Source organism: Anser anser (assembly GCF_964211835.1).
Source record: "Anser anser genome assembly, chromosome: 1".
NCBI classification, from domain to species: domain Eukaryota; kingdom Metazoa; phylum Chordata; class Aves; order Anseriformes; family Anatidae; genus Anser; species Anser anser.
In genome coordinates, this window is record NC_139720.1 from 99,321,762 (window position 1) to 99,385,174 (window position 63,413).

Consider the following 63,413-nt stretch of genomic DNA (forward strand, 5'->3'; position numbering starts at 1 on the left):
TTGTCCCACCTTGCTGAGGAGCAAAAGCATCCTTTGATGCCACATGTTGTGTTACTATTGGTCTCACCTCTCTTCACACGTCTGTGGGATGAGTTTCCATGCTCCCCAAGGACAGTGGGGATGCAACCCTCCAGTCCTGCACAGGTGAGGCCCAAAGTTGCACGCTCCCAGGCGAGCACAGCAGAGGAGTATGTTCAGTGGAAAGGGATGTGGTAAGGGCAAAATAAATGTCTTTGAGCCCAGCAGCTACCAAACAAGGGGGTGCATGGTGTGTCCCACCTTGGTGCACTGGTTCCCCTTGAAGATGTTCTTCCAGCTGCCTGCTCCTGACACCCAGTGGGACATTTCCAGTGCAGCCTGGATGGTTGTGGTGCAGGCAGAGGCTGCTGAGCACCCCAAAGCCTGTATCTCCTTTCTTGTCAGAAAGACGAGTCTGAACAGGCTTATTCATTGCTTTTCTTCATTGTAAAGCACTTGGGAGCAGACAGCTTTTGCTATAAATGGCAGGTTTTTGCTGTTCTGTGGGGAAAACAATGCCACCCTTCACCTAGGAGTGCAGAGCTAGCCAAATTGCAGGTCTTCCTCTGTACCTGCATCATTCCCAGCTTCCCAGTGCCCTGAGCTTCCCATCTCCAGCCAGGGCTGTGCACTGGGGAATGCAGGAGAAGGGGGTTCTCAGAAGAAGATCAAATCTCAAAACATAGCATTTGCACTCATTAGGAGGCAGTAAAGAAACAAAGCAGGCAGGACAATTAGAGATAAGGGCAAGCAACACGTTGTTCCCATGCTGATGTCCTGCCCGCTGGTAAAAGTGGGGGGCGCAACCCGATGCATTCTTGACATTTTGTTCTCCCAACTGATGCCAGCTCAGCTCTTATCAGATATCTCCACGGCCAATGATTTTTCACAGTGGATAACACCACCAATCTGCATAGGAAAAAATCATAAACCTCTGTCCTAGGCAGCTAAGCAGAATGTTCCCATCCCGGCCTTCATATGGGGGTAGTTGTGGCTTTACCTTTTCCACCCTTCTTTGCTTAACCTCTTCCCTGCCATGCGCATTTATGGCTCTGACCCATCCTGAGTTGCATGAAGGTGAGGAATATCAGGCTGGATCCCTCCTCCATCCTTCTGGTCCGGTCTGATCTCCTCTGTCACGAGCAAGCCAGGCTCACCCCCTTTTCTTTAACATTGACCACATTTCTTGATCATTCCACACTGGTCAAGCCAACCAGTTCAGATTTTACAGGGTGTGTGTACTGGGTTGTCTCCTTGCAGCAAATGAAGCTGCCTCCATCGGGAATCTGCCCTTGCATGCACCAGCCTGACCTCCCAGCAGAAGCGGCACCTGAAGCTCCCTCTGGAGCTGATTTTGGCTGAATCTCAAGGATGCTTTTGCTGCTGTTCTTCCTTCATACTGAACTACATGAAACTGGGCTTGGTGTCCCCACGCCATGTGAGGGAGACACCCTCCTTGTTCTGCTCAGTGTCCAACTCTCTGTTAAAGCAATATTTGGGAAGCTCAGTTACACGTCCTGAAGTCAGGGATGCAATCCCATCGCGTCCCTTTAGTTTCTGTGTTCTGGGATATGAAAGGTTTCCAGTGAGTTATCACACGTGGTGACAAAAGCACACCCTCGCCTAGGGTGACACATGATAGTACTATTACAGCAAGGTGCTGCTCTGCCCTCCACCCTCATCTTGTGCTCAGGAGGGTTTTTCAGGTCCTCACAGATGAGGCAATAAGGAGTATATTAATTTTGGCCAGGCAGCACTGGCCTCAACCCACCCCAGGCTTACTTTTCAGATCAAAGTGGGAGAACAACAGCAGAGTTCATTAGCCTGGGGCACAGCAATAAAGAGCCAGGACAATCCACCTGGAGAGCAATGTCTGAGAGCTGCTGCAGCACCCACTGCTGTTGTTCAGACTCGCAGGACTCCTCCGGGGCATCTGCAATTGCTGCCAGGAGCAGGCATTTTCCTCAGCTGGGTGTTTCACAGTCCCTGCAGTGCTCAGGGATCTGGTTCTGCCGTAGCACTTTCCTGCTCCCTCACCTCAGATCCTGGGGCGGTTGTGTTTGTTGTTTTATCTTCCTTGTCTCTCAGCACTGCTTCAAATCTCCAGTGCCTCTGGCAGCAGGGTCTTTCTCTTCGGGTTTCTCTTGAAGGTGATGTCAGCAGATAGAAACATACTCTTCATTAAGTGCTCTACTGTAACATATATATATATACCGTAACATATCCATGCCTGTGAGTGTACCCTGTAGGTATATACGTACATATACAAATATACGTGTACACCCAGACATGTATATCTCTCTCTATTATCTGCACATATATTTACACACCCTACACCACACCACCACATTACTAGTTGCTCAACAGTGCTTTGCACATGTCACTGGGATAACAGGATAACCCTGAGATCAATTATTTCAGCAGATCAACAGACATGGCTGATTAAACAGGCACGTTTCAGGGCCAGTTTGGGCCCTTCTTTGGATCTTTTTCAAAATGAGCAGGATTATTTTCCTTTTTGTGCATTCCTCCGTTGTGTCGGCAATGATAGGCATCAGCAGCTACCAGTCCAGATCTCTTCTGTGCAGGCTGCTCTACCGCAGACCCACTGAGCCGCAGCCAGTCTCACGCATTACCATGTTATAGCATCAGATATCAGCTACACCTAGCCATGTTCACGTTTTTGTGGCTTGCACGGCTAGTTGAGGGCCTGAAGGTCTGCGTGCAGTATTCCTTGGCCCACACACTGAGCTCTGCAGCTCCTAACTCCTGCTGTAGGGCACTTTCCTGCAGTGCTGTGGATTCCCAGCTCCACAAACAGATTCGGGACCCTATTTGCCCGGCTGTAGCCACTCTTTGGAGGGGATGCGCTGTGTTGCTTGGCACAGCTGGGGTTAGTTCTGGCTCTCCAGCCGCCCGTCTTGTTTTCGGTTCCAGCTGTGGGCTGGTCTCCTCTAAAGGAGCTGGCTGCACTCCCCTTTTCCTTCCTCCTCCCCTAAAACTACCAAACTCATCAAGTACACCCAAGCCAGCTGGTGTAAGCACAGGGGTTGCTTCACGAGGATGTTTTGTTTCCTCACACCTTGTCCAGGCACAGAGTGAAACAGGCTTTGAACTTCCTCTGCTCCTTCCCACCGCCCCGCAGTGCCGGTGGAGCTGTAAATGCTCCGTTCTCCTGCTCTGACATTTCCTCTGTGTTTCTGGTGCCCTGCTGATGGCCAGAGATCACTCCACAATCTGGGCACTAATTTGCATGGCAAGGACCTGCCTGTGGTCAGTGAGGAGGTGCCTTTCTCTTTATTACACACACGTTCTGCCCATTTTCTGACCCAAGAAATGCTTCCTAGCGCCTATAGCTGATGTAAACCCTTCAGTACAAAAGCCTGGAGCCACAGGACTGTTGTTTCACAGCTCCTCGCAAGAGCAGGATGAGCTCGGCCAGGTGAAATCCCAGGGGTTCAAATCACATCCCCACATTTCTTCCCAATCTAACCATGACAACGCTTTTTTCCTGACTTTGGCTCTGGACACCGGTTTCCCCTTGAATATACAAACAAGACAGACCAGGGAGGTCCTCAAGAAGTTTCCTGGCTCAGCCTGAGCACCTATGAGCTGGTGTCTCTGTCCACGGCCAATCTCCAGCGCTTTGGATGAGAGTCAGCCGGGACAGTCCTGATTTTACAGGAACATGCAGCAATGGGGAGCAGTTAAGCAGGTGGCTTGCGGATGGAGACAAAATCTAGCCAGACCACATGCCTCCCTCCTGGCTATATATATACAGAGGGTACGTGCATCTCTCCCGGGACAGCTGCTGTGCACAAAGCTCCCGGCTGGCGCTTCCCCCGGGGGTTATCTAACGACAACGCAAGGTCATCAACCGGCAGCCAAGCTGCATTGCTCGGGACCCATGTGACGCCCACAGGGCCAGCACCCAACCATCACAGCCCTGCTTCCTCACCCCTGCTCCCTGCACGCAGACCAGACCAGCAGGGACTGGCTGTGGCCTCTCTCCTGGCCCCAGAGGAAATTTGCTGGAGGACCCTCACACCACGTCTACCCAAGCCTCCGGCAAAGACAGCCCCAAAGTCCCACTCCTGAACATCAGGAGACACGTTCTTATTGTGAGGGTGACCAAGTGCTGGCTCAGGTTGCCCAGACAGGTGGTGGATCTCCCTCCTTGTAGATCTTCGGAAGCCACCTGGACATGGTCCTGGGCAAGGTGCTCTAGGTGGCCCTGCTCGAGCAGGGGGTTGAACCAGTTGACCTCCAGAGGTCCCTGCCAACCTTGACCATGTTGTGATGCTGTGATTTGGGTGGATGCAATGCTGCCGGTGCACACTGGTACTAATTCTGATGATTAATATTGTTTGTTTCCTCGGAGGGCAGTATTGGTAAAAACACTCCATCTCCCTAGCAATATAAATTCACAGCTGCTTCCTCCAAAACAGGAGGCAAATGGGAGAGAGATGAGTGAAAGCCTGTGCACGTTTGTGGTGCTCATACTGCAGAGAGAAAGAGAGAGGAAATGAGCCTTAGTGCGAAAGAGAGGAAGTGGAAGAAAAACAACACAAAGCAAACGCTGCATCCATTGAACGGGACCTGAATTGGCATCTCGGCTGCCGGTTTGACTAACTTATGGTATCACTAAATCCCATTCTCCGCGCAGGGAGAGAAGCCCTGCAACTGTGCATTGTCAGCGTGGCGGAAGAAACAACGGCAGCTGATGCTGGCCGGGGCAGTATTGCTCTCGGGCTCACAGAAGGGTTATTGTTCCCAGCGCGGCCACAAAGGGCTCCCTTCTTTCCTCTACCTCAGTCAAGTTGCTCATGGATGTGTAGGAACAGTGCATCTTTCAGGACCACATCAGCTATGGGTGAGATGCCTTGGCTGGCTCCCATCGGGACCCCTGCCACCCCTAGCCCTTGGGAAGGGGCGGGCAGGGTGGTTCGCCTCTCTGGTTACCCTCAGCACATCCTAAATGCATCACTTGGACACTGCTCTCCTGCCTCTCCCGGCAGGTGAGTGTAGGGGAATGGGAGTGGTGGTGGTGAGCGCCGGCTGGAGTTTGTCAGGGCGACCTCTTTCTCCTCTCGCGTGGAAGAAAAGACATCAGAAATGTTTGCCAGCATCTGAGAAGGGGCAAGTTATCACTGCCGGGGTAGTTCCAGCACGTCGTGCACACTTTTTCAAGAAGATCCAGTCTGAGAGCCAGAGATCTCCAGCAAGTGGTTATGTCCAGCATTTGGCCAAGGGAGAGAGTCCTTGTGGCCCTGATGGCAGAGCTTCTCCAGACAAGGGACTCAGCTAGAAGACACTTTTCCCACATTCAGCTTCCTCTGCTAACCCCTCTGCCACCCCACTGCCAGGTAGTGAAGCTTTCCCCTCCTGGCATCTGTGTGTTTTGCATGGAGAGCACATGCAGTGTGACAATATCTGAACACCTAGGAGTGCCCTGCAAGCCCATTTTTTTTCCAGTGATTCCAGTAGACTCAGGCTGCACAGGCCATGTAGCTCTATTCTGAGCCATCAAGCTGATGGGATTATTCTAGACACATTTCCAGCTCTCTTTAATGTGTTAGCATAAGGACTTCACCTTCATTACATTTCTCACATTCTTGGTACAGAGGGAGGAACTTGCAAAGAGACATGCAGAGGCACAAAATAGGGTCCATGTCATGATGCACACAGGTCCTGATGAGACATGTTCAGAAACATAAACACAGAGCCCCACATGACGGAAAAAGGATCTTGCATGGACAAACAGCATAGTACAGGGAGATAAGGACAGACAGACAGACAGACAGATATCCTCAAGTGTTCTACAAGAAATCTTAAGTCTGTCATTGTCCTTAAGGGCATATGACAAGAGAAGCACAGTATGTTATATTTGAATTTGATGTTTCAGTATCACCCTTTCAGAAGATAGGGAAATACTTTTTTAACCAGTGACAGCAGCACACAGCAGTGTACAGAGGAGCCAACAACATAGGTGCCACAGCCTCCTCTATAGTTTTGAACCATGCAAAGCACTCAGTGGGGACACCACGCACTGGTGATCATGTACGCACACAGTCCAGATGAAGTGAGACCAAATCTTTCCTTGGAAGTTGTGTCTCCAGGCTGCATTCATACATAGTAGCCAAACTACAAGGATGGCCACTCTTGCATGAAATACGAACATCTCTGGGTGGAGGTGAAACAGGTGGAGCTGACCACATCATTCAGAACAGGGGGCACATGACTGATGTTCTCCTCCTCTCCCTTTAGCTCTCTCAGGAGCTATTTTTCCCCCATTTGGGCTGTGCCTGAGGCCAGGCAGGACAGCTCACATGAAGTCTAGCAGGCACACACATGTGAGGACAGACCTGCCTCTGTCTTGGGGCCTCCACAAGCAACCCAGGAACACGGCTCAGCCTCTCCTCTGCGGTTTGGGTCCTGGATCTCTGTTATTTTCAGAGCAGGGATGGGCTAGCTGATTCCACATGTATGCAGGGTAAGAAAAATGAAAAGGGAAGATGAAAGATGCTTTGTGGTGGAAGACATCTTGCTAACCCATATGTATTTATTTCCCTTACCTCTTGGGCTACTGCCCAGAGCCCCATGAGGAGCAGTGGTAACATGTCCACTTCTATCAGAGAGTGCAAAACTCTGAAGGCTGTGCCAAACATGTGCATTTTGGGGAGGTCACCAGAGAAGTTTCTTCTTCTAGAACTTCCTTCTAGCTATTAGCAGCCACCCCTGCATCCAGATCCCTGGAACAATGAGATGAGGATCTGTATTTTGTAGCTCAGATTAAGCTGGGCAAAACCACTTACCCTTGAATCTATGGCATTTGGGCAGATTGACCTTCTGCAGCTGGAATTAGGAGTGGCCAACAGCATGGTTTAGCTAACTTCCCACAACAGAGCAGAGGGAGAGCTTATTCAAGATTGGTCACGGGAGAGAAAAAGTTTGGCTCCAGAGCTGTTTTTTATGGCATGCATTTGAAAACAGCTTACAAGTGGTGAGAAGGAAGCCTCCATGTTATTACAGTTAAAATCACCTCTTAGTATCTGGCCTCTATTTTAAGTAGGTGATGCATATATGTTCGCATGCCAGTACTGTTCAGTCTTTTAGCTCAAATAGCAGTTCTGTTTTGCTGAGATTTACCCACCTGATGTATTAATAGGCAGCAATCATATGCCCTCTTAACATTCATATTGCTAGGCTAAAAAAAGCAAAGACCGCTAGACTCCTACCATCACCTCTTCCTTTTTTCCAGATCACTCTACTGCCAGTCTTTGCACTTGGTACATTTTTCTTACTCCTTTTCCAGCTCTGGAAGGTACCTCTGTCCTCCTCAGTACTGGCAGTGCCTCCCTGTTTTGTCTCTTCAGCAAACATCTACGTTTCTTTCTCCAAGGTCATTACTGAAGATATGAATTTGACTGGTGCCAGAAACAGCCCCTAAGGAATTTCATCAGCAATTGCCTACTGCTTTATGTTCCAGTGTCTCTTTATCAAGTAATTCCTTACCCACTTTCTAGTTCAGCTGCAAATCCCTGTACTCCCCTGCTTTCACAGCTTCCTAACCACCCCTGTGAAACACAAGTACATTTAATGCTCCACATAACCGATGTCTGAAAATGAGTTTTCTCTCCTCCAATATAAAGATAATCCAAAACACTCCCCATTTCATATAACCAGCTTGAATTTTGTCCCATTGTCCGTATATGGCATGTTGTTATTTACAGACCCAAGATCTCAGAACAACTTCAACATGTTTAACTGTTCCTACTTTGTTTGGGAATAACAAGAGAAGTTGTTCTGACATCTTGGGTCTGTAAATAACAGCGCGTCTTTTTTGTTCCATTACTTAAATTTAAGTAAAATAGTTGGTACTGTTCAACTGTGTGGTCCCTATCCACTGTTAGACTTCAGTCTAACAGGTTGATCGAACATCCTTGCTTTTGGATTTGTTACTACTTGATATGTCATTTTTTCTGATCTCTGGGAACCTCCTGATCTGAATAAACCTTGCAAGTTTTGCCTTGACTTCTGATGGAACTGTTTACAGGTAGTTTTAGCTATCACTTACAATCCCCTTCTTCTACATCATTTACCCTGCAAAATGAGGCAAAATGTTGGGTTTATGAGGCAAACTTTGATCTTAGCCTCACTGTACAGAGGTCTGGTCTCTTTCCTTGATCTTCTTACCTTTACAAAGAACTTCTTTCAGCAACTTATGATTTTCTTTGCCAGGTCTATCTCTCCTTGATTTCCACTGACTGACAGGTCTTTTTCCCTAAACTTTGTGACATGTGCAATGTATTTTTTCTTGCTGACCACTCTCGTCTTTCACTGAGGAAGTTTTGTCACCAGAGAGAGGCATGTTTTCTATGTGCTCTTCAGCTACTCCCTTTCTGAACAAAGAAAGTTAGCTTTTGCAATGCTGAGTCTGACTGTCTTCGACATACAAGTACTTGAGACTTTTAGCTCAGATTGCTTCATCGCCTCAGTCCCATAGCTTCTGTGACGATTCCCGTTTCACAGTTGGAAAAACCTTTGCTGTGGTCCCATGATATTTACTCTTCCATTTAATTTAAACAGAATCAGTCTGTGCCCAGTCAAGGTTAAAAGTTATCTTCTGCCACATTGTTCTGTAACGTCTCACTGGTTACCAAGAGCAGGTCAAACACAACAGCAGCTCTGATTATCTTGCTGCCTCTTTGGCGAGGAAATATGTCAGCCAGTGCAGGAATACCTGGGTCCAGCCTATGCCAGTAGCAATTATTCTCCTCACAGGGAAGTTAAAACCACTAGTAATGACAACATTGCCACCATTTCTCACAGTTTCCAATGCATACTGGGTCTGTAGTCTTAGACAGAGCTTCTTGCTGCAATGAGTATTACATCCTTCCTCTTATATGTTCCTTCATTCATCACTTTATCTTAAAGCTCATTCTCCTCCTTCGACTACACATCAAAAGCAGACATGAAAAACACACAAGTCCCAAACAAAAAGCCCACATAAACTCCCAAGTCTCTTAAGGGAGGATCTGGCCCTCATTTGTCTCAACATGAAGGGTGCCACTGGATTATTCTCTCTCTCTGTCAGGCTCCTTTTCAGTTCCGGATCCCCTTTGTAACAGGGCGATGATTCCTCTTAAAGAGTCCCCAGTCACACAGACCTGTTTTCCCTAGTGCTCCTTCGTGTCTCTGGCTCCGTTCTGTCCATTCCCCCATCCCTTTGGAGCTCCTCCTGCAGTCTCTTCTCCTTTGCAGGTTCCTGGATGTCATCCTCATGTTTCCCTGGGCTCTGACTTTGAGTTGTTCCCACCTCCTCTTTTCCTTGACTGATGAGTTTAGTTTTTCATTTCTCCTTGTTGCTTTTCCTCCCCATTTCCAGACTTAAAGCTTTTTCTTGAACTTCAAGTTATGTAGTAGCAGGGAAGAACTTGCTAACATGTCTGATGAACTCTGCTCTCGTGTCTGCTCAGAAAGCACAGTAGGGATGACCCAAGCATATCCATCTCTATGCTGCAATTAGGGTACGGAGACTGGGGTGGGAGAACAGGATCCTTGCTGCAGTGGGGTTTCCACATCTCCTGATAGCCTAGAATGAAGTAAAACCATCTTAACCAGGCATGTGCAAATAAGTGAAACTTTGTTCATGCTTCAGTATGCGGCTCTGGAGCATCCTGAAGGTGTCAAACCTCCTGCTCCCCTCTGCCAATGCCTGAATCCCCGTCCTCCCCACAGCTCCCCTGCCTCTTTCCCTCGGGTACCACACTTCCCATCACAGTGCCACTGAGCAGCATCGCTCACACGGGGCACGTTTGTTTCCTCGATTAAGTTTCCGTCCCAGAAATGATGCGTCCACTTGCTGGCTGAGGAACAACCCGCCCCAGCACAGCAAAGCCCGGTGGCAGCATCACAAGACTGTGTCCCCTCGCCTCCCGTCAGCCTTGCTCAAGGTCACGCCGCGTGGCAGTGACAGGAATAGAGCTTGCGAATGCCACCTCCTTATCCCGCTTGTCCCAGGGCCAAGGCCCTGGGGAAAAGAAATATCCGGCCAAGTGCGGCAGCAGTGCCCGGGTGTTATTGTGAAGCTGAAGAACAGGTTAACGCTCGCGCAGAAACCCCAGCCGTGCACACAATAGGCAGCGCAAGGTGCCAGCTCCGGAGGCTGGGGGCCTGGGGACAGGTTGTGCTGGAAACGCGCTGGGGCCCCATCCAGCTGCGCCGGCACTCCCTCGCTGTGGGACTGCCAGTTCCTCCCCAGGAAAAGAGCAACGCCCCGCCGACAGCACTCCAGCCCCGGCAGGAAGGCAGGGATTTAGGGACAATGCCCAGGCAGGGTGATTAGGCCGGCCGTTCAGCAGTGCACCAGCCAAGGCGTGAGCTGTGCGTGCACCGCTGTGCACACCTGCTCTCCGGGACGTGCATTGTGCTTGCTTTTTGCATAGACCTGCATGCCCGGGATGCTTTCCCCGGGGCAGGCTACAGGCAAGGGAGCAGCAGGGCAGGCTTCACCCCAGCTGCTTCTGCTCTGCCCCAGAGGCATGCCTTGAACGGGGGCTGTCAGTGACCTGTAGGGGCAGCCACCAGGACCTGGCAGCATGGGCCCTCAAGAGCTTGAGGGATTCACACACCCAACTCCTTTACCCAAGGAGTAAAATGCACTGCTTCGGCATCGCTGGAAAAGGTCATGCATCACAGGCTAATGAGAAATGAGTCTGGACAATTAATCAATACACAATCTCCTCCGCTAATCATATTGATGGAAGATGAGCTCCATCCCCCAGGAAGGGCAAAGGCCATTGAGCTAAACCATTTAGCGGCATTTATTTATATCCTCGGTGGTTCAATAATTTGAATCTTGCCTGATAGCATCAAGTCCCCGGGGGCTAAGCGATATTGTCCACCTGGGAAAAAAACAAAACAAAAAGAAAAACAAAAGAAGCAAACAAAAAGAAAACCCAACCAACACAACCAAAAGCAAAAAAAAAAAAATACACACTCTTAAACAAACAAAAATCACATATCTAAAAAGAAAAACAGCATTTTGATGGAAATGAATACTTTAATGCATATGGAATGCTTATGCATATGCATTCCCTTTCCCTAAATTTTCAACCACGTGCATGTGTACATGAGGAATATCTGAGATATTCCATACAAATGGTTCAAAAATATAATTTTCTTAGGGAAATGTTCGAGAAAATATTGGCAAGGTCTCAGGGCACACATTACTCTTGGTTGCACCAAAACGCCCTGTTTTAGAAGTCTACCATGAAGTGTTAAGAGAGAATTGGCCCCTCGGTCATTCATCCCCAAACCACACCTTTCCACCTGCATGTACAAACCGCCTTGTAACAAAGCAGGCCCTGTAGGTAAGGTGAGTTCACACTTGGGTAATTAAAGCCTATGTTGTAACACACATGCACCGAGGGACAAAGATGATGTCAAGGCACAGCTGTTCGGGCCACACAGCTGGCCTCCTGGCTCCCTGATAGAAATCCCGTTCTTGCTAAGCTGCAAAGAAGCAGGGGGTAAAACTGTAAATTGGTGGCTGCAGCTTGTCCCTGCCTGTTCTCTGCGGTGCTCAGGCTGTCCGTGCAATAGCTAGCAGAGCCCTTCTCTCGCATCCTCTGCCAGATGGAGTGACCTATGGAGAAAGGCACTGGTGCTTGCAAAGAAGCTGTTTACTTACAGAGCTGCCCGCTGGGACTTATTTACAGAGCACTACTGAGAGCCACCAAATCTGCTTGTATAGCTCTGGAGACCATTCAAATCCTCTGTTCCCAGACCAGTGATTAAGCTGTGTGGAGAGAAGTTAGGACTGAGGATAAAACTGAGCTTTCAAAACAAGGGCCTCTGATCTCAAACTGAGCAAACATTTCCCCTTGCCTGTGTCAGCTAATTTGCTCTCCAGTAAAAGGGCAGATGGCTTGGGAAACCACAGCCACGCTGGTGAATTGCTTTGCTACTGCCCCAAGCGCCCAGTCCCGCTCCCTCCACCAGGGCACAAGCAGAGCTCCCTCTGCAAGCAGCTGGCACAGCCTGGGCTCAGAGGTAAGCCTCCCAGCTCAGGTGTTGGCAGGAACGAGAGGACACTAAAGCCTCGCCTCCTCCTTAACCTTTATGTATAAACACCCACAGGGCCCACGCGTGCTCAGAGGATGCGCCTCATCCTGCTGGATCCCCACACAAAGGCATCAATGCAACAGCTAAAGCCACCCTTTGAAAAGGCTATGGAAGCCAGAACAGGATTTTCTCACACTTTGAAAGCATCTCTAGACAGGACAGATTCAATTGCATCAGCAAAGACGTGCTCCGTGTGAACAGGGAGGCAACACATAAAAAAGCCCTGTGACAGCAACAGCCTGAGGCAGTGTCAAATTTGCACGGTCCTCCACAAGACAGGGCCTCCCCTGCTGCCCTGTCACCTGTACACAGAATATACGAGATGTGGTGGATGGTGATATATCTGTGGCTTTTAGCCTACACATACGGAAAGCACATGCAAGTGTAGAGGTATATATATGCATGCACACACCATAATTCAGACACTCCTGCTGTGGGAAGCCCATCCAGCCTGCAGTCCGTGCCTCCAGTACTGCCACTAACTGATGAGGTCTTGCTGAAAAGCGCTCTGAGCTTGCACGCATTCAGGTTTAATTTTGTGCTGGTCTTTCCCAGCTGAGTTTGCAGAGAACGCCGCTATTGTGAGGGCAAGAGCCTTTCTGCCATGCCAGCACACGCAATGGCTGATGTTTCATAAGGTGCCTGCCATCGGGAGGACAAAGTCCCGTTGAGCGGGCATTGGCTCTGCCATCCCTCACAGATAACGAGGGATCAGCTGAATGCAAGCTTGGCAGCCTCCCAGGTCATGGCACAAGGCTGGCCAAGCATGTGAGGCAGTGTCATTATCAGTGCACTGTCCCGAACAAAGTGAAGACATTCAGTTTCATCGCAAAGTAATATTTGCCCCTACTCTTTCCAAGCAGAGGAAGAAAGACGCAGACCGTGCCAGGTCCCCTGCTGTGACATAAACCTCATGCAGTTACAGGGGAGCTGCAGACAGGGCAAACACTTCGACACCAGGATTCAGGAATAGCGTCCCATCCAGGTGTAAAGTAGAAACAATAAATAAAGGCTCTTTGGGAAGGAGCAGAGACAAAAGGACTTAATTCCATGTGTTTTCCCATCACTACAGCTAAAGAAACTGTGGTTTGCAAGAGGCAAGTGAAGTCCATTTTCCTTTAGGTGAAAGAAGGTGCTGGCTGCCCAAAGCATCTGGCCTGGTGTCTCCTCATCTATCTTTAATGCCAGAGGCAGTAAAGATGAAGCTCTAGGACTTCTTTCAGCATTTTAGTACTGGGTCAGGGCACAAACCAGCCAGCGTCTCAAGCTAAACAGGATGCTGAAGTACCTAAAGAAATTTAGAGCCATCCTAATTCTGTATGAAACTTGTTTATTTTCTTTGTAACTAAACTCTATCCGTGAACTAGATCCACTTGCATTTGTAAGTAAACAAAATCCATTTGTAAACAGAGCCTTATTGGCACAGCTGAACCTAAGTGATACGACACATAGTGGAGACATCCTGCTCCTGCTGGGACAGTGACCACTTTCTGCAAAGTTGTCCTGGGAAACTCTTTGCACGTCCATTGCCTGTGAAGCGGTGGGAATGCAGAGTCCACAAAGAGCTGAGTCGCGATGTCCTGCTCCTAGGCAGGCAAGGCAGGCGGTCTGGTTACAGAGAGGTGCCTGTTCCTCCGCACGCATTAGGCTGAGACTCTGACAAGCAGGGAGGCAGGAGGCCAGGAGCGAGGCACAGCTCAGGAGGTCACTGTGAACCCGTCCAGCTCAGAGCACCGGCAAGGAGATAGGCTTTGTCCCTCTTTCTGTGCACAAGTGCCCCTGCTTGCTTCAGCGGGGAATGAAACAGTGCAGCGACCCTGAAGCTGGTCAGCTTGCCAGCTCTGCCTTTTATGCATGTCCAGGCTTTCCTCGGTCTTTGCAAACATGGAGCCCCTCGTACCATCCTCCTGCGATGCTGCGGATGGAGGAGCAGGGTGAAAGAGAGAAAAGAGTCAGTGATAAAATGGACAACACAGCTCTGGAGTGCCAGGTGTCAACCCCTTTTCTCACCAGCTTTTCTTTCCTTTTGCAGCCCGCTGAACATCCTTTGCAGGTTACTGCAGACCTCTCACGCAGCATCTGTGTCCCTGAAGCAGAGGCAGCGTCTGTCCAGGTGGCTCTGGCTGCGTGAGCTGGCAGGCGAGGTGTCAGTGAAGAAGGTGCCTCATCAACGGGGCTGCTCTGGGCATGCAGCGATGCCCAGCACCACACAGAGCCACCACAAACACACCTGACTGAGCCCAGCAGAAGCAAGCACATGCTTTGTGTTTAGCCAACCTTCAGGGAAGTAATATAAGCCAGCAGCTGGCTCACAGGAGCCGGGACTCCCACTCCCATCACCTTGTTGTTTGGCTTTGCCTCGACCACAGGACCCCGGTGTTTCCATTTCCTTGCTCTTACTGCATGTGGAAATGGAGAGGGCACCATCCAAAAGACATCTGCCCCCTTTGAGAAGAACAGCAAAGGACCAACTCAGCTTGGCACTAGCCAGCAAAGACAGGGGGAGTCTTCCACCTCTGTCACTTAAAGAGACAGCTTGTCTAAGTGCTTGGAGCACAGGTCCTCGGAAATTAAATCCCTGGGGAAATACCTGTTTCTGCCCATCTGTTTCTTCCCAGCCACCCCACAGTGCTCTGCCACCACGAGGCCACTCTGCAGAGCAGAGAAAGGCAGAGGCTCAGTTATCTGTCTCCATGAAGGAGTTTAAGCACCTGAACTCCATGTTATGGATGTGGGCCAAACACCTATGCACCTGGCAGGACAGAGGCTGGGCAGGAGCTCAGAGGCACTGATAATGCCCCAGTGCAAATGCCGGAGGCCAGCAGGTGCCACCCAGCATCACTGGGAGCTGCTGGAGCTGGACTGGTGTGAGAGAAGGGGCTTCAGAGAGGCTTCACAGCAGAGAAATTACAGTGGCTCTCCACTTTTCCCTTCCAGAGTTAGGGTGACCAGCTTTTTCAGCAAAGGGGACCCCTTCCTGGGCCTGGCATCTGTGGAGCTTGCCTGCAAGCCTTTTTTTTTTTTTGTGTGATGTGCAGCCAAAGGCTTTGGGGAGTCAGCAGGTGTGTCAGTCAGGTGAATCTAGACACAGATTGGTTTTAAAGACATGGATGCTATCTCACCATCTCTGTCCCAGAGCCTGTCTCCTCATCTGTGCTGCTGCTTTACAACCTGCTGGGGCCTCTGCACCCAGTTCAGAGTTAATATTTTATCTAGAGGTCCAGAGAAGCTCGGTGAAAATTGTTCTAGCCTTGAAATGCCAAAGGTAACTTTAAAATGTTTCCTTCCAGACTCTGAAACATTGCTATTAGAAATGTATTCTCTGATAAGGAAATGGCTCTGGCTAACATCTGCGGAGATTATTCATGGAAATCAGTGCTATGATTGTCCCTGTGTCCTTTTCATCCGTCTTTCCTGAACTCCACCTTTATGGAGACCCAGTGCATTAACCTTCCAACACCGGTGAGAGCAGTGAGAAAAGTGAGAGCAGGTCTCCAGCAGAGGAAAATCTGCTCATCCTGAAAAGTCTTCTTTGTTCTCATTGCACAGGATCATTTCTCTACCACGCAGGATATTTATGGGAGGGACAGCAGTGGCAAGGGGAGTAATGACGCTTTTTTGTTTAATTATTAACTCACGCCGTCGCCTGCTGCCACATACTCCAGTCAACACCACAAGGCAGTGGGGCTGTGCTGGCTGGAGAGCTCAGCAAGAGGCGGGCAGTAAAGAAAAAGATAATTTCTCTTTCATCTGCTCATTTATGTTGTGCTCTGACCTGCCTTACTTTGCTGGTGCTTGGGTTTCTCCACCAGCAACGTCTGAATGGCTGTAGCATGTTTATTCCTACCTGCCAAGCACTGTCCCAACAACACTTTGAGCCTCACACACACTACACACAGCGTTTTCCAGAAACAGCTGACACTCTGGTGTATTATTTCTGGGGGACCATGTAACAACTACTTCAAAGAGCAAATGTAGCTAGAATAAGAAAGGCAGCCAAGAGAAATTCATCTCACTGAGTTCTCTCACTGCCATCAAAAAGATCTGTCTTGCAACCCGTCGCTGCATAGTTCGCAAACCATCAGGAAGAGTTTCACAGCTCAGAGATACAGGTTTCAGTAAAATTTGCTAGAACATTTCTGCCAAACTGTTTTTCAAATTTTAATGGAAGTTAATCACATCCAAATCATTTCCAGGGGAAGCGCGGCTTTCAAAGAACATGTCAGCTTGAAATATTGCTCAGGGGATCACTTTTGTAAGTACCATAATATTTAGACATTTTTTAAAGTAAAAAAGATCTTCACCATAGATTTGCAATGCTTAGTCAATAAAAAGGAGAAGGCTAACTGTACATAAGTGGTTCTAAATAAAACATTTAGGTTGCTGAAATAAAACATTTCAACTGAACAAAAAGAGATTTTTTTCTAGTAAAATATCAATTCTTTGAGAAGTTAGAGATTTTTACTTTTTATGCCAACTCAGGACACATACTTTTCCTTAATATCTAGATTATTTGGTAGAGGGGGAATCTATTTCCCATTCAACTTGCCTTTTACAGAGGCAGAATACAATAAAGCTGAGGCAAATTTTGCTGGAAAAAAAAATCTCCACCAGAATCCTTTACTTTATTGAAAATGACCCCAAGGCAACCAGTGACATTTGTCACCAAGGTTGTCAGCTGTAGTTTTAGCAGCACTTCCCCCTGTGAGCAAACGCCTGAGATGTCAGCACGTGTCCACGCTGCCTGGGAAATGAGCTGTGTTCCTATATCTCTGTCTATTTTAAGGCATAGCCCATATGCAGTCCTTTCAGCTCCTCACAGTCAGGAATGTGGCTCCTTCTGGAAACCATCCCCTCGGTGAGACAGCTGGGCTTTGACCGAGGGCTGAATATTCACCGCACAACACAGCCTGTGTGGCGTGGGTTAGGATACCCCGAGCTGTGCCGTCAGCAGCAGTGTGTGTCCAAGTGAGCACCTCCGTGCTGCAGGTTTCCAAGGTTTCACAACCTCAGCTCTCAGGGCAGATCAGTGAATGTGGGAGGGACTTTGGCTTATGCAATTCACACAGCTCCCACTTATTTCCAGTCCTCATGCACCAAGAAACTTTTAGGCTGGACCCTCACACCCACTTCTTCCCAACCTGACCCCCCATCAGTTTCCTTCTGAGGCTTCCTCCACTCTCTGCGCTCTTCAGGCCATGAGTGCTCCTGATGGCTTGTGCCAGGTGACTGCTTCTCCACGTCTCGTGAAGGCTGCCAGCCAAGCTTTGCTGCCCTGCTTAGTCCAACAGTCTGAAATGACCTTCAAGAGACTGGCTGCAAGGTGAACGCACACAAGCTGGTTATTCAGCACCCAGAAATTAGAGCAAATGAGAGAAAACAAAGCTGGTTTGACTGTCTTTTGCAAAACATCATTGTCTAAAAGTCAGATCTGTAAGCCCCAAAGCAGAAGCTAAGAAGAGCCAAGGGCCAAGGTAACACGAACTCAGGGTCCTGAAGGACTTCTGTCTGGGCTCCCAATGGAGAAAATGAGAACCAGTGGGAATTGGCACAATATTATTCCAGACCATGTCTAACTGGGTATTGACATACTGATCCAAATCAGTTCCTTATATTCCCTGCTTTTCCTATGGTCACTCCTGAGGAAATTCAGTAGGATGGTGTAATCTTTGATTCAAGGTGGGCAAGGCAATAGTCCAAATCAGTGACAAACTTTGGAAACCGACAAGTTTCAGAAGAGATCCTTGAAAATTCTCCCCCAACCAAATGTCCTAATGGTTCCTGAGAGCTCTAATGCAGATTTTATCTGCCCTGTGACCATCGAACATTACAATGATGTTCACTGTACCAGAGCACTCATGGGGCAGACTGGCCGGGGGGGAGACAGCACCTCAGTTGCACCCCAAAATCATCAGGTGGTTGATTTAGTCTCTCAGAGCAGGGGTGAGTGATCTGGGAAGGGAAAGAGGGGGGGATCTCAACAGATCTCAACTCTCTGCTTTTATTTAAGCACCACCACAAGCCTCCTGCAATGCCTAGTCTGTAAAGGTGGTGCCGAGGCTTAGGGGTAATCAGGTTTTATGACTAAAACTCTCCCTTCTCAGTCCTTGAACAAGAAAAGTGTCTCCATGTTTCCTCCCAAGCCCATCAAGCTCATTGATGTGTGACTAACTCTTTCATTGACCAAAGCCCAACCACTTCCCTCACGTGATCTTACATAACTGCTCATCTATTTCATTAATGAATGGAGCTTGAGAAAATTTCCATTGCCCAAGGCCCTTGGGGGAAAACGCGTGAGCGCAATCTCCACTTTTTGTGTGCCAATGTGGGATTTTCCTATGGATTAACTGAGTACAGTGGAATTTTTTTTGGTTGCTGTCATTGGTGCCTGAAACGGTATGGAAACAGATGGGCACCACAGAGAAAGAATAAAAAAAAAAAAAAGGAGCCCCTGCCTGAGCTAGAGGAAACAGAAGTCTCCCTGTGCCAGGAGGAGTGGCAGGGACGTCATCACTGTGGGTAGGGACTGCACCTATTCCCAGGCAGGTGGCTGCTGCCAGGCAAATGCTGCTGTGTTTGCTCAGCCCTGTGCAGAGCCAAAACATCTTCCAGCCTCGGCAGAGACCCAGCAGCGCTGGCTTACTGGTGTTCTGGGGGCCTGGGGAAAAGAGCTTGTCCTGGAGCTGGCGAGCAGCTCTTTCTGACCTGACACAGCCAGGACATGGCAGGCACAAGCACAGTCCCTGTGGAAAGGTCTCTCAGGGTGCTCCATAAACTGAACTGCTTCCTCAGAGAGCTCTTCAGCTTTTTCTCTGCTCACAGTGACCCAGAATGGCCACGGAATCCTCGTCTGCTCTCCTTGCTCTGAATGCAGTGTAAATCCCCAAATCCCAGTCTGACGCTAAGCAGCAGTGGAAGGGGGTGATATCTACCTGTTGATAGTATCAGCATGTCAAAGACACACACCCCAGCATTTATAGCAGGCAGGAACTGGAGGAAAGAGGGGGATACCCCACTATTTCTAAAAGCCCATGCTGATGCTTCAGATTTTCCCATTTTAATCACTTCACTGTGATGCTCCGTAAGAAAGAATTACTTTTACCATAAAAGTCCTTCCACAGGTAGAAGGCTAGGATTGGGGGAGCTCTACCTCTCCCAGAGCAATGTCACACAGAGGCGTTCATAAGTGCTAGAGACACGTGATTTTCAGAAACACTATTCATGCTGTTCTCTGAGGATGTACTTTGGAACCAAGGTATTTGTTGGGTGTGCAACGTGGGCTTCCCGCTGTGTGAGCTACAAATTTCATGGCCATAGGGCTTGGGGAAATGCTGCTGAAGCTAACAGGATAGCTAGCTTGAACTGGGCACTGGACTACCATGAAGGATGGAAGTTGCAGCCCTAAAATACTGGAGGATGCTCCTTTCTCTTTCAGTTCATGGGGAGAAAAATGCAAAGGCAGCCCTAGCGTCTGTAATGTCTGGTCCACGTGCAATGATGAGTGAATATTTAACTGCAGGAAGAACATTCCCTTCCAGAGATTGAAGTGTCCAAGTTAATCAGTTCCAGAGTATATATTCAAGTATATTCAAGTCACGGGTGTCAGGAGGACAATACAAGTTCAAAACCTTGAGGATGTTCAAAGTCTTCTACTACTCCTGGCCATGCCTCCCCTGCGATGCTAAAAAGGAGTATCTTTTCACCTGCTGAGAAAGCAGGATGATTAACTTACTCAAGGACAGGCCTCATAGGGAGGGGGAAGGGATGGATAATTGACAAGCAGGGTGGTTTTAGATCCTCCTTTTGCATCTGGATGGTGCTTCAGAAGCCTGGGAGCAAAGGCTGCTGCAGTAGTTGGGCTGGGAAAGCCCTCAGACAGGACTGGAAAGGTTTCCTGGACTATCAGTGTGTTGGGCGTTCACCATCTCCGGTTGGGCTGAGATTCTCATGACAGAAATTTTTAGTGGTTGTGGTTCTGAGGCTTTGGAAGATTTTTGCCAGACCCTCTTCTTACACAACAACATATTTAAAGTTATTATTTCACCCTAGTATACTTAATTTCCCCTCATCTGACAGAGACTGAGGTACCAGCATACTTTCTCTCACCTGCATCACTGGCTGACTAGTTAAGGGAGCTGGGATCTTGGCTGTTCACTCCTCAGCCAAGCTCTGACTTTGCCTGGCACTTCTCAGCAGGGACATGTCTCCCTGTGGAGAAAACAAAACACAACAAAACAAAACAAAACAAAAACTTCCATAATACATTTACTATTAGGTCCAATTCTTCCCTGTTGTCTCCCCTGTAAAACCCCTCGAGGTTCAAGGTGAGTGTTTCCAGTTCCCTGCACCAAGCAGTATTCTTTTCTCTAGCACCCAATTTGCTTCAAGTTGGGAGAAGAAAGGAGGGAAATGATGCGGTGTCTAAGTCCATTTGGATGACTGAGCATCTTCAGCCTAAGTACTCATTACTGTTTTTTTTTTTTTTAACAGTCAGAGTCAGAGATTTTATTATGCAAATGCAGCTTTTGTGTATCATGCAATGTTCAGCTCCTCCTAGAGGAATTATGAATTAGAAGCTGTAATGGTAAACTGAATTCTGGCTACAAAATAACAAAGAAAAAGTTTGTGTTGTCATTTTTCACCTTGGATTTAAATCTTCTGGACTGAGCAGCCCTAGCCAGGCACTGTGTAAACTTTTTTTCCCAAAATGAGACAGGGGCCAGGGGCACGAGCTAAGCTGATTAGCACAGCTAAAGCCGTATCACATTGCCACAGTGGGATCATATGATTGATCACTGGGGTAAATAGTCAGGAAGCTTCCCAAAGGATGGGGGACAGACCGGACATACCGAAGAAGCCAAGCGAAAGGGACATTGAGGGTGTGTCGAGGGGAGGATCTGATATCATTCGCCTGCTGTAGCGCAGATTAAAAAAGCAGGGTGACCCTTGCTTTGAATGACATCTTCCACCAGCTCTGAACGCATGCTTTCCACCACTGACCCTCATCTTCCCCATGAGGCCATGGGCCCAGGGTCGGCCCCATGGTCCCAGCCCCAGCCGGCCATGCTGAGGAACCATCTTGTTGCCAAGGGCAGCGCCCCAAGATGGCACCCGCCCTGAGGTGGAGCCGGCAGCAGGCCCAGCGCCCACTCTGGCCTGAGCCAAGCCCTTCGCAAGCCTGGTCGGGGCCTGGTGGGTCCTGTGGGCCCAGACAGCACCAGATCAAAGGCTGGGACCAATGCTGTAAAAAAAACATGAAGGCCACAAGGCTGTGAGCAACGGAAAGCAAGTGCTCAGCTCCCCTGAAGAAGCTGTATTATTAAACAGGTGTGAGCGCCGGCTGCCACCTGCCTCGGTAGCTGTGCAGGGAGAGGACAGCTTTCCGCACATGCAGTGCTTTTACAAACCTTGCTTCCTATCAGCAGTTAAAAAAGAAGCCCCCCTTACCTGATATGTCCATGCGAACCTTCTCATTTAAATGAGCTTCGCCACAGCTTCGCCAGTTCGCATTCCTCCTGCTTTTCTTTCCTGCCCTAGCACAGACTGAGATCGTTTGCCAGAAACTAACACAAAGCCTTGCTGCTGCCCTCCAACAAGAAATAACAGCAAGTGGGCAAGCAGGGACTCACAGAGCTGCATGGAGAGTGGAAGAGAATGGCTCCTATTATCTTGGTAAGCCGCTGCTGACTTTGAGGCAGGACTCTCAGGGAAAGGTAACAGCTGGTATTAGACAAATGATACAACTAGGAAAAACAGATGAGCTTTCTGACACACAAATCTTTCTTCTGAGCTGAAGCAAAAGACTGTGAATGTAAACTGAAGCATAGACTGCAAAAGTTTGTGAGTCTCTCTCTTTCATCAGGGAAAAATGCAGCTCTGCCCAGAAAGACCTTGCCCCTAGACATACAGCAAAACAAAGGCATGAAGAGATCCCTGATGCAGTCTCTTCTGCGATGAGGTGGTACTTGCCCACCCACAGAAGCCATGGCTGTTGCTGGACCCACCAAACTATTAGGAGCTATTTGCAGGCACCGGGAAGAGCTACCAAGGTTCAACAGAGCTCAAGAGCAGCATCGGCATGGAAAAAGCAGCTGGGTTAGAGGAGGCACGACATGAAGGCACTTGAGCTGCATCCAATGGCCAGTGGAGCAAACTATACTCTTCTCAGTTACAGGGTCAAGCAGTGGTAGCATATTGATTAATGGTGTCAAAGTCTCTAGAGGATCTGTCTGAGATGCAGCAGACACTTTACACTGCGTTCTGGGATCTGTAGTTCTGCCTTAGGCCAGCACTCCTGATTTGTATGTGGGCAGATGCCTTGGCTTCAGTATTTCAGAACGGGACTTGCACAAGAGACTGCATTTGAATATAATCACATTGTGCGTCACAGGAGAAACCCAGCCTATAGGCAGCAAACTCTGGCCCCGTGACTGGTGTTCAGCTATGCAATTTCCTATTGCATGGCGTAGTCGTTTTCAGACATACTGTTTCAGCCCTGTCTCACTCTCTGCTTTCCCTGTGTTATGAAACTCTAGAGACACTTCCCCTGCAACAATACTATTCTGTGCAGTAGGAAAAACACACACGCACAAGAAAAAAACAAAAAGAAAAAAAAAAACTCAGACTGATCAACTCTGGTATCAACAAGCAGGTGTCTCATATAGCAACAAAAGAACCAGCATCAATAATGGAGAGGGGAGAGAGAGAGAGAGATGCAATGAAGTGGAGAGAGAGAAGCCAATCAACTTAATGAAATAAGGCACAAGGTTAGAGAAGGGCTATTTATAGACTCCAACTGGTTCAGCCCTGTGCACTTAGAGGCTGGTTCAAACTGGCTCCTTAACAGCAGTAATAATCATTACAGAAAAGAAAGAGAAAAAAAGTGAAAGCTTGGAAAATTCACTGCCGGAGGTAAAGCTTTAGAGCCAGGGCTGGCTGGAGTCAGAAGTAACTGCATTACTGAGAGATTGAAAGGTTAATAGGAAACCAGCTGACACTGAAAGGGAACAATTAGAGAGGTTAAGGGGCTTAATATTAGATTAATGGTTGCCTGGAGGAAGAAAAGCAGAGATTTCAGGAAAATGGAGAATGGTGCACAGAAGGCTGTTTTTCATGGACAGAGAGACCCAGGTCTGCTCCTGCCACTCCCTGGATAAGCTGGAAGAAAGTGTCTCTGCCATTCCTTGCCATTCGTGCTCAGCCTCCTCTTCCTTCTCTCTTCCCTCCCATCTGTTTCTCTCTTTAACTCCCTTTGGGTTTGCCCTCCCCCCTTAAGCACTGTCTGTGTGGTCTTTTCTTAGTGTCTTCCTTGTGTTCCTCATCCATTCCCCCACTGGCTTCTTAAAGGTCATAATAATAAAAACGATGCTTAGAATTCCCATGGCCCTTTCATTCCTCTTCAGCATGCTGCTCTCCAGAGGCAGGGGTGGTAGGGGTGGGACATAGAACTTTTATCTGCATTACCTGTAGCCTGGAGTCAACATTTCAAAGAAAATTTAAAAAAAAGTATTGACAAAGATCAGATGACAGGTCTGTTCCCTAGCAAATTTCCCCTGACTAGGTGGAAAATGCTGTCATTGGTGAGGCCCTGAGTATCAGAAGTTATTTTCAAAAGTTTTTTAGTGGGGGTGTGTTGGACATACTGGAGAGAGTACTGAGTTAGCAACGTAGGAACTTATGGCATGGATCAGTGGCATCCCAAAACCCAAAGGAAAGGTTGAATGTGATAAGGCGGGACATCCAGCACATGGGCTGAGAGACCACAGGGAACACAACCCTAACAGATGAAGGTCCATATGCACCTTGCTGCTGCATGGTGGTCTGAGCTCTGAAGGGACAAAAGGGTGAAACAGGCCCCTTAAAGGAGGACAAGAGAAAGGAGGGTGTACTGTAGCTCAAAGGTTCTGGATCTTCTCCACCAGGTTTCACCTTGTGCTGCAGAGGGGAGGAAATAAGCAGTTTTGCATTCTCCCACAAGATAGGATGAGTAGAAAAGGGTTTGGGATGGACTCATTGGCTCTGTACAGTGCACAGACTCTAGAGCCATAACCTGACCTGTCCTGCTTTCCCCTTGCTAACATACTCAGTCCTGAGAGTCCTTGTACCTCGGTACCAGGAGAACCTTGTCACACAGCACCACCAGCTGCTGCTTGGGACTACGTTGGGAGCACTGGACTCCTCCCTGCACTACCCTGAAGTCCAGGGAGAAATTCTTCCTTCCTGCACCACCCATGGCTGCTGCACGCTCAAGGATCTTTCCAAAGGCACGTGCTCCTCCCACGGGACAGGGGGAACTTTCCCCGAGTGCCTGGCCCTTGGCTGCTGCTCGTGGACTCAAACAAGCGCAAGCTGGCTGGATCCATCTGTATCTTAGGCTGCTTCCCACAGCACAGCCTCTCCTCTGAAAGTCTCCCTGGGCAAGATTAGAAAGCAATGCACTCAGCACTTCCTTCTAGGGCTGTAAAAGCCAGGCTGGGGATCAGACACTGTGCAGGCACCTGACAGAATATTTTCCCCACTTGTGATAATGACAGCGAACGGTCCCAGCTTAGACGAGCTGTGGGCATTTGTGGCTCCAAAACACTTGAGATGCTGTGCTCTGGCTTAACGCAAGCTATGGAGGTCACCCATGGCCTTCCAAAGGGGAAAAGACCAAGGAGGCTCTGGCTGGCATCGGGGCAATTCAAGCTCGCTTATTCATTTATTCATGACAGCTGAGCACTGCTGGGATACTGCTAATTGATAGAAATACTAGAAATATTGCCAGAAAAAATACTTCGCGGACGTGTGTCTCTCTTCAATGCAGCCACATCTGCCTAAAAGGAACAAGCCTGAAAGCAGAGGCTCTCCCTCCCACCTTCCTGTCCTACACAGGAGCATTTGCCACACCTAACACAAGCCTTCCTCTGTGCCCGGCCAGCCACATCCTTGGATATGCACCTCCACTTAAAAAGACCTAATCTCCTCCCAGTGCTGACTTCTGCCAGAGCCCAGGCATACCCAACACCTTCAGCCTGCAGCGTCCTAGAGTTAAAAGCACGTTTCGACTAAGGATCTCGGAGTGCTTTACAAACAGCCATTAATCCTCAAGTCATCCCCAGGAGCCAGGCCTGCAATTATTTGGCTTGCCGTTTATCTCTGGAACTCACCGTGCTGTTCCCCCAGCCTGGGGATGAAGAAAGGTAAAACAATACCCACAATTTCATAACAAATTGCAAATTAAATCGACTCCAGCTCAACCGTTAAGCAAAACGTTACCTTTTCTGTAATCACCCCCTGCAGGCAAGAGCCTGAGAAAATGTAGCAACAGCTATTCTTTAACAGTTAGGTAAACTTTGACACAAAACTTAAGTGATGAGCTCCAAGCGAGACAGCCAACAAGTGGCAGATTTCTGACTACAGAAATCAGGAATCCTACCTCTTGGTTTCTTGTTTTATCGACTGAATTGTCTCCCCCTCCCAATCAAAGATGACTGCCAGAGGAAAAGAAATGCAGCTTGTGCCCTTTCTGCTTCAATGTAGGAGACTAAGGATTCTGTAGGATTACAGTCCAGGGGAAAAAAAGATCAAGCATTTTTCTGAGTTTTTTTTTTTTTTTTAAACATTAGTAATGCAGGTCTTCACGAGTCTAAAAGTCTCCAGACTGTCTAGCCTAGATCATGAGAAAACAGGAATAAATGAAAGACAAGAGAGCAAGGGCAGGGGAGAGGGGAGAGGAAATTGAGTCAAACTCCCAACGTGCTGTTTGTAAGCAGCAATGGCATAAACACAGAAACACAACAATGCACAAAATATTGGTAAAAAAAGACGTGTAATTGAAGAGCTGAGTCTGAGAACCCACAGGGGTCAAACTCTGAGAACCCCTGGAGGCCTATGTGGGAAGAGGAAAAGGAATTAAAAAAAAGGATCCCAGTACCTTCCCCTTCTCAAGAGAAACCCTAAGTGGCGTGAGGTCTTGAAAAAGGCATACCCAAACTACAGGAACAGGAAGGACTGGACAACAAAGCAGAGACATGGCTGTCCTTTTTAATCCTCCTGTGTTGGCTGGGCTCCTGCAGAGGAATCCCTGGAGAGGCAACGCTGAAGGGAAGGACCCTGGGGGTGGGTGGGGAAAGGCAACAATACAAAAGGCAATTACGAAGTGAAGCAGAGGTGAAGAAAGCAGCAGGCGAACAGGGCTGGAGCAAATGTCAGCACACAGAGGAAATCGTCCCATTTCAGTCCAAAGGGCTCACTCGCTCAGCCTCTGTCCCTCAGGGCTGTCCCTTTTGCAGTCTTTCTCTGCCTTCCTTCTTCCTGCATTTCCTCCCCTAAATGTTAAAAAATCTCTGTCCGTTCCAGCTGCCCCCACCTCTATCCCCGTTCCAGCTGTACCTGTTTAAACCACTTCTGTGGATAGGAGATTTAATTACGGCTAGCCTGCAATATGCAGGTTTTGCACTGCTTTAATAGTCAGGGGTTGAAACCTCCATGAGCACAGGAGGTATTGTGAGAGCAGCTGTATTGTGAGAGGTGTACCAGGGCAGGTCACGTCTGGATGCAGCTGAGGGGGTACACAAACTGTGCCTGCACAAGGGCACATAGTTGCAAGTCACTGGGCACTCTAGCCCCTAAAATCCAATTCAGAAAGCAAAAGCCTTTCCTTGGGAAATTTATTTTCCCCATTCCTTGAAAATCCACTCAGGTAACTCCTCAGAAGCCTCCACGCACAGAGCATTAAATAATAATCTGTTAAAATTACCTCCCTCCTGACCTGCCAGGAACACTTCATTGCTAGTTCTAGATGTACTGAAACACAGAAGTCCAAGGACAATTTCCAGTAACCAAGTGTAAATCTTGTGGAAACCCTGTGTCAGAAAACAGGTAAATGCGCTCACTGCTCAGCTCACAGCCTCCTCGGGCCACGACTGAACTTTTCAGGCCAAACTCGTGCCTTAAACCACAGCCACAGCATCCCCTGCAGAAGGGAGCGGGAGGGGACTGCTAGGAGCCCTTCCCACACAGATGCGACGAGCAATTGCTGATGCTAGAGCGCTGCCTGCTGGCCCGCCTTAGCATCAGCCCTTGGAAATACTTCCACGGGGCAACCTGCAGTCGAGTTCAGGAAAATACTTCTGGAGAAGTCCTGCTTGTCCAGCTGTGCCGTGTTTCTGACAGAGACTTGGCATCCAGGTTCTCATCTGCTGTTAAAAAAAATGTCCCAGTTTTGTGAAGCAGTCTGATATTTATTTCTATCGGATTTCCAGCCGTTTTTGCAACTCCCCATGAAAGTCTGGACCATGTTGTCCCAGCAAGCCCTGTCAAACAACCTGCCAAACAGTGGATGCTGAGAAAAAAAGACACCCCAAATCACTGAGAGTTTTTACATATCTTGATAGAAACATGCTCAAAAATCCATTAATACCCCTGTTATGCAAACTGGGTGGAACAAGTGTCAAAATCTCTGTCCTTTTACTGTACTTATGATGTGCTGGATGAGAGAAATGATGCTGTGAGTGACACAGCTCTCATCACAGAGGCAGTACCTTGGATGCTCATGAAATTATGGATAATAATAATAATAAAATGTAATCCCAAATGAATGATCTTCAGAGATATAATGGAGGACTGTTGTGCCACCTTTGCAGAAGTATAATGATCTATTTTACCGGACTTGGTCCTCAGCCTGAGGATCTGGAGAAAATTTAGGTAAGAGCAAAAGAAAATATATAGTGTATAATGTAATTCATGCATTCACAGTATGAAAGAAAGCAGAGCTCTAGCAGAAGGTTGAGGTTACATCCTCCTGAGCCTACAGCTTTCCTAGGTAATGACAGACACCTCTCCATACAGACGCACACGTTCATATAGACATGCACACAGAGCAGGAAAGAGGCCCTGCTCCTAAGGCCATGGGGCTCAGATGGATGAGACTGGTAATGGCAAAGGGATGCATGCACTTGCATGGATCTTCCAGGGACTGAAACAGTACAGTAAGCTCTCTCTTGGACACCCCAGCCCCATGTTTTCTCACCACTGGCAGGTGGTGCCATGTTAGGTGTCCTCAGCTAGAGACTTCCCATTATTCACCATTGTTTGCTATTTTGCCACATGTGAGCCATGAGGCTGACATTCTACATCCTCAGCATAAATAGGGCAGATGTAGGTGGGAGGTGGGCAGGCAGAAAAAAACAACAGTAAGGCTGTTAAATGCCTTCCTGAAGAACTGGTTCTTATCTCTACTGCTGTCTGAGCTCCTCCGTGCTGCATATAGCCCAAAACATACAGCTGAATACATATTTAAGGTAGACACTGGCCAAATGTCTGTGTGGGGCCAGCAGCTGCACAGATTTTAACCAACCTACTGTTTCAGCAGATCAAGTACTTCTCCTCTCATATCTGCTCCAGAACAAGTGGAGACTCCGACATCTAGCAAAAATGGACCTCAAACTTTTAACAGCCCAGTACAAGTGCTGATCTGGCAAATACTGTAGTAACTTAAAGCTTTCCCAGTCCAATAGCTAGGGGTACTAAGGCTAATAATTTACTTCTCTAGCATACTTCCCTCTCCTGTACGAGTAGTGCACAATAAAAGGATGCTCACGCATTCATGTGCACCTATACAGAACATAAAGATTTGCACACACATGGAGTACAAGGCTTCCAGACACCACTGGTCTCTACTTAACAAGTGAAAGCACCAGCTTGTACAGCTCATTTTAAACACAACTGTTCTCCTGAACTCATGGTTACCCTTTCAAGCAGAAGGGGACAAAAAGAGCACAAGGAAACCCATCTTCTCTGCTGCCTAAACACACAGAGTACCACTCAAGAAGAATTCAGACTTGAATCACCATCCTGAAGCTACTTTTGCATTTCCTGTTTCCCCTTTTGTGAAATAAAAGATCTATTAACTTGTAGCTTCAACTAACAGTGAAGGGAGTTCTACTTTAAGCATATGATGACCTCAAGACCACTTTAGTACATAGGAAAGCCAAGGCTTAGTCATATATGCTCCTTAATCAGTGAATACATCTGGAAGACTTGGTCATAATTCTGTTGTGTGTCAATTTTCCCATTAGTAAAGTGAGCACCATACCACCACCTGTCTTAGAGGGCAGGGGTAAGACCCAGAGTGTTCATGAAATGGTCAGATGTTGTGGAGGGAACATTAAAACTCAAAAACATTTGAGAGAATTACTTTAGAGTACAGCCTGGATTATACCTAAAAGAGAAAGCCAGGGGGCTACGCAAAGTAAATGCAGGGTGGGCTTTTTTTTATTTTATTTTTTTTCAGAATGCAGTAAGTATAGGAGGAAAAATTGAAGATAGAGCAGAAAATCTTGAATTCAGCATTCTCTAATCTTTCAGTGTTTGATTTTGCTATTATAGTGAACTTCTGCCTACATTTATTTGTCTCTAGAAATAGAGAACTTGAAAACAAACAGATAATAAAGAATTATTAATACGGAGTTATGATTATTTCAATTCACCATACACTTGTTACCACTACCATACCTCAATGACTACAAAAAACATATTAAATCAGTTCTGGCTGATACACTCACTGCAGAGGTGAACTACAGCAGCTTCATATTTAATTGGCACTGTTGAGCAAAACTCGTTATTCAGAGCTGTGATGGAGTCAGAGAACAGTAAATATTCTGTCTGCATTCCATACACTGGCATATTCAGGGATCGTTTGACAGCGGTCCCAAATTAGGCATTATTTCCTGTGACCTTTTTCCCTGCTAGGTTGGCCACAGGCACCACCAGTCAGCTCCACGCTGACTGGAAGCCAACAAGAGTCTTTCCTGGGGATGCTGGCAAGCTTTGGAGCAGATGTAACTCAGTGGCTGTGCGAGGACATTGAGCAACAAAACTCCGCTGATCCGCTCCTGCTGTAGGAGGGTGAAGGAAAAAGTGGTGGAGATGGGAAGTGGAAGGGTTCCCAGAGCCTGACACACAAGCACGTGCCCCATAGCAGTCTATGTGTAATGAGAAACGCAATCCACAGCATTCCTGGGTCATGTTTTTTGACAAGGAAAGGTCCCCCACCCCGTGAGCTGGCCTTTATCCATAAAGGCCTTCAGCCGCAAAGTCCCACAGCCAATTCTTTACAGCTTTCTTCTCCTCAGGACCAGGCTTTGGCTCATCCTGCCTCCTGGGCCTTGCATTACCCTGAATCACGATTACAAGGTTGAGATCACTTTCCCCAAGGGTCCAGGCCCCTCCTTCTGCTGATCTAAAGACAAAAAAAAATGTCGTGTATAAGCTAATTTCTAATTTCTCTAGGAAAACAAAGCCAACAACAGAAAGAAAAAAAAAAGAAAAAAACACAAAAAAAACCCCTATCAGGCCTTGAATACATGAACAATAAAATATCCCACAGGGTAAGCCACCCCCACACTCCCCAAATGCCCCTTATCTGAGTAAGTAAGTGGGTGGGAACCTTCTTCCTACAGCTCATGAATGAGAATAGAATAGAATAGAATAGAATAGAATAGAATAGAATAGAATAGAATAGAATAGAATAGAATAGAATAGAATAGAATAGAATAGAATAGAATAGAATAGAATAGAATAGAATAGAATAGAATAGAATAGAATAGAATAGAACCGAACCTTTATGCTCTCTCTCTGGCCTGATTGACAGCTGCCATCACCACCAATGACTTTCCTCGATTAGTTTAGTAATATTAGCTATTTAGCTTAATATTCACTTAAAACTGAGAACTCCAACTGAAGTGAAATGTCAAAATATGTAATTCTCAGCCAGCACTAGCAGGGAAATGTCAGTATCAGTGGAAGGCGTGGCTCCTATTGCCAGGAGTGCAGGGCACGGCCTATTGCAGCACAAGGTAAGAATTTCAAGAGATGATTTGGAGATTAATTTATCTTTGGAGCCCTGAAAAATACTCTATTTTGCAGAGCTTTTTGAACTTTATTTATTCTTACCCCCACTTACCATTTACCACTCAGTTCCTCTCTTTTCCATCTTCCTGGTCCAACTCTCCACTCTTCTCTCCCATGCCACCAAGAACCAAACAAGGACAAAAGGAGGCTCAAAAACGCATACTTGAGGAACGCTGAATCCCTCAGTGGAGGGGAATGGCAAATAAGCACTACCAGATATTAAAGAAGACTGGAGAAAAGACTAAATGGGAAAGAACTTTGAGATTTATAAGGATAGGTATGAATTTTCTAAGCAGAGAGAGACGGTTTGCATCTCTAGCTGCTAGAAAAAATATGTTTTGGGACTCACAGGTCCTTCCTCAGATTTCCAACAGAGATGAAGCAGCAGTTGCATTATTTGGGTCATATAATAACTTTACTAAGCAGAAACTCAGTTACATCCTTGGGCATCAGATCCACTGATTTCTCCCACGTCTGCACTGCTTGAGTCACAGTAGTGCACACGGTCAGTTCTACTCCTTTCAGGGAGGAAAGACCCCTTGAGTTGCTCCCTAGAATTTTGTTCACGTGCCCATCAGGACCCATAGAAATGTTTCATGCACTTGTACCCATGCAGCAGTTCAAAATGCATCCAGAGACCGCAGGAGCACACAAACTCACCTCCCCCTTGCTGCTTTGGATGTTAGTAAATTAACCTGCTGCTGCTTGAAGAGTGTTGCAAACGTATGTCCTGGTAGCAGTGTGACACAGACGGTGCTCATCACGTCCTCACAGCCTGGCAGGTGTTACCAGCCCCTGGTTCCTGCTATCTCTAGCTTTTGCTGCAGTCCTGCTCCTGGAAGCCACAGTCCTCAGCTCTGCCTGCAGAGTTCGATGCAAAGCTGGCTGCCAGGCACTGATGAAGCCTGTTAACTCACATGGCTGCTTTCACGCTGTAATCAGTCCACGAGTGCTTCTATAGCAGTTGTACAGGCAATGATGAATCAAGGATGGTGTAATTTTTCAACTAGCAGAGGGGTTGCTGGTTGAACAGGATGTTTGCAAACAACTGCAAGCTAGTTTGTGCACACCAGCGCACCACAAAGTTGCCTCGACAACTGCTGTTTCGATACCCCAAATTCACAATATCAGTTCTACACCAGCACACAAGCTCTGATGTCATTTATTCTGGGATAAATGAGGAGCAACGTCTCCTGCAGGCACTGTTTCCACAGGTTGAAGCTAGGATAAAGAAAAGGAGAGTCGGGACCAAGGCATCAGTTGTAATGCTTCTTGTGAGCACAAGCATTCGTCAGCAGCTTCTACTATCAATTTCTATTGGCAGCAGTCATATCTCAGCACCAGCATGGGGTGGGGACACAATGAGGTGAGAGGTCAGGCTTGCTTCCTGGCATGCTGTCAGCACTTCCTGGACTTGAGTCATACCCCAGCAACTGTTTGCCGCTTGAGTGAGTTTCTATTCTTTGCTATTGCAAGCTGCCCATTTTTGTATTAATTGCAAGATAAGTTTAGGCATAGCTGTTTCACTGGAAAAAAAAAAAGTTTCTTCTTCATTCATTTTTGCAGAGATGTTCAAAGAGAGGCACTGTGCAAAGTGAGTGGGAGAAAGCTGGCAGAGGCTGGAGCTCTTGGTCTTAAATCAGCCTGCAAGAGCAGCTGTTTTCTGTGCTTCTGATAAAGCTCCGAAGTTCCAAGAATTACGCCGAACTCTTCTCTGACAACTGTGGTTAATTAGCTAAAACTGTTCACTAGGCTGTCACTCCTTGCTTTGGAAACAAAGTGGATGATACGAGGTACCAAGGAATTTTCAAAACCACACCCTTTAAGACTTTCGTGTGCTGCTTGGTATTAAAATGCACAGGCTAAACGGAGTGTATTACACGAACTGGTTTATTTTCTGGGAGGAATTTCTACCAGTCCCTTCAAACTTTTTTGGAGCATTATTTCTCATATTAATAACAACAGAAAGAAAGCCAAGCAGGAAACAAGCTGTATGCCTGCCCTTAACACCACATACGTGACAGAGGACATCTTCGCCTGAAAACTTGTTAAAAAGCACCTAAGCAGACAGCATCATCCTGTAAACCTGTTGAAGGAACCTGTTGAAGGTGCAGTGGAGAAGAATGTTTGGCTCAGGAGCTGTGACTTAAATAAATAAATAAAGTGCTCTGGATTAAAGAACTTTTGGGAATCACTTACTGACTTTTAAGATTAAATAAAACGTGTACGTATACATCACAAAAGACACTGGAATATTTTACATCGTTATACATTTTTTTTTAATAAATTATAAAAACATATTTACAGTCAACAGTAAAAGATGGCCCAGATCTAACCTTTAATCTAAATCTCCCCTCTTGTAGTTTAAAACCATTCCCCCTTGTCCTGTCATTATCTGCCTGAGTAAGATGTCGCTCTCCATCTGTTTTTATAAGCCCTCATTAAGTACTGAAAGGTTTCAAGGAGGTCTCCTCAGAGCCTTCCAGGTTGAACATCCCCAGCTCTCTCAGCCTTTCTCCATAGGAGAGGTGCTCCAGCCCTCTGACCATCTTTGTGAAGCTTTTCATCCACCAGCACTCTCCAGTCCTCTGCAGGGCTGCTCTCAATGAGTTCTTCTCCCAGTCTGTCCTCATGTCTGGGATTGCCACGACCCAGTTACAGCACCTTGCACTTGGGCTTGTTGAACCATATTAGCTTGTTGAGGTCCCTTTGGATGGCATCCCTTCCTTCTGTTGTATCAACTGCACCATTCAGCTTGGTGATCATAGATCCTCCTCATACTGTTAGTAACTATTAATTAGGTTTCAGTACCAGCAAAAGCACACAGGAGGAGCTTAAAAGTCCTGCAGAGCTTGTCAACAAACAAACATTTTTGTCAACAGGCTGGCCAACTTCATGAGGAAAACTCTGAAATACGAATGATGGCAAGGGAGCCCACAACCCACAGTTAGGTAGTACTAGACAAGGGTCCAAAGTAAAAGATACAGGGTGACTGGAACCTTAGAAGAAAAAAAATGAAAAGAAGGGGCAAAAGGAGGCCCATCTCAAAGGCACATACACAAATGTATGCAGCATGGAAAGCAAGTAGGAAGAACTAGTCTTCTGTGCAAGTTTACAGACTATGACATTACAGCAAATTTCAGGCAGCTGGTAGGCAGGATCTCAGAGACAGCACTGAAGACCGAAAGAACTCAAGAAAGCCTGAAGGTCTTTAACAAAGACTTTCTCCAAGCATGAGCACAGCCTGTCCAGAGGGTCAGGAAAATAGGCAGGCAAATTGAAAGATCAGCTTTGCTAAGCAGGCAACTCCTGACACAGATTTGGCACCAAAAATTATATATATATATATATATACACACACACACACGCGTGTATATATATATATATATATATATATATATATGGAGACAGAATTTAGGAACACTGATTGTTCAGGTAAGGATGCTTTCAGGAAAGCCAAAACTCAACTATATCTGAGACTTTCAAAGGACATCAACAAGTGCAGGATCTGCTGCTATATTAACTGTAATCAAACAAACAAGGAAAGTGTGGGCCCATTCCTGAATTAGGTGGGTGATTTAGGGATATTGGACATGGAAGACTTAGTTAATACACCTCTTGCCTCGTCTTCATTAACAAGATCTCATAGGCTCTGAGCTTAGTCAAAGAGTTCAGGAAAAACTACCAGTCAGGGATTACCTGAGAACTTGATCCATACTAGTCCACAGGATGCTCAAGGGTGCTGTGAGAGCTGGCTGACATCACTCTGAAAGTGTTATCATCACAGGCCATGGCTATTGGGGAAGCCCCTGACAACTAAAAAAAATGAAATCGTTGCATCCATCTTAAAAAGGTCCAAAAGGTCAACCTAGAAACCTACAGTCTCCTTTGCAGCCCTGGGAGAACCACGTAACTGGTTCTTTTGGGACACATTTCTGGGCTTGTGAAGAAAAATGAGCTGGGAAGAGTCAGTTTATATTTGCCAAGGGTAAGTCATGCCTAACCTACCTGACTGCCTTCTATGATGATGAAATAACTAGACTTCACAGAATCACAAAATGGCTGGGGTTAGAAGGGACCTCTGGAGATCACCTGGTCCAACCCCCCTGCCAGGTGGGATCACCCAGAGCACATTGTGCAAGATGGCATCCAGGCAAGTTCTGAATATCATTGGAGAAGGAGACTCCACAGCCTCTCTGGGCAATCTGTTCCAGTGCTCTGTCACCCTCACAGTAAAGAAGTGCCCCTTCATATTCAACAAGAACTTCCTGTGCTTTAGTTTGTGTCTGTTGCCTCTCATCCTGCTGCTGGGCACAACCGAAAAGAGGCCAGCTCCTTCCTCCCAACACCCTCCCCTCAGATACTTACACGCATTGATGAGGTCTCCCCTCAGTCTTCTCTTTTCCAGGCTAAACAGGCCCAGCTCTCTCAGCCTGTCCTTGTGCAACAGGTGCTCCATTCATTCCTCTCATCATCTTTATAGCCCTCCTCTGGACTCGCTCCAGCAGCTCCATGTCCCTCTTGTACTGGGGAGCCCAGAACTGGACACAATACTCCAGGTGCATCCTCACCAGGGCTGAATAGAGGGGCAGGATCACCTCCCTTGACCTGCTGGCAACACTCTTCCAAATGCAGCCCAGGATACCATTGGCCTTCTTGGCCACAAGGGCACACTGCTGGCTCGTGGTCAGCCTGATGTCCACCACGACTCCCATGTCCCTCTCTGCAGAGCTGCTCTCCAGCAATTCAGTCCCCAGCCTGTACTGGTGCATGGGGTTGTTCCTCCCTATTCCTGCACTTGCCCTTGTTGAACTTCATGAGGTTCCTCTCTTTTTTTCCTCCTTCTTTTAGTAAGGATCAGGCTGAAAATGAGCCAGCAGTGCTCCCTGGCAGCCGAGGCCAACAGCTTCCTGGGATGTCTCAACAGAAGCTCAGCCAGTAACTTCAGGTTAGTGACTTATGAGGAGCAGCTGATGACACTTGATTTGTTCAGATTAGAGGAGTCTGAGGGGTGACCTCATTGCTGTCTACAATGTCCTCATGAGGGGGAGTGAAGAGGGAGGTACTGATCTCTCTGGTGACCAGTGAGAAAACATGAGGGAATGGCTTCAAGCTGCGTCAGGGGAACTTCAGATTGGATATCAGGAAAAGATTCTTCACTGAGAGGGTGGTCAAGCACTGGGACAAGGTCCCCAGGGAAGTGGTCATGGCCCCAAGCCTGTCAGTGATCAAGAAATATTTGGACAATGCTCTTAGATATATGGTTTAACTCTTAGATTGCCCTGTGCGGAGCCAGGATTTGGACTCTATGATCCTTGTGGGTCCCTTCCAACTCAGGATATTCTACAATTTCATGATTATCCCCCTCAGCACTCACTAGACTGCATTTGGAGTGGCACATCCAGTTTTTGCTCCCTTCAACAAGACAGACATCAGTAAACTAGAGCAAGTTCAGTGAAGATTGACCAAGATGGTCAGAGAGTTAGAGCATTTGCATTGTGAGGAGAAGCTCACACCTGCAGAAGAGCAGGCTTTAGGGGGTAACTAACAGCAGCTTTCCCATACCTACAAGATGATCAAGTAGATGGTGACAGTTTTTTTTTTTTTTTAAACAATACCCCGTGGGAAGATGAGAGATAATGGACTAAAGTTGAAACAACGGAGATTCACACTGGATATAAGGAAATAGTTTTTCAACATGGAAAGTCAGACAGTGAAAGGGGTTGACAGAGAGGCTGTGCAGTCTCCATCTTTGAAGGTTTTCAAGACCAGACTAGGTGAAGCAGAGTAACTTAGTCTTATTTCAGTGCTGACCCAGGTTTAAGCAGGCGTTTGAACTACATGAACTCCTGAGGTCCCACCTAACTTAAATTTTACCTATAATTTCTAATACTGCTATAGGCTCCTTTCTGTTGCTAGTCTTCTCACCACCTCATTCGTAAAATTGAGGCCTTATCATTGCACCACGCAGGACTGATTCATTAAACATGATTGCAGGTACCAAAAGCAGACACAGAGATTTGATCAACGATTTGGCTTGAGTATTATACAGACAAGGCAGCATAGCAGAACTTGGCAATATGCCAGAAATCCCTTCCACTTCTAGCCAACCACAGCTAGAAGTCTTGAGTAATTACTTAATTACTAACAGCATGGATGCTCCTACACCACTACACAGAGGAGAATTTGATCCCTGCCTTGCAATAAATGCTCGGTCCAATAAGGAAGACAAAAAGAGAACTTTCTGATCTCTGGTTATCACTGACAAACCTTCGTGATTATTTACATACACACATTTCAAAATCAACTGCAATGGCTTTCAAGCTTCAATAAACACATCCAGCATGCAGAGTTCATGAAACACGCTCCACAGCTTGATGATTTGAAAACACTAATACATGGTATTCTTTTCTCTTTGTTTCTTTTTGAGCTTCAGTATTTGTATGAGCTCAGTTTTCAAGTTTTAGTTTGCTCATGGCTGGAGACAAAAGCATGTTACTATTCTTTAGAAATGGGTAGACTGACATTCTATTGGAATAATGTGAAACAGTAGTTAAGACATAAAAGAAAGCTGAAAGTGCAAAGAATATCAGAAGTTCAAGGTCGGAAAAACAAAACAGTGTTAACAGCGGCAGGTTTGTTCTAATGCAAGAATAAATTGAGTTGTAGCTCTATCTTAAAGACAACCACCACTGGAAATGATCACAGCTTGCCAGTCTTCTGTTGACTCCATGAGATAATTTTCTTTGAGAGTACTTGTCTGGATCACTGAGTTCCTGCTGGGGAACCCAAACTAGCAAATTCAAATTTCGATCCATCTGGAACTTCTGAAGGATGAACTCTCTCTCTTCTGACTGTAAAATACACTGATCCAGTAGTTGCACAGAAAGCTAATTAGTTTTTGATCTATATATTTGAACGTGGATAAATAAACCATCTTTAGTATCTAAAAGGCTGCCATCTTCAAAAGGTTATTCTTGATGATCTTTCAAAGTCTCTTCCAGCCTGGGCTCTCTGATGGTTCTTTTGATGGTTCTACATAACAGTTATAAAAAAAATCCTTGGCTCTTCATTTTTTTGTTAGTAGAGTGCTGTTCATTAAAAACTGATACGGAACTGTACAGTAGAGATTGCTGCTCATGACTCAAGCTGTTTATCTTCATGCAGCATGAAGAAAAGGAGGCTATCCATTATGAGGAAAGAAAACCAAGCAGTTTTTCCTCAGCTCAACTAGCCTTCAAAACTTTTCTTTGCAGATGACTTCAGTATTTCTGGAAAACCTCCAAGAGAAAAAGATAGTGGCTCTTCCCCTGTTGAATTCTCTCCCATTAGGTCAAAACATTGTTTGGTCCACAAGTCAATTACTTATGGCGTAAGATTCTGGAACAAAAGAAAAAAATCCACAAGTAAAACATTATGTCTTCTCTTCTAGAAATTGTACTAGTTATACAAGAATACTGCAGGTTTAAAACACTAATACAGCGTGACAGTGAATTAAGACATTGCCACATGATCCTAAACAATCCAGTTACAGCAGCTTTTTGACCCATGGTTATCTGGTAGGCTCTAGCCGCTTACCACACACAATAATCTGTTTAAGCTTAGAGATGCTGCTTTACAACTGGAGCAAGTTAAGAACATTTACCAGTTATTGCCAGCCATCTGCTAAGCAGCTTGCAACCTGCAAGCCTGTTCTGACTCTATGACTTTGGATCAGATAACTATGCCCCTAAGACACCACTTTTACGCCAAGATTTAGGTTTATGATCTTTATACCAGCTGTGCACAACACATCCATGCAACGCTGCTGCTATTCTTTCCACATAGCAATGGCAGGTGCTTTTGGAGGTGCGAGGTTTTTTTGTTTGTTTTGTTTTGCTTTTCTGAGGAATAAACATAGAGTTCTTATTTGACAAGCAGGGAAACTGAAGACAAAGTGAAATTACAGTGCAGGAAGTTACAATCCAGGAATTTCAAGGCTACATGCTCAGCCTAACTCACTGCATGCAACAGGCATCAACCTATAACCAGGCTGATTTTAAACAACGCATACACAAGGCCCTCTTACATCAGTGTTTCCCTGATGGTGCACACGCAGCAACAGTGTAAGGGAAATCACCTGGACATACCAAGGCACTGTGCAACTCAGTCTTTGCTCCAGTTATCATAGCATTACTTCTCTCTTCCAGCAGTCTCTAGCTCAGCATCACTCCAACCTAGGACAGGATGCCTGGAAGCAGTCTAGGAGAGCATCACATGGTGACACATGGCAATCCTCTCAATAGAGGATAAGAAGAAAGATATACCTAGTTTGGGTCTCACAGGGCTCCTGGATGGGCCTGAAATATTTTTATGGCTTGTATCCTTAAAGTCCAAGCAGGGTTACTGCCTTACCTGCAGCTGACTTACACCAGCTTGATTACGAAACTAAGGAGAGTGATAGAGGAGCCATTTGTTTTGTTTGTTTTTGGGGCGGAGGGGGAGCTGTTATTTGCTTGTATCTGTGCAGTGAGGAGGCCTGAATGAGATTACTGTTCTCATTTTATAGCTGTTCTGATAAGCAACAGGCTTCACACTCCCCACACAACATGTAAAATGTGTCACACTGCTTGCAAACAACACCAAAAACAGTACAGCTACTTCTGACGTCTTCCTCTGTTGTGCCACACAGACACAATACGACATAACTATTACATCAGATGAGGAGTCTTTAAGCATGACCTAGAAGCACAGCATAGAGAAGTAGGTGCCCTTTCAAAGCAGCACGTAACATAGCCCTGGTATTTATACACTGACTACCTCATTTGGTCTTCAGTATTTCTTCACTGGCAACTCACAGGATCCAACTGAGTTATTCCAAGATAGCACAGCTTCCTTGTCAGTTAATCAGCCCTGTTTCAAGTCTGCTTCCTTGTTTCATGCCTGTTTCCTTGACAATTTCTTCTGCATCACAGAATCAATTTTCTTATCCTCATTCCTATCTCACTCCCATCCTTGCACCCATCCATGTTTCTGCACTTTCTGAGATTTCTTCCCTTTTCAACAAAGTCTTCAGCAAATACTTGAATATAATTGCTTGGCTTGTAATTTAACAGAATAATCAAAATTGGCAGAACAGAAAAATGCAGCACTCGGGTGCCACTAACTTCCACATTCCTGTACATTTTGAGAATTTTTATATTGAGTACCTACATCAGTGATCTCTAAAGTAGGGTGCACCTAGAGGGTGCAACACAAACCACTGACGTAGAAAGAAAATATTTTTGTACCACTAATAAACAAATTTTATTATCATCTAATCCCTTTTTATCTTCGATTTTTGTGCTTGTTTTATAATGTGCATAATTTATTACTAAAGTAGTACATGTATATAATTTATAAATAAATATGCATATATTGAGGGCACATGCTCAAATTATTTTACTGGTAGGATGCATAATCAAAAAAGTTTGGAGAACACTGTTCTACATCTCAAAAAGAAGAAGCCAGTATGAAACACCCACATCCGCAACTCTTAACCAAGGGCTGTATGACAGACAAAACAACGTTCTTCCTTTTCTCTTGAGGAAATGAAAATTATTTTCAGTCAATCTGCAAATTTAACTTATTTCCAAACAAAAATGCTTCAATTCACACTGGCATATAGTATGCATTTCATAAAAGCTTTCAAACCACTTTAAACATTTAAGTCAGATCTAAAATTTCAAAACAAAAAGTTTCTGGTGTCCCAGCTAATAAATTTGAAAACAAACCTTTTAATTTCACAAGTTTCAAAACAATTTTTTCCATCCATTCCTTTTTCCCCCTCACCCAGTTTGCTACAGCTTACCTAATTTCACATGCATCCAATTTTTTTTTTTAAAGAGACATTTTATTTGTCAAGCGCTTTTTAACTAGTTCTGCGTAGAACCACCTGCACTGTCAAAGACTTAAGCTCTGTGACAACAGTCCATGATCTCTGCCACCAGGCTTATTCTCAGTTAAACTGTGGTTGTCCTACAGCACGCTGAAAGCACAGCAAAGCTTTATAGTGTGAGAAAGTAACCATTCAATGCTGTTATTTTATGCATATGCTGATGGCCTGCTATCACTACAACAGCCCCCCACATGCCTCCTGCCTTCCCTCCCTCCCTCCCTCCCTTTGCATCCATCGCTGACCAGTGCCCCATCTCCTCCAGTATGCTAGCCCAGTGCTTACCAAAGCCCTTTATGATCAGATTTAGCCTGTTAATCTAGCAGAAGATAATGCAATTTGTTTTTCTGCTGGGTCAGTTTCCTGCTAACATGGCTCACGGAGGCGTGTGATAAACATCAGAGCAGGCCCAAGGAGCAAGACCTCCACTTTTAGTGATAGTAAACTGCTAGATTGGCTCAGCTCATCCTATCAGTTATAGTCCACACGGAACAATTTTCACCCATCAACACAAAAAACAAAGCTCCCTAGAGTCAGAGTAAAGCATTTACTGTAGTCAGACATCACAGTGAGTCTCTCAAACCTACAGAAGTTAATTGTCCTCACTGAAAGTTCAGAAATGGTCCTCAGTATCATCTTAACCAGCGTAAGCTTCACAGACAGACCAACAATGAGAGTTTTATTACATATTTACTTATTTCTGGAAATCTTATATGACTCAATTGAAATTCTTTCTAAGCTAGCTACATGCACTTCAACTATATCCCCTGGGAGCCATCAAATTCAGATTTGGAGCGGGACTAACATGAGTCTTGATGTTCCCCATGCTGATGTACTCCAAGAAGCAGCTGTGTGACCTGACAGATGTTTTGGTGTGCACACATACCACAGAAAACAGATTGAGTGGGCAAAACAGCTTTGGAGAAGTGTAAATGGAGGCCTGCTATGCTCCCATTGAAAATACAGCATACAGAACTGGTAACTGATTAAAGGAGTTAACTAACTCAAGCAATATGAAATAACTGTAAGAAATATTGCATCGTTGCTGCCTGAATTTCACTACTAAGATGTAGCATTGATAAACTATTTCCCCGTACAGAGTAATAACCAGTTTTCTCTTTCCATGTATAAAGTTCTCAGGCTCACTAGTCTGTTTACTTTGAAGAGCTTTCCCACCACAGCCTTGTAGGTTTAAAAACAAGCACAACCACACGAAAAACACAAGTTAAGTACACTTAGCATTCTTTATGACAAAAGAAAACACACCTGCACACCTAAGCAATAAGTTGTCACCCCTCCCCTCCCCATGAGTCTCACGCTGCTTTCTACTTGAGCAAAAAGGCACTGTGGACATACACAGCCTGGCCCAGCACTGCCACTCCAGCACTCTGCACCAGTCTGCATGCTCTCCTGAGGCGTGGTGAGCCTCACCATCACATACCTGATTCACAGATGGGGGAACAGCTGCTCAGATGCTAGCATTTTCCATCTTCCACATCCTGGGCAACATCTGCTAGGGTGACAGACAATGCTCAGACAATCCCAGAGCTCACCCCACTCCCCCAAGATGGAACAAGAGTAAGCCCACCAAGACCTGGGCCATTAACTGTCCGCCACAATAACAGCCCTGACCAACAGTCCCCACAGGCACAACACAAAACATATCCCCTCTTTCCTCCATACCTGGCTCCACAGTGTCCTCATGTCCCCTTCCGGATGCTGCAAAGGCCAAGCACAGAACACACTCAGAAACCCATGACACCACCCATAATTTCACATCCAGAAATGTGACGGAGGGAAACTAAAGCCCAGGGAAGGTATTTGCTCAGTGCTATTTAACAGACACAAGGATCCAGGTCTTTCTGACTTCTCATCTAGTGATTTACCCACCAACACTTACTGTTTCTAAGGCAACAAGTCTGTCTAGGCCAACAGGGGAATGGAAATCTCTGCACTGAGAACATGCTAGTATGTTTTAGACTGCCAAAGGCCATATGTAAAATTAATTCCCCCATTGTGTTGCCCTGTTTTAAGGCACCATCACACTCCTTACCTGCTTCTGTCTCTTCCTCCTCAATGTCAGAAGGTTGCATAGATGCAGCTGCAGGTAAACAGAAATGTGTGTGGAGGAAGCACGACAGTTTTCAAAATATGCAACTCTACTTTAAACTGACAATTTCATCAGTTATAGAACAAATACAGCATATTCTCCAGATGATTTGTATGTTAAACCTGTATTGAAGGCTTTGCAATTAATTTTAACTTCCCACCAACAATCACTTCAGTTCCTAAACCATAATCTGCATTATGTATCTGTTTACAGCTTTACAAAATCTTTCTGAAGTGGGTTTACTTAAAATGATTAAGCTGCACAGATTTGCCATAAGAAGCCATACAACTGAGAAGAAAATCCACATTTCCTTTCTTTACTTCTTAGATTTGTCACACTAACACTGTGACTTTCTCTTTGCAGACTCAAATGTACTTTAGAATAGCCCACATTTCAATTAAAGTGTACCAGCAAAAGAACGTTTGTTTTTAAAATCTTTTTCATCTTCTTCAAACCCACCAGTAGTAGTTTCTGAACTTCAGAGATCTCTGAACCATGGGCTAGAACCATAGCTCTAACAAATATATGAAAACATCAAAAGAAAAATTAAATTATTTATCCTAAATCCTGCTGACAAGATCTTTAAGCTTTGACTTGCCCAGGGGAAAAACAAAAACAACAAAAAATACCCCCAAACTTTGTTTTCATGGCACTGCCTCCTTACCTATGTTATCATTTCCAGGCCTACCACCACCATTTACTTCAGTTTTTTCTTCCTCCCCATCTGTAAAAGCATTGACGTAAGAAATTAAACTAAACATACAGAAAATTTCTTCAAAGGTGACACGGTAGTTTACAACCCAAGAAACATCCTGCTTCAGCCTTGTATTAATTTCAGCACCTCATGTAAGATACCAGGCTGAGAATCCCACATGCAACCCCTGTTCATTCTACTCCAGAACACTCCAGAAGGGCACTGAACTCACATCTGATGGCTAGAAATTCCCCACTGAGAAAGATTTGGTCTGGTGGCCTCCGTGACAAAGGGTTTTTTAGTCTTCCCTTGTACACCCCGATCTGCTTGGGTGCTTAGGGGCTGATGATCTAGTCTGGTTCATAGGAACAGACCACAGTGGTCCCGGCACCAAGACACATATTGTGAAAGGAGAACAGACTGAAGGAGTTGTCCCCTTCCTTAGCTGATCACTGTACAGAGTTTCCCAACCCTCAATACACACACCCACAAACCAGGGAACTGAACAGTCTAATTGCTTGCTGTAAATTAAAGAAAAAAAAGGTAGAAAATGAAAAGCAGGATTAGAATGGACAGCAGGCACGTAAGTGAAGATCTGGACAGGAATACAGACAATGCTGAGAATCTGTACTTCCTGCAGAAGAGCATCATGTAAAGAAATCAGGGATGGACAGCAGACTGGTAACTAATGGAAAGATTTGAGAAGCTCCTTCACCTACTTTCTCCTTGCCTCATCTTGGCTGTTACAAGAAGACAGGCATGCAAAAAAATGAGTACAAGCGAATCAAAAGGCGCTGTTAACAGATTTTTTTTTTTCTCCTGAAACAACTAGAAGGGATTAGAGAAAGAAAGAGAGACAATTGCAACTTGGCCCACAGGAGATAAGCACGCACCATAGTCTTTCCTTTAGCACAACAAAAGCAAGGATCAGGCAGTTCTGCACAACTGACTAGCAACATATATGTCTTCGCCAGTGCTTAGATAGGTTTTCAAGATATAACCAAGGTAAACTAACAGCAAACTCCAGCCAGTCTGGTGTGATAACACCAGTCATCATTATATTTACAGTCATCATTATAATTCGTGCTAAATGCACAGCAGCAACTTCCACCCCCTGGAAATACCAGCATTCCTAGTCAAATTCCATGCACAGAGAAAAAGGCTGGTGGCCCAAATTCCAAGACAAGCCAGCAAGACATTTCCATAGGGACATCACTTATTCCCAATGTATTACATTCACGCCTAGCCCTAAGCACTTGATATGAATACTGGGTTAAAAAAAAACAACAATCAAATTTCTGAAAGAAAAAGTGTATATAAAAGGGGCAGGCACATAAGATTAAAAGAGAAGAAAAACCATCCTCATTTCAGCACACAAGCCAGTTCTAATCAACCAGTCAAAAAGACTGCTTTATAGCGTGCAAGTTTCCATCCCTAATCCTGAGGCCGGTCCCCAGTCTCCATTGTCAGAAACAGAATTCACCCCCAGAGAGAGCTGCTGATCAGGCAACGCTCAGGCCGCCTCCTGTCAGTAATTCTGCCAGCCCCACTAACACATGCACTAAGTGCAAAGCGATTATCTGCTACTGGCCCTCAACTGAGACTCTGAGGTTGAGTGTGCTCACACTGAAAATCACCTCAAAAACATACACATGGCAAAAAAGGAAGGAGCAGATCACACTCCTTGTTACAACCAACAGGTGATGTGAAAAAGTAAAAAAAAAAAAAAAAAGCAGCACTAAACCACAAAAGTATTTATAGGAAGAAATATTTGTGGACTGTTAATGGCAATGACCTGAAACAGGTTTCTTACCTGCGCTATGGTGTCCAAGTAGATGTTGATCTCCTATAATAAAATACATATATATATATATTGAATGTGTATTGATGACCTGTAAAAAACATCTATACTCTGTAAAACAGCTAAGGCCTATAAGAAAACTTATTTCTTTATCTGTCAAATGAAAGACTATATGCTACCAAAAAAAATGACAAGTTGGGACTAAATTAAAGCAGTAGTCTGATTTCCAAACATTTGTGACAGTCCAGCTCTCTTACCTGGAGTACTCCTCTGATCAGCTCCTCCTGTTCCAGATTTAGCTCTTTCTGTACCAAAAAAAAGGAAAATATCTGGAGATATCACACGGAATTAAAGTTTTGTGCTTTTGGACCACTAGCTGACAGCCTCCATCCCCCAAAACGAGGCACAGCAAGTTGATTTTCTAGAATTGTCAAGAGAAGTGTGGTCAAACCTTTGTTGTTTCAAGGGAAAAACAGTTGAACTGTTTCAAGTCTAACTGATGGCAGGTATGAGCGACATCCCCCATGGGTTGATATCAAGCATAATATTGTTTAACATCAACGACATGGACAAGGGCACAGAAGGCAGCCTAAGCAAATTTGCAGATGACATCAAACTGGGGAGAGCAGGAGATATGCTGGAGGGCAGGGCTGCCACTGAGAGGGATTTCAACAACCTGGAGGAACATGCTGGCCGAAAACACGTGATGTTCAACAAAAAGCAAATGTGTAGTTGTGCATCTGTTGCAATCACCCCATGGAAAAGTACCTCATTAGCTCTACCTGGCTAGAAAACATCTCTGCAGAAAAGAACCCAGACCTGCTGAATAACAGAGCTGAGCATCAGTCAGCAATGTGCATGTGCAACAAAAGTCTACCATAATACTGGTCTACCATATACTCGTCTGAGAAAAATATGCAAGTACAAACTAGTGTTTCCCAGTACACAAAGCCTAGCATCTGAGTGCAGAAAAGTTCAGTATATTAGCTCCCTCAAATTTACTAATCTTTGTCTAAGTTGTACTTGTTTCTACATTGTTTCTACATGTTTCTAATTACAATACATCCCATGGTCAGAAACTTTCATACGTTCTACAGAACTTTTATCAACATAATCTCAAAGCACGTTGAGCTCAACTAAGAAATGCCATACATACTTCTTTTGAACATGTATAATAGTAGCCCAGTTCCAACGAAGGCAGGACAAACAAGAAAAGCAGTAATAAGCCCAGGTCTGCTTCTTTTTTGATATCCGTATCCTTTAAAAAAGCAAAATAAATTACGATTGATTAGTTAAAATGCAACATTTTAAGGTGATACACATCTCAGTAGAAATAATATCCCATGTACATTTTATAGCTATTTAATTTTTAAAAAGTAAGCCCAAGAAATTAATGCTCCAGAGTTAGTTATTAGCAAAACCCTAAGCCAGCTCCAGAAGAGTCACACGGTAACTAACTCAGTTCAGTGAAGGCACATCATCACGTGGAAGGTGATGGCTCTTCCATTTTTTTGCCTATGAACAGCCAAGCCAGATCTCAGACAAATGAAATTTCAGCAAATCTGTCATTTCTAACAGGTTTCTAGCACACAACTCCAGTGAAGGAGGGAGAATTCCCTATTGTAAAACTAGGGAAATTACTTTTGCACAGAAGTGGAAAATTTTGTTGGTCAGGAACTGCCTTACACGCCCCACAAACCAGATGGTGCCAAACGTTCTCATTCCAGGTTAAAAATGGAAGCCTCCAGCTGACCTGCAGCTCAGCTGAGGCTGGCCCAAAGCAATAAGCTAAAGAAGGAAAATTCTCTCGTCTCCTTTCTATATCTGTCTGTGAAGGACAAAAAGAATCATGCTTGCTGACTAATGTGCATGGTAGATGAGAACTGACTTTGTCTAATGGCTGCTTGCTGACTCACTCGAAGCGACCGACTAGTTTCACAGCATGGAAAGCGGTACAAAAAACACCAGAGTCACCAGCATTAATTACACAAAGCCAGAGTGTTCAGAAGAGAACTTTTAAGAGCACAGAAAACATTTCTCCTCTCGGGTGGTAGTAAGTGGAACAACATTTGGCTTGCAGATGGTCATCAGTGGTGTTCCGCAGGCCTCAGTTCTAGGGCCAGTTCTGTGGAGGCTGAGAGGTGACCCCACGGCTCTCTGCAACTCCCTGAGGAGGGGAAACGCAGAGGAGGTGCAGCCTCTGCTCCTGTCACCGTTGATGGGATGCATGGGAAGGGCACAACGCTGCGCCAGGGGAGGGTCAGCCTGGACGTCAGGGAAAATTTCTTTCCCATGAGGGTGCTCAAACCCTGGAGCAGGCTTCCTGGAGAGGTGGTTGATGCCCCATGGCTGTCAGTGTTCGAGAGGCATTTGGACAATGCCCTGTGTAATATGTTTTAACTTCTGGTTAGCCGTGAAAGGGTCAGGCAGTTGGACTAGATGATTTTTGTAGGTCCCTTCCAACTGAACTATTCTATTCTATTCTCCAGGCATCTCCCTCTATCACTCATTTCAAGTCCAAGCTGAAGGTTTTATTTTACTGAGATCCCTACAAGAAGTTTCTTTCCGGGAGATCAAACTATCAACATAGTACCTTTCATCAACCTTTAAACACACTTGTAGCAGACTCGCTACAAAGTCAAAAAGTACAAAAGGCTTCTGATGCTTTTTAGTCTTTCAATTCAGCTTTCTGAGAAGTCAACAGAAATCTTAGTCAAAATCCATGCTATTTTCCAATTCAGCCTCTTAGAATTGCACATACAACCCGACCCATTACCTTGATAAGTTGGAAAACAATGACTCAAAGCGATTTCGGAGCTCTTTTTCATTTCGAAGTATTCAATGAAACATGCAGCTTTTCCCCCAGTATCAACATCCCCTTTATGGATCACAACATCCTGGACAGAGAAAGTGGTTGCTATGCCAGTGATCTTCCAACTATAATTCAGAGGCTTCTGGAAATTTGCTGTACATGTTAGCACGACGTTGTCATCACTCAAGTTGCAACCTATTTGAGGTTCAGAAGGGGGAGCTGAAAGGAGAGAAAACATGCTGTATTACTTCGGTTGTACACTGCCTTGAGTTTTAGCACAGGACAAGGGTTGGAGCAATATTAGCAGAAGAAAAGCACATAGGTAAAAATGCTTTTTTTGGGTGGGGGGGGAAGCACACATGTGTAAGAGGAATGTACTTCTAAAAGTGGCCCTGTTCCTGGTTCTTCAATGCCTAGGTTTGATACTCCTCATGGTTTGTTGTCAGTAGGTTTGATATACGCACTAGTCAATTATCTTTCCCAAAGACGACTAGTGAAGCTGCGCAGACCTGCACAGTACAATGTCACAAATATTTAAAGATACGACATGCCTGCAGAAGCATCTTTAGTAGAGGTATACTGCTTAGGGTAACTTGGTCAGCTTGCTCAAAGAGCTTGATTTTCTCTCTGAAACTACACAGCGTACCACTCACCCACATTCTGAACACCATGCCAAGGTGAGCAACGATGGGCACAACCTAGATGCCACCTTTGAAAATTTGTTTAAAGTGTCTCAGCGACTTAACAATGGAGACAAACAGTCCCCCACTCTTTGTTTGCTTCTCTGACAAATAAACACTCCCCTTCCTAGCCTTCTTAAAAGGGAACAAAGCGGTGCAAATTCTTTGTGCAATTCTTCCATACTTACCTAACACAGTGAGTCTAAAGGTTAAGAAATCACTTCTTCTATCATTAAAAATAAGTTCTAAAGTGTATGTTCCATTATCACTGTTCTTCAGTTTAAATATGGTCAAGTTCCCACTCTCCTTGTTAAGCAAGCTTCTACCCTGGAGAAAATTAAAATATGTTGGTTCGCCTTGCCCTTCCCATTCAGCCACTTTGTCTTTGTTTTTCGTCCAAATAGCTTCGTTTATTTTTTTTTCTGATTTTACTGGAAAAGTAAAATTTTCTCCTGAAATGCCAAACACTTCCTCTTCACAGTAGATGTGTGCTATAGGGAAAAAAAAAAGAAAAAGGTTGCTTTAACATTTTTTTAATAAACTATTACTTGACCAATGCTGTATGCACTGTTACATTTCAGTTTATCATATAAATTCAAATGGAGGTTAAAAGCACATCACTGATGTTGCGAAGTATGTGTTAGTTAAGAATTACCCAAACCCAGCCTGTCTTCACAACCATGACAGGCATTAGAAATGGATCCAAATCCCACACCCTGATCTCAGGTATAGTCATTGTCCCAATCTTCTTCCTTATCCTAAGCTCCTGTATGTTTAGTACCTTCCATCTATTCATCTGAATTAAGCCTCCTGCCCATGGTCTGGTGAAACAGATAAAATGAAGAACTGTTGTCGCCAGCAAAATCTATCTCAGCATCTTGTTGCAAAAAGCTTAGACTGGAGCTCCTGCTGAGCATGTAAACTGCAATTTTTCCAACACTTCGTAATTTAGCTGAATATTCACAGAGTAAAAAGCACACTTCTGACACAAAATTGCTGCTCCGTTCAAAGTGCCTGCTCTGAAATCAAGAAGATACTTCGGAATCCCTTTGAAAATGTCACTTAAGCCAGCTCATTTCACAGCCGACACATGCAAAATGGCAACCTGACCTCTGAGAGTCTAGCAGAGCTGCAAGCATAGAACGGGAGCTGTGCCGAGATCTCAGCTGCTGACTACCAGTTTTGAGTCAATCATAATCTGCTGCAAAAGTCTAGACATTCAATAGAAACGAACAAAAAGAAAAAAAAAAGATATGAGGGATAAGAGATTTTCCCCAACTTTTCTTAAAAAAAAAAAAAGAAAAAGGGTTACCTTTGTGAAAATCATCTACTGATCTAACAGACGAGACCAAATTTTGCTCTGGAAAAGGGATGCTTTAAGATTAGCTGCTAGCTACAACAGGATTAGAGACAGGGGAGGCAGGGAGCCCTCTGCAGGGCCTCTGTGCCCCTGCTTGTCTTCAGCAATCACCTCCTGCTCTCAAGTAGCTCTGAGTGGCTCTTAAAATCGCAAGACTATTGCCATGGCAGAAGCGTATGTCCATATAGATAAAAACAAGTCAACAGTCAGATCAAGCTACGCTTGCATTAAGGACTCAGATTCACGGCATGAATACTTAGTAGTGCTCATAAATCAACGCAGACACTACGGCTTTATTACATCAAAAGAGCAGATCTCTTCCCTTCACTGCATAGGAGTCCAGAAAGCAAGCTGTGGCCCATCTTGCTCCGCATCTTATCTCATCTAATCTCGTGTCCAAACAAAAACAAACCAGGAGGTCAGCCAGGCCAGTCCTTAAGAAGACTGGGTTTCCAGCTGGTGAAGAGCAATGCTTACCAGTGTGTTATGTGTCCTGCTCCTCTGCCTGGAGCCACACCAGGGAATCAAAGACTTTCTCAGACAGGAGGTGGAAGGCAAGAAATGGGAAAGACATTTCTATGTGCCTGGGTAGAGAACTGCACACACAGGTCTTCTCCGTGCCTTTCTTCTCACGGACCACCCAATTTGTTTGCAATTCACCCATGAACGTACTCTTCTCACGCTATTAGTTTATACTGCTTGTTATCTGCACCTGTGCTGTGGCCTTTTCCAAGCATGGGAACTGGAAAACTAGGCAGAGTAAAGAGGGCTCAGGTATCACTTCCACTCCTTTTTAACACAACCCACCTCTCTTTCTTTGTCTTCTGTCCCATTCAGGCCGATATAAACATCTCACTTGCTCCCACTGCTCCAGTATGAGCACTTCTATTCACCCACCTCAATTATCAACCTCCAGAAAAGAGAACCCAAGAGCTCCAACACTTGTGTTTGGAGAGCACAAGAAGGTGGGATGTGGAAGCACTGCTGTGATCTGATGAAGCCTGGAGTCTTGTTCAAGACTCTTGTTTTATACAGACGATTTCTGCAACTGCATTTTCCTCAAGAAGTCCTCTCTCACTGCCTAGGGAGAAGAAGAAGTGGAGAAGTCCCTGCGCTAGCCACTGGGAAATTCTGCCTCTCAGTAACAGACACGACCAAGCTGTGGTGGCTCAACATTGCAGCACGCACAAGCCAAGGCACGGTGGCTGCTGCCAAGAGCAAGCTAACACAGCTCTCTTTCGGGAGCAAAGCAGCCATTTGCTGGGGGCACGGGACGTGAGCAAGGACAGCCAGCACTGCTCAGCCAAACACCCACAGCTTCCTAAGCCCAGGTGCCGATGCAGGGCAGCTCTCCACATCTTTGCTGTCTTTCAGTTAGCCGTAAGAGCCAGGCTGGGGTTAGGAGGGTAAGATGTTTCTTCTTCAAGCCCAGAAATGAAACTGGAGGAATGCAGAGCTGAAAGGAAGACACATTCTCCCTCCACAAAGGCTGGGCAGCACAGAGCCAGAGCTCCTGCCCAAGGACACCCAGGGCTCCCAGGAACAAGAGAGGGAAGAGCTTATTCTTACAGGAGAGCCTTCACCTCCTCCTGGCTAAAACCAGGGATCAGCCAACTTTACTTCCCTGCTCTAGCGAAAACATAAATCAACCTACCGCTCAATCCTGCCAGCTTCCTTTTTACAAGGAACTCATACCTCACACCAGAGCACTGCGCAACGTCTCCACCACAGCTCTCAGAGCTTCTACAGAAAGCACGAGTCATCGTATGTTTTCTAAATCCCCCTCGTCTCTACTTCATGCAGCATGGGAACGGATGTCCCACTCCACTCCACTTAAGCCCTCGAGCAGGAGCAAGCTGGGAGAAGTAGCAGCCCGTCACTTTCTCGTTCACTCTCTTTTCGGAAGCCTAGAAGCACGAATGGTGTTTCTCTGCTTCCTGTCAACATGTTCTGTTCAGAAGGAATACGGAGAACTTAACATCCCATTTATCCGCAACAAATGCTTCGTTATTGTATTGGTCTACCTGGTTTCATTTTCTTCACTACTTTTCTCGGAACTATGTAAAGCTTAGATATTTCAGAGAACAGCCATAAGCCAATTTCTTTTTTTGTTGTTTAATTATTATTTTAATGCCATCGTTACAATCTTTCTGGTCTCAAGTACCTATCTGAAATGTACGTACGTGTATTTTAGGTCTCTATAAGCAGCAGCTATCAAGACCTCTGCACATGACTCAGAGAAGGACTAGGTGGATCCCAGCAGAGCTCAGGGACAAGCAAGATGGTGAAAAGCTTGGTGGTGCCAAGGACTAGTCAATCCTGGGTATTTCCACCAAAATAACCGGAGGAATGGGGAAGGCAGAGGGCTAAAATACCAGCTCTTCCAGAACAATGGTGCCACCAGCATCAGACACCAGCTCGGTCAGGCTGTTCAGGTTCACAGTTTAAGATTTGTGAATTGAGTGGAAGGTGATAATCTCTGACAACTTTTGTCATTTTATTTCAAAATACATACACATTTTTATAATAGCAATATTTTTCAGTTCCTCTCCCCTCTTCCACTTGCACCTCGCAGATCCCTCAGCTCCCCCTCAGTTTCCTCCCCATGCCTCTTCCACTCCCGTTGTCCTCTCATTATTTCTCCAGTCTTACTCCTCCTCCTCCCCATCGTGGTCACTGCTACCATGCACTCGCGTATTAGGTCTGCTTGGCATGGAGAGAAATTTCTTCACGGCAGCCCAAACAGTGCTGTATATTAGGTTTGGGACCAAAAGAGTGTTGATAACACACACCAATGTTTTAACTATTGCAAAACAGCACTTGCACAACAAAACAAACCTCTCTTTCTCACTTTCTCTGCATCATTTGGGGTTTCTCTCCCCCCCTTTTATTTTTTCCTTCACTTACTAAATTGCCTTTATCTCATCTCACGCATCTTTCTTGCTTTTGCCCTTCTGGTTCTCTACCCCATACCACAGAGGGGGCGTGAGCAAGCAACTGCGTGGGGACTCCACCACTTTCAGATCCCTACCCATCTCTGACTCATCTCTGGCAAAGCAGCTGAAAACTTCAAGTTTTACCCCTGAATTAAGGACAGGATCCGACTAACCCAAAACCGTGCAGCCCGGGTCTGTTTCTTCAAAGATCTGAAACGGGAGCTCTGAGCCAAGTACTGTGCACATCTCAACAGGGATACTGATGGTGCACCTGTAGGAAGTTTTCCTCAACTTTAAAACTTGGCTATTGATACAAAAGTAAGGAGATGCTTCTAAAACTTTTTTTTTTCCAGAAGTATCCTCAAGGCTACATTTACAAGCTGGAAAGGCTATTCCTCTCTGTGAAGGTGTGGACTCTCACTTTCATGGTAACTTTTCTTTTTGCCAAAGCATTACTTTAGCTTATTCCTACAGAGGTCTGTTCATTCCACACTAAACAAACCTATCAATAGAAATACTCCATCTCTACTCAGATGCCTTTAAACGGGCATCTTTAAGCAGACCGTCACCAGGGCCAATACAGCAGGTGTCAGCGAGAGAAAAACATCCACGAGGTCGCCAGCCCTTCAGGCAGTCTGGCATCTTGCAGCCGTGCGGTACGGTGGTTAACGCCGCGGTCAGTGCCTGCGCTCGCACCCCTCTCGCACTCGGTAACGTAACAGGGAGGGGAAAATCCTGGTGTAACGGCCTAGAAACACATGGCATTACTAGCAACCCTCGCCTACTCGCGGTTCTCACCGTCACCCTGGCTCACGCCGAGTTTTCACTTCTGCTAAGTGAAGTAACTCGCCGTGCTGCCTCCGGCTACCAGGCGCACAGGTAGTACCGCAGCCCCGGAGGCGACGATTTAACCAGAGCTTTTAAGCAGGGGTGGGGAAGTTTTGCATCTTTTTGGTCTTTGCAAGAAATTCAGAACTTCCTCTGTTTATTCGGGAGGAAGGTAACTGGAACTGCGAGACCAGATGCCTGCTTCGCACAGGTGACTGGAAAATATTTTTCTGTTCCTACTATTTAAAACTGCTTAACATCTGTGCTAGCAATCTTCCGAAGTAAATACTTCCCAGAAACAACTTGAATTTGTCCACCCATTCATCCCAACACCTCGTGACTCCTCTCAGGGAATAGAAAGACGGAGCAAAAAAATACCGAGCAGTTACGGATTTTTTATGATCATAGAGCGTGTATTTGTGTGGAAAAAGAAAGGAAAGAAATTTTAAAGCTACAATAAGAAAAACTGGTCAAACTCCTTAAGGAGGAAGAAACAAAAAGCCACACTGAAGGTAAGCTTTTTTTGGGGGTCAGTTGCTTTTAGAGGAAGTAAAAAAATAAAATAAAAATTAGCATTGCTAATAAATATCTTTCTGTGAGCCCACGATCAACAGTGTACAAGGTAACTTCTGCTCTCATGCAAACCACACTGTCTCTCCTTAGCCCAATTTGCGTAAAAGAAGTTGGACTGGAACATGAAGCATTAAAAGGAACCCAGCAAAACAGAGGATTCAAAAACAATCATGCTGCTTAAAAAATATTTAATTAAAAAATAATATTTAAGTTAATTAAAAATTAAGTTAATTAAAAAATAATATTAAATTAATTAAAATTTTTGAAAAATCAGTAATACTGAATTGATGCTCAGGGCACTGAAAGTTTCCCGGCTTTCAGAAGAGCCTCGGGGCAGGTATAAAATGCTTCTAACTCTTGTAGTTCACTCATCCAGTTCTTCACCATCATCTCCTCTGCTTTTGGGGTAAAGTCCTGACCCTGCTAAAGTCAGCAGAGGCTTGGCTGCTGTCTGCAGCTCAGCGCAGCGTCCCCACTAGTGTGAGAGCATTTATCCAGTGTGTGAGCCATTTATCCACCTCACATAGGCAGGGTACAAAGATCTCTCTGTGGTTCCTGCAACAAGGTGCAGGGTTTGGGCCACAGTCACTACTACCACCTTTTTTTTCCTCCTTATACGCCCTCTCTGGGATTCTGCAACTGAACAGAGTTTGCGCTTGAACTTTCAATGACTGATTTTAGACCCATCAAAACCACTCTCCTCCAAAGTCCTTCATGGCCTCAACGTGATCTTTACTCTTGAAGCATCGTATTACACATCTGTGGCTTTATCAGACAAAAGCCCAACCTGGCAGGGACTTGTGAAAAGCAGCAATCCCTACATGTTGAGCAGGGAGTCTGAAGATGCCGAAGCCCAGCTGCATGTCACAGGCTGCTCACGGACAATGGAGGAGCAAGCCTTCAGGAAGGATTATGCTCTGTGCGTCTTCCTCCTTCCCTCTTCCGGATTATCTGGAGACATGAAACTAGAGGCGCAATACTTTGAACCTGGGCGGAGGGATGGAAGGGGTGGGATCCAGGAGACGAGGGTGGACGGGGGAAAAGGCGCCACAAATAGCATACTGGTGTGACGACAGTTTGCAAGACCAGAAACTTGTGTGCCAAGACAAAGTGTGGCTACACAAAAACTTGCACGCCAAAGACTTAACTGCGTGCACTTGGGCACACTAGTCTGACTTTTGAAGTTTTGATTTTCTTATATGGGTATGGCAGGTTGTTTTACCTTTACAAAATCTGCGTGCAGCAGTAAAAACATTTACACATAGGCAACAACGATAACGTAATCATACAAGCAAAAAGAGGGTGTGAAATCTTGCCAAGTAATTTAGTCTCCACCAGCAGAGAGTTTCTATTTGTACTCCCAATCTCTTATACTAATCAACTAATACAGAATTATAGAGAGGAAAGAAAAACAGCTCGCTATGATTTTTTCCCTCAAAGAAGTGTATTATTGTATTAGCAGCCACATTTACCCTCTCCTATTGCCTAATTAGCATCATCTCTTCTTTACACCTCCTCTTCTTTTAAAATATACATTGTTTGGGAATTTGGACTCTCATTTGCTCAGTAAGTCTACAGCACCTGGACCCCGATGCCCAGACTACCTGTGGCATGCCAACTTACTTTCTGTAAGATACCAATGCACCTTCACAAAGGAAAAAACAAAAAGACGTACAAATGTACAAGAAGATATTCTATTACTCATGCATTACTGACACTCATTTAGATTTTTATCTTCAAAATAGTTGTAGATCAGATGAATAACTTGGGAAATAGCGTTAAGGCTCAAATCCTGCCATTGCATGCAGAGAAAGTCCTGCAGGTGTACAGCATCTTAGCTTCTCCACTGGTCCCCTGCTCTCTGAAGGTCTTGGCTGCAGAACAGTATCGTGCAGTCGTAATTAAACAACAGAAGCTTCTTGAACTTCTGGAATAGCATGGGAGGAAATCTCAGGGACTTGTTCTGAACACTCAGTAACACAACCTACTGCTTAGACGCCCTTTTCTTAAAAAGGAGATGTAATACATTCTATTTTAGGCACATCCAGGAAATTCCCAGAGCAACAACAACAAAAAGCCACAGACTAGAGGAATGACAAAAAAAAAACAATAGAAATGGAACAGTCCGTGCTGCTTGGCGCAGATAGCATGAGCAGCTACTGTCGCTGATGGAACTTCGTAAATCCACCTTTAATTTCACAAATGGATGAGTTTTGATTGTAAGTTTCATGTTCACAGCTCTAGGCAAGTTCCCTGCTCCCCAGGCACACAGGTGCCATTTGGACTAAGAAGGCTTTCACTTAGTAATTCACCACAAGCGAGTATTAATAATTTACTTCACAAAATGGAATGGATGGAAAGGAATGGAAAGGAACGGACAAAGAAATTGGATGTTTTTTTCCTTGAGAAAGAAGACACACAGAATACAAAATACGCAGCAGTTTCGTAGGCAGGGATGACGAGAATATATATATATATGTAGCTGTGTGTGTGGATTTTTGTTCTTTAAACAAACGAGCCTATATTTCTGAACTGCTGAGCACCGCAGAACTGGGGACGAGCGCGGCGGCAGAGCCCAGCAGCTCGCCCCGAAACGCCTGCTTCGGAAGAAATTAACTCATATCGCCGGCGGCTCTGCCCTCTTGCACCCTTCCCTCACCGTTACCTCCACGTTTACAGCAAGCCCGAGACCCCCAGGCACCCCGACGCCCACAAACGACGGCGTCAGGTGCCTGGCGACGGGGGGGGGACCAGGCTTTGCCCACCGCTGTGAGGAAGGGGAGCAGCCAACGGGGCGGCGCCGCGCCTCCCACCACCCCGGCCCCCCGGAGGGGTCCCGGCCGCCCCCTGACTACTCACCCAAGAGGGAGCAGACGACCAGCAGCTTCTCCAGCCCCCGCAGGGCCACCAGCTTCATCGCTGCTCTACCCCCCAGCAAAGGCGGAGAGCAAACGGAAATGTCTGCCACCACCGCCCGCCCAGGCCGCCCGCCTCCCGGCACGCCCCGGCGGCCCTGCCCTGCCCTTCACCGCTGGGCCGCTGGGTAGTGGCGGCTCCTGAGGAAACGCCTGCCCCCAGAAAACGGGAGGGGGTGGCCCCTGGCCGGCTGGGGGCTGAGGAGACGGCGTGATCACGGTCTGGGGTGAGTGGGCTCAAGCTGAAGCCCACTGCCCTAAAATCCGAGCCCCGGTGAGGCTCCAGGCTGCGCGCCGTCACCTTAGCACTGCCCCAGGGGGGTGACCAGAGGTGGCCCTTGCTCCTGAGCTGAGGGAAAGCCAAAAGTAAAAGAGAAACCAGCTTGGACTCCTAGGGGTTTCCTCGGCTGGCAGCTGCTCAAAAGCCCATTCAGAAAACTCAAACAAACTTAACATTCCCCTTCATTCGTGGCTGGCCTTTCACGCTACAACGTGTTAGTAAGGAAGAAAGGGAAAATACCACAACAGTTTGGGAAACCTAAGTAAGCATCGGCACGGAAAATTGTTGCTCCAGCAGCATCCATGCTCCAGCTCTCTTCCCACAGCTGTGAGCTGCTGTCAGAGTGCATATGTTAGCCTCCCTGCTGCTCTCACAGTGAATTACCTTATGATGAGGAAAACCCAGCAGCTGGCTGGTCCAGCCACACCTTTTGCAGCCTCGAGGCATGTTCAGTTTCCAGGAATTTTCTTCTAGGATTTTCTGCGAGCTCCCTTACCTCGTCACTGTGGCTGTAGCATGAGCTAGAGTGACACAGCAGGCTGGGCTGAGCAATGCTGTCTCAGTCCTTACAAAATAACAGAATAACATTGAGCCACTCTCTGTAGATAGCTTGTACCAACATGCTTATCTGCATGGCACAGAAGTGGCTCCACGCAGAGTCAGACCCACTCCAGAAATTACTTTTGCTCAGGGACAGGAACCCACTGACTGCTCTTTCTGTCCCTCAGTCCTCGCTCCTATTCTCAATCTCTGTCAAGGGTCAAAAAGCAGCTCCCTACAATGTAAAGGCTCCAAGTTGCAGTGTTTACACCAGAAATCTCATATGGCCATCTTTTTACTGGTCACCAAGCAGCTCCCTGCTGCTGACTACCCTTCCTGTCACATAAAATGTCCTCCCAAAATGGCAGAGGCTTCGGGTGAAACCTTATTGCCTGGGAGGATGCTGCCTCCCACCTTGGCACTACAGCATTCCTATAGGTTTTTGAGATCTTCTGGGCTAGGAGAGAGAAATCTGAAGGGGGAACAGACACTTTTACTTAGATAATTTTAGTCTGGAAGGAACCACAGGAGGTCACCCACACACACTGAAAGCAGGGCTGACTTCTTCCTGCTGAAGCCGCTCCACTTTGTAGAGAGCAATTAGGGCTTCATGGCACAGAGAAAGTGAGAAACTTCAGCCCAGTGGTTGGGACCCTCCCTTAGGCTCATCCAGTTTGGGGAGACAACAGGGATACGTGGCAAGGATGCAGTTTCCTCCCTTCTTGTGCATGCCTATGTAGTCATGCTAGGTAGAAGGTCTATAAAGCGCTCAATGAAGACTCATTTTTTTTCTCCTTTCCTGAGAATCCAGTCTGACTCATCCATGCTTTCCCTCCGGCACTTGCCAAGTCCATCTTCAACATCTTTCTCCTATTCTGTCATAGTCAGGACACTCTTCTGAAAGTCAGGAGTTTGAATCACTTCTTGCTGGGCTAACTCAACCCGGTTCCTCTGTCGCTCCGGGGAACAGTGCACAGGAGGAGTCTGGGCGCTTTATCCTGGAGCTATGGTGTCTGCCCCAGGGACAAAGGACAGAAAATACAGGAGTTGTGATACCACATATTCCAGCTGTGGAGTGGATCCAGCCGTAGCATACTACCGTGAGCTAAGCCATGCGAGTATTTCATTCCCTCCCTCGAATGCAGAGACTACAGTAACTGGTTTTAAATATTCATCATTTGCTTACATCCCACTTGGTTTCCCCTATGGTCACATTCTACTACCCAGGCTGCATTGTTTCCTTTACCAAGTAATAGCTCTCAAAACGAAGTGAATTTTCCCATGATCAGATTTCCTCTTGGCAGCTGGGGATATCACAGAGCTTGTATGTTGCTGCCAGCTGTTGCTTTGTAGGTGGGGAGTTGACATTTTCCACTTTTAGCATTTGCTTGAATGTGCAGACAGCACAGTTTTCAGATTTTTAATGAAAAGAATTTGTACATAAAATCACATTTGTTTGTTGACTGACTCAAGTGAATCACAACATGCTTCAATCTAGTGCGGACCGAAAGTCTTTCCATCAGTGTAGAAGTCCCCACTGCTATTATAACCACTGTCACTGGGAAGCAAAATAGGAAGTAACAACAGTACCTTTCTAAACTAATATTACTGTAGTTAATAGTAGTTAAGAATAATTAAGTTCACAAAATTAAAAAAATATATTAAAAAAATAAACACTTTATACTAAAATAGCTTTACTGGTAAAAGTATTTTAAGCAGAGAGGAACTGAGTGGTTTTCTATGTTTGCATGAGGGACCACTGCAGTATGCTGACACAATCAAAAGTTTCCTGAAATTACTAAATCTGAGATTACAGAGAAAAAAAAAAAAAAAGAAAAAGAAAAAAAAAGCAGCTGCTAAGGCAATAGAATTTTCAATTCTATGAAGATGTATTTTTTTAGCATACCAGGATGTTGTTTAACAACTCTGCAAATGCACGTAGTAGTGAAAAAAAATCAGATCTGCACATGACTGCAAGGTTTGCTTTACTCGAAGGCTGTAAAACCAATGCCTACTTTATGACACGTGGCTTTTCAAAATTGCCTTAGGGCTTGGCAAAGAGTAACAGTTACATCCTGCCACAAAGAATAGAGCTTATTAGCCTGATTTTATATTAAAAAATAATAATTAAAAAAAAAAAAAGGAAGAAGTGTTAACAGATTTTCTTTAGGTGCTTCATTTTGGTTCTACTCTAAGGAATGTGTCAATTTCACTCTTATGCTGTTGCTCTGGAAGCTTGTATGGAAACGGCACTGCTTACAGGTATGATTTCACAAGCTTATTTCTTTTTTTCTTCATTAAGAAATGAATCAGATCAGTGGAGTTTCTGTGTGTAATAGTAAAGGAGTGGGCCCGTTGCAGTCTAAAGTTAGCTTGTGTTTTACAGCGTGAGAATCTGCCTGACTGCACCAGGGTCAGAAGGACGAAGAGTGGGCTTTGAGTTTCAACACTAAATCTCAGAAATGTGGTTGGGCTGACAACCAATGGACACTAATTCAGTGGTGTATTTGAAGAAGCATTGAGAACCTGCTTCTCTGACAATAAGCCGGCATGATCATGGAGCCCAGCATTTCAGCGTCAGATAGTGTCTGTTAGGCACCTCGGGAAGACGCAGATGGGTCAAGGCTTCAGCAGACCTCAAGGCCAAGCAGCTGAGGCTGCCTAACTTACCTGCAAGAACTGGAGAAATTTCCCTCAGGAGTATCTTGGAAGTAAAAACAGATCTTATGCCTAAAACACCTGCTCTTCCCCACTGCCCTTGGATGGAGCAAACTGGGGTAAGGAAATGGCTTCTATTGCCACTAACTGTAGAAGAATGCCTGATGCTGTTGGAAAGGTGTTTGATTCATCTTTCTGGTCAGACCAAGTCAATTTCTTCATTTTGTAGTTCAAATAAAGCAGCTGTAGAATAAATAGTGCCTGAACAGGGAACCTGACAACCTTCTCTTGCTGCTGCTTGCCATTTAACACAAGGGCAAAGCTGCCTGTTCTGAAAGAAGGCCCAGCTTGCACCAGTGAGACTTGGAAGACACTGTGCCCTCACCTGAACATCTAGCACAGCCAGCAAGGTGGAACTGCCATCTCATCAACATGGAGAGACAGGATCCCTGTTCCACACTGTGTTGTATGCGTATATGTCTCCATCTTTTTATAGCCAAGCAGTGAAGTCTTTTGTTCAAAGATATGCTTGAAATATTTGCATGCTTATGATACTGGTGTGTTACTGAGATTATCCATCTATTTCCTGTAGTATCTGAAATGCAGTCCCTAAAGGAGAAGAGGAAATTGTCCCTGCTCTAAGAAATGTATAGTTTGAGCCTGCCACAGTGGTATGACCATTGGTTACATTTCAGCCTGTCTTTCCCTACACTTTTCAGAAGCAAACCGTTATTTCACCTTCTTCAGCTGTTACTGGAATTTAACCCGGCCATCAGCAAAGCACCGCACAGCCATTCGCTCACCCTCCCTCCTGCAGTGGGATGGGGGAGGGAATTGGAAAAAATAATTAAAAAAAAAAAAGTAAAAGCTTGTGGGTTGAGATAAAAACAGTTTATTAGGACAGAAAAGGAAGGATAAGAATAAGAATGATACTAATAATAACGATGTGTGCGGAACAAGTGATGCCATTGCACAGCACCTTCTGAGCGATGCCCAGCCCAGCCCCGCAGCCGTTCCCCCCACCCTGGCCAGTGCAGTTGGCACCCAACAAATGTGTTCCTGTTCCTACCTGTTGGGACGCTCTGTTCATGAGCTCGGAAGAAGCAGTCCTTGAATGCTAACCAGCTATCTTGGTCCCCTTTTCCTTCAAGTGCCTTGTCCCGTGGGATTTCCCCTGGTAAATGCTTGAAAAGGCCAAAGTTGGCTCTACTGAAGTCCAGGGTTGCAATTCTGCTCGGTACTCTGTTCCTGCCACATGAGATCCTAAACTCCACCATCTCAGGGTTGCTGCAACCAAGGCTGCCCTCAGCCCTCACCACTTCAAACAGCCCCTCCTTTTTAGTGAGGACTCCTCTCCTAGTTGGCACGTCCACCATTTGCACCAGGAAGTTATCATCGATACACTGAAGGAACCTCCTGGACTGCGGATGGCTGGCTGAGTAGGCCTTCCAGCAAATGTCAGGGTAGTTAAAATCCCCCACAATAACCAGCGCCTGTGTTCACGAGGCTGCTATCAGCTGCCTGTAGAAGGCCTCATCAGCTTCCTCATCCTGATCTGGTGGCCTGTAATAGACACCCACAACAGTATGCCCCATGCCAGCCTGCCCCTAAATTCTCACCCACAGACTCTCAACTTGCTCCTCATCCGCCCCTGGACAGTACTCAAAACAATGTAGATGCTGTTTCACATAAAGAACAACTCCGCCACCTCACCTTGCTGGCCTGTCTTTCCTGAGCAGGACATACCCATCCATGACCACATTCCAGTCATGTGAGCTGTCCCACCATGTCTCTGTAATTGCCACTAGATCATAGTCTCCTGACTGAACACGAATTTCTAACTCCTCCTGCTTATTCCCCATGCTACGTGCATTGGTGTACAGGCACTTCATTGGTTTGTTATCGCAAAGTTTTTAGTTTTTGCAGAGCAGTGCTTACACAGAGCAAAGGACTTTTCTACTTCTCATGCTGCCTTGCCAGCGAGGAGGCTGGGGTGCCTAAGAAGCTGGGAGGGGACGCAGCCAGGACAGCCAACCCAGACTGACCAAAGAGATATTCCATACCATACGTCATCATGCTCAGCAATAAAAGCTGGGGTAAAGAAGGAGGAACTGGGGGGGGGGAAGCACTGAGTGTTGATGTTTGTCTTCCCAAGAAACCATTACACATGATGAGCCCTGCTTTCCTGGAAGTGGCTGACCACCTGCCAGCCCATGGGAAGCAGTGAATGAATTCCTTGTTTTACTTTGCTTCCATGAATGGCTTTTCCTTT

The 63,413-nt window shown here is 45.8% G+C and overlaps 1 protein-coding gene and 1 long non-coding RNA gene across 4 annotated transcripts; one reads left to right on the forward strand and one right to left on the reverse strand.

Annotated features, from left to right (window-relative positions):
• Positions 1 to 20,416: 20,416 nt before the first annotated feature.
• Positions 20,417 to 35,642, forward strand: LOC310886724. The gene is made up of 2 exons (XR_014575440.1): positions 20,417 to 32,489; positions 32,608 to 35,642. It is a non-coding gene; the product is annotated as an uncharacterized lncRNA (long non-coding RNA).
• Positions 33,297 to 57,798, reverse strand: CD58 (CD58 molecule). Of its 3 annotated transcripts, none has more exons than XM_083811666.1 (11): positions 57,608 to 57,797; positions 49,240 to 49,542; positions 48,336 to 48,590; positions 46,716 to 46,817; positions 45,817 to 45,864; positions 45,572 to 45,604; positions 43,729 to 43,788; positions 43,008 to 43,055; positions 42,638 to 42,673; positions 42,396 to 42,467; positions 33,297 to 38,421 (listed from the first exon to the last, which is right to left on the reverse strand). In XM_083811666.1, exons 1-10 carry the CDS (start codon positions 57,663 to 57,665, stop codon positions 42,430 to 42,432), a joined length of 981 nt encoding a protein of 326 aa, XP_083667792.1. In that variant the 5' UTR covers positions 57,666 to 57,797; the 3' UTR covers positions 33,297 to 38,421; positions 42,396 to 42,429. The 3 variants fall into 3 exon arrangements, with proteins under 3 accessions (XP_083667792.1, XP_083667793.1, XP_083667794.1); XM_083811667.1 differs by having other exon boundaries at positions 42,396 to 42,464; positions 57,608 to 57,789; XM_083811668.1 differs by lacking the exon at positions 42,638 to 42,673 and having other exon boundaries at positions 37,645 to 38,421; positions 42,993 to 43,055; positions 57,608 to 57,798.
• Between the last annotated feature and the right edge of the window lie 5,615 nt (positions 57,799 to 63,413).

What these genes read in the sequence shown, in the direction of transcription:
- CD58 (XM_083811666.1), bottom strand. Translation starts at nt 57,665, where the DNA reads ATGAAGCTGGTGGCCCTGCGGGGGCTGGAGAAGCTGCTGGTCGTCTGC. An exon ending in CTTTAGACTCACTGTGTTAG is followed by an intron (nt 48,591 to 49,239) that starts GTAAGTATGGAA and finishes CTCTCCTTTCAG; the next exon opens with CTCCCCCTTCTGAACCTCAA. An exon ending in GCCTGGAAATGATAACATAG is followed by an intron (nt 43,056 to 43,728) that starts GTAAGGAGGCAG and finishes GTTTACCTGCAG; the next exon opens with CTGCATCTATGCAACCTTCT.